This window comes from Somniosus microcephalus, chromosome 11 (genome assembly GCF_052327205.1).
Source record: "Somniosus microcephalus isolate GS21.2 chromosome 11, FLI_Smic_1.0, whole genome shotgun sequence".
Lineage (NCBI taxonomy): Eukaryota > Metazoa > Chordata > Chondrichthyes > Squaliformes > Somniosidae > Somniosus > Somniosus microcephalus.
The window spans coordinates 225,608,563-225,680,651 of NC_140997.1; the positions used below are offsets into that span (position 1 = coordinate 225,608,563).

Below are 72,089 nucleotides of genomic sequence, written 5' to 3' on the forward strand. Positions count from 1 at the left end.
CATGCTAATCCCCAGTATGCGTATATTCAATATCCAGATGGGCGAGAGGATACGGTCTCTATTAAAGATCTTGCACCTGCTGGAGCTCGAAAAGAGTTCGTCTCTAAGAGTAGAGTTTTCAATCGTGGTATTGGACCTTCAGAGACACAAACCCTCAGTGTGGAAAATACTGATGATTCTGGGAATTCGAATGAACCGGAGTTAGTACTCTGGGAGGAGCCTCAGCAAGAGTTATATCGTTCCCAGAGGATTATCAGACCTCCTGACAGACTGAATCTATAGCAGGGGGTGAATGTGATGAAATAACTCTGTGTTCTGGCATTTGTATTGTTGTTGTTGTTGTTGTACTTGTTAATGTCTGGAATGTTCCACCGGTGTAACCACTAATGCTCCTCCCTAGCCCCGCCCCTCTTCTGGAATGTTCTACCAAGGGCTGGGCCAGTGATGAATGATGGTTGCCCTGTGTTAACTTGATGCCATGTTCTTACTTAGTAAAAGCCTTTAGTTTTAAGCTTTAACCTCATGGATTCAGGCAGTTATTTGGCACATCAAGGGCATAGTCTCAGGATAAGGGGTCGGCCGTTTAGGACTGAGATGAGGAGAAATTTCTTCACTCAGAGGGTGGTGAATCTTTGGACTTCTCTACCCCAGAGAGCTGTGGAGGCTCAGTCATTGAGTATATTCAAGGCTGAGATCGATAGATTGTTGGACACTAAGGGAATCAAAGTATATGGAGATTGGGCGGGAAAGTAGAGTTGAGGTCAAAGATCAGCCATGATCTTATTGAATGGCAGAGCAGGCTCGAGGGGCCATAGGCTGACTCCTGCTCCTAATTCTTATGTTCTTATATTCTTAGGCAGGCTCGAAGTGGAGACCTAGCAATCCACTCACAGGGAAGGAGGGAGATCCTGCTCCAATGGACACCCAATAGCTGGATTAATGGTGGTGTCAAAATGTGTCCAGGAAGGTTAGCTCAAACAGATGATGCATGTTAGGGCCTTGTTAAAAGCCAAATGTGGTATAATCATGGCGCCTTGCACGGGAGGAGATAGAAACAAAGATTGAGTTCTTAACCCACATCCAGACCTGTGGGTTGGTTATGCAAATGTAAGAAATCACACAACACCAGGTTATAGTCCACCCCAGTCCAACTCCGGCATCTCCACACCTTGGTTATGTAAAGAAAGGAGCAGATTGCAAAGGTTCACCCTGGCAGTGACGGGTGCGAATAGTACGTAAAGCTTTCATCACAGCATGGGTGCACCAGCCATTGACAATGATCTCATAGCGCAGCAGAACCTCAAAGAGCAGATGGTATGGGTGGTGCATGCTCACAGAAGGTACCATTCTCGGCAGAGAGAGAACAGCACCTCATCTTTCGATTAGGCACTTTACAGCCTTCCGGACTCAACATCAAGTTCAACAATTTCAGATCATAACCTCGGCCCCCATTACATTTTTGCTTATATTTTATCCACATCTTTGTTTTGGCCCTTTCCCCCCCACCCTTTTTTTTTTCTCTCCCACATGGCAGCTGTCTCCCACTCTGCCAGAACATTTCACACCTAATCTAGAGCCGTCTTTTGTCTCCACTAGTCCTATCACCATCTCGTCTCGTTTTGAATACCTCTTAATGTTTCTTCACTTCTTTTGTTCTCTCCCAGCCCTGCCTTTCAATCTATTTCATTTCCTTTCCAGTTTTGAAAAAGGGTTAGACCCGAAACCTGGACTGGACAGACTAGATGCAGGAAGGATGTTTATGATGGCCGGGGAGTCCAGAACCAGGGGTCATAGTCTAAGGATAAGGGGTAAGCCATTTAGGACTGAAAGGAGGAGGAATTTCTTCACCCAGAGTGTGGTGTACCTGTGGAATTCTCTACCACAGAAGGCAGTGGAGGCCAATTCATTAAATATATTCAAGAAGGAGTTAGATATATTTCTTAAGGCTAAAGGGATCAAGGGATATGGGGAGAAGGCAGGGACAGGGTACTGAATTTGGATGATCAGCCATGATCTCATTGAATGGCGGAGCAGGCTCGAAGGGCCAAATGGCCTACTCCTGCTCCTATCTTCTATGTTTCTATGAAACGTCGACTCTATTTTCTCTCCACGGATGTTGCCTGGCCTGCTGAGTTTTTCCAGCATTTTCTGTTGTTACTTCGGATTTCCAGCATCTGCAGTATTTTGCTATCGTACTGTAACATACTTACCTGGCTGGGCATGGCACAGGAGCAGTACATGGGTTGGCCTTAGGCTCACCAGGGAGGTGTGCCACCTGAGCCACTAAGATCAGGAGGAACAGTCAACCATCTGCCAGGCTGTGGCATGGCAGGGAAGGCCATCACTGCCCTCAACCTCTGCCAAAACAGACCTTCTGGGCACCCACATGGGACATGATAGGAGTCAGTCGTTTGGACAATTGACGCACAATGAAAGAATGAGACTGTACGATCTACTAAAAGTGAATGAATTTTAATTAGTGAATTTGTACACATGATAGTTGAGTGTAAGTCTTCAATCTGTTTCCTTCATATGTTTATCTCTTCTCATTCATGCACTTCTGGGTATTGGTTACACATTGGTTACACCTTAAGTCCTCCAGGTTCTAAGGGAGAAACGCTGGTGACTGAATAATCAGTCAAGTGATGAGCTGCCTGTGATCCGGAAGGTCCTAACTCTAATGTATCTGTGTGTACGATTTGTGTTACTGAGGTTACCATTGGTTCTACTGCCTACACAATGTCACCTTGTGTTCGCCCATCCCTTGCACTGCTGTGCATACAGAGCCAAGCGTCTGCTCAACAAGGTTCATGTGTTGTAACATCGGCTATTGGAAGGCAGGCCGGCTGAGCTCTGTATCCCAAGGCAACTCACAGGGACACTTGCTTGGACGCCGCCTCCTCAGAGACCCACATCTGCTAAACCTTCAACACCAGTGACTCAGATGCTTGATTCTGTACATGCCAGTGAAGGGATAATTACTAGTCCTAGCCCTTTTCGGGTACCCCAGATCAGGCATATTCCCCAGACGTTCACCTTCAACTAAAGTTAGAGATAGCTGAATTCTATAAGATGCGTAATTGGGTCTAAAGGTCCAGGCTATCTCTCTCTAAAGGAAAGGAACGACTTGAAGATGTTACCATCTTCCAGATAGCACTTTTAATAAGTTTAACTAGACTGTAACCTTCCGGATATTATGAGGGTCCGGAAAACCCCGCCCTCCAGAATTCTGCAACTCCTCACAAAAGAGTGTACAGGAATTGAGTTCGCGAGTTTGATACAGAAATACTACTTGAGACAATTCTAAAAATATATAGATTTATTTAAGAGCCGACATACAATTAACAGCTGATGAGTCAATCGCGACTTTAACAGTTCAAAATCCAAATAGCTTACATTTCTTATTCTCAGAGATCCTTATTCGCAAATCTTAACTTCGTACATTTTTACATTTCTTATTATTTCTAATCCAGAATATCCACCAAAATCAAATAAGCGTACCTCTTGATCCCTGAGCCTCAAAGAGTTAAAAACTTACAGAGCCTGCCTCTGAAGTTGAGAATCGCTTGCCCTTTCCAGCGATTTCTGAATTTCTATTTGAAAGTTCCATATTATATACCTTTTTTTAGTGGTTTATTCTTTGAAGATTTCTGCTGATGTAAGCTAATTATCTCTAGTCATTCTTTGTTGAATTCTTTTCTATTCTTACTGTCATTTCAGCTGCCAACTCTCAGAATCCTGTCTGCTGTATAGGTGTTTCAAAACTTATCATAAAATGGCTACAACAGATTTACCTCTTTGATGGCATTCTTACGAAGGACTTCAATTCAATTCTTAATATTGGCTTAACTGGTTATAATCAGACGTTGTGTCTTCTAACTGTTCCATTTTCAATACAAACACAATGTGATTGCTTGGTGTCATCTATTGAAGTCATATTCTCAAAGTCTTCTGTAGGTACTTTTTACAATATGTAAATCAAAACCACTTCAACCAGGGTGTTTCATGCATTTCTTAGCTACTTTAGTTGGTTATATTACAAACTTATGTTTCCTGTCTTTCATTTGATGTTACTTTTATCAAAGGCACATGGTTTTTTAATGTTCTCTGTTTCTGCTCGAAGTGTTCGTTTTTAACATTTTACTTGGGCATTGCTATTGTGTTGGTTCCAAACTGCAGACTCCTTGGAAGCAAGCCTTTGCTTGTTCAATAGGGCCTTTGTCTCAGTATTAACAATCAATTCCCATTTCAAAAGCTTGTGTGGTGTTTACAACTTGTGTGTTAACACATCATCTTATCTCAGAAGTCTGTATTGACAGCTTGTGTCGTTGAGGCTTTTTAGATTTTTAAACTCAGTGGGGGAAAAATTCAGTTGGTAGCGCCACCCGTTAGCACCTTAAGAGGGTGCTAAGTGGGGCGCAAACCAACTAGCGCCCGGGCACGGCACTGCCCACGCCTCCCGCAAAATTCAGCGGGAGGTTAGTGGTGGCGCTAACCGGTAGCGCCCTGCAGCGCTGCGCCACTGGCGATGATGTCATTGGTGTGCACAGCACCCCGCTCACACCCCGGCCACAATCTTCGGTAGCGTCCTCTGATTTACCGCCAGACGCTATGTCCGACGGGGTCAGGGGGCTGTACCTACGGCCGGGGAGGCACAATTTAAAGGCGAGGTGCGGGGCGGCCATTTATGTTGCTGGCCGCCTGCCAGCACCTGCCTGCGCTCCTGTCCCCGGCCTCCTGAACCCCCCCCCCCCCGCAGAGTGCCGGCTGCACTCCAAGAGCCCGGCACTTATCTTGGGTGCCGGGCTCTTTTGCCTGCACTCCCGATCCCCGGGGGCCCAGCTGGGTCCCAGGTCGCGCTGCACAAGGCCCCTCCCCTTTAAGAAGGGGAGGAAGGCCTGCAATACCGCGGCGCGATGTGCCGCAGCGCGCCACGATATTCACTCGCAGTGCCCCAAGAGGGAGGCGGGGCGCTTCCAGTAGCGTCCCGCTTCCCTCTTGGGGCGCAACCACTCAATTTCCGGCGTGGGGGCGCTAATTTTTCCGGGGCGCTAAAGTTAGTGCCTCAATTGGGGCACTACTCAATTTTTAGCCCAGTATGTCATGTTTTAATAATATCAGAAATCTATTCATAGGATGGTGTATCTTTCTGAAATATGGCTTTTCCTTTAAACCAGAAGGTCCATGCACCCCGTCACCTCCTGAAGGTCAGTACCTACCAAAGTATTACTCCCTACTAATTGTACAATGCAATGCTGTAGAGCTGTCAAAGGCTTTTCTGTGGCTGGACCATCACCTGCTCCAACTCTTTGCCTCCTTGTTCAGTTCAAGTTTGGTTTTCAACCATGATAGCACTATGAATTAATGAGAGGCTGATGTATCACTTAGCCTCACATTTGACTCTTCCCTTTATTTCATTGATATTTTTAACAGAACACAGTTGAAAGCATCCACTCTACATGCAATCCCTGTGAAGCTTCGCCAGGTCCACTGCTCCTCAGGGTGGCCATATTGGAATGGAAGGGTTTTCAATAATACTGTCTACAACTTGGGCAATTTGTGGAATTTTTCTGTGTACCCGCCCAAAAAAGAAAGACTTGCATTTCTATAGCGCTGTTCACGGCCACTGGACGTCCCAAACCGCTTTACAGCCAATGAAGTACTTTTTGAAATATAGTCACTGTTGTAATGTAGGAAATGCGGCAGTCAATTTGCGCACAGCAAGCTCCCACAAACAGCAATGTGATAATGACCAGATAATCTGTTTTAGTGATGTTGATTGAGTGATAAATATTAGTCAGGACACCAGGGATAACTCCCCTGCTCTTCTTCGAAATAGTGCTGTGGGATCTTTTACGCCCACCTGAGAGAACAGACGGGGGCCTCGATTTAACGTCTCATCCGAAAGACGGCACCTCCGACAGTGCAGCACTCCCTCAGCACTGCACTGGAGCGTCAGCCTAGATTTTGGTGCTCAAGTCTCTGGAGTGGGACTTGAACCCACAACCTTCTGACTCAGAGGCGAGAGAGAGAGTGCTACCCACTGAGACACGGCTATCACTTTTAACCCAGGCCGGGTTACTACATTCCCTCCCCGCCACTGCATATCATCTTTCACCCTCCCCACCCTACTTAGCACTCGGCCCACTCCAATCGATCAGTTCGGGTTTAGCTTTGGAATCACATGACCTTCAAAACAATCGTCATACTCAGAGGCTTGTGCCTGGGATTCAGATTGGTGCAGAAGTCTGCAAAGCTCACAGCATTCCTGGTTAATTTTAACGGGCTCTGTCTGAAGCCTTGTCCTGTTTGTACGGCTCCAACTGCTTCAGGCTATTTCAGTAATCTTGGCGCTTTATTTCCCCAGACAAAGATCCTTTGCCTACGCCGACACAACAGGAATCCTTGTTTGTTATGTCAGTGGAGAGTTAAGGTGATGTTTAGTCTTTGATTATCACTCTTGAGTGCTTTGCCTGATGGGAAGTTTTTGTGCTGCATCTCCTGGGCGATGGGCCTGTGCCAGCAGCGTAGCCAGCCTCTCTGCTTCCTCCTTCCTTTTTGGTTGAAGCATAGTTCATAGCATGCACCCACATTACTGCCCTAAGAGTCTTTCAACAAGGATGATTCAGAGGCCTCCAATTTACTAATGTAAGAAGTCACACAACACCAGGTTATAGTCCAACAGTTTTATTTGAAATCACAAGCTTTGGGAGCGCTGCTCCTTCATCAGGTGAAGTGGAGAGATGCATAAAGACACAGCTTATATAGTCAGAGAATAATGCCAGATGATTACAGGTAATCTTTCTAACTGCCATTTATCACACCTCGGCAGAGAGATAATCACAGCAATCAAAGGTGTGAATGGTGTCCAAACAGGTTAGTCAGGAAAACATTACATCAAAGAACAATGAGGTGGGGTCACAAGGGGTCAAATGTTGCAGATGCTGGGGTCTGTATGAAAAACAAAAAACAGACAAAAAAACATTTTTTTTGCTGGAAATCACAGCAGGTCTGGCCGCATCTGTGTAGAGAGAACAAGCCAACGACGACTCGAGTCTGGATGACCCTACATCAGGTGGGGTTACATGTAGCATGACATGAACCCAAGATCCCGGTTGAGGCCATCCTCATAAGTGCGGAGCTTGGCTATCAGTTTCTGCTCTACGATTTTGCGTTGTCATGTGTCTCGAAGGCCGCCTTGGAGAATGCTTACCCGAAGATCGGAGGCTGAATGTCCTTGACTGCTGAAGTGTTCCCCGACCGTTTTCTGTTTTTCAATCAAACAGCAATTTGAAGATTGTTCTTTGAAAAGGAATGAAATTTGAAGGAGATTGAAACACAATCCAAATTCACTATTCAGGCAATATCTGTAAAGGAAAAGAAATGAAGACTTGCATTTATATGTAATGGGATGTGACTTTCGTCAGAAGAAATGTACAAGGTGAAAGCTTTTGTACTAAAATTACTCAGGGGGGGGGATGTCAGATCCGTTTAAAGTGGCTGCTGCTGCAGTTTGTGAAGGTTTTGATAACACTGCCCTTTTAGAGGGAGTTTCGAACGACGGATGTTAACACTCCAATTTGGGGTTAAAGTACGGGTAACCGGCATTGACCCAGGTCTGATTCATCACTCAGAAAGAAAGAAAAAGAACTTGCATTTCTATAGCACCTTTCGCGACCTCAGGATGTCCCAAAGCGCTTTACAGCCAATGAAGTACTTTTTGAAGTGTAGTCACTGTTGTAATGTAGGGAAACACGGCAGCCAATTTGTGCACAGCAAGCTCCCGCAAACAGCAATGTGATAACGACCAGATAATCTGTTTTTGGTGATGTATCCAATGATGGCCTAACTGCAGTGACAATCAAAAGCCATCAATTCCTGGTTACATATTATTATTGGGTACGGGGATGGTGTGCTTTAGTACTAGACTAGCGACCCACTGGTCGTGTGTTCGAATCTCACCAGCAGCAAGTTGTGAAACCGAAGTCAATAAGTCTGTTGTAAAAGGCCAACTGGTTCACGAATGTCCTCCAAGGAATGGAACCTGCCACCCCTACCTGGTCTGGTCTACACATGACTCATGTCCACACCACATGATTGGCTCTTCATATATCTGAAGTTGCCTAGCACAGCACTCAGGAGAGATAACTTTCTTTATAAGAAATCATGCCATGAAGAATAATAGGTGTGATCTGTATTGTGCGGTGGTACAACTTCCATTTATCCCAAATACCAAAAGCTCACCTCGGGCCCCACAGTGTCCCTTGAGGACCTAATCAACTGTAAGATTAAAATTCCTGTCTGGAATCAATGGAATTTTGGGGAGCTCTCCAACTTTGGAGGAGCCCACCTCCAGGAATTGTGACTGACCAGCAGTATGTGGCATATACATTAACCAGGATAACTCTGCACGTGTCAAACGAACGGATCAACGTGTCCTTCACGTGGTGTTCACCCCACCCATTTGCTCGAATTAAAAGAAAGACATTGCATTTGTCCTATCCACGACTTCCTAATCTGTGCATACTCGCCATCTAACTGGGTGTCCTGCAAAAACGTTAGCCCATTCATTAATCGATTTAAATACTACCAAATATTAGGATTTTGGATTCACTTCACAGTCAAGGTCAGATTAATATGGGTGTTACTGATCCTTGGGTTTAGATGGTTGAGGGGTGATCTAATCAACAACAGCAAACAAATTGTATTTATATAGTGCCTTTAATGTAGTAAAACGTCCCAAGATGCTTCACAGGAGCGTTATCAGACAAAAAAATTGACATCGAGCCACATAAGAAATTAGGGCAGGTGACCAAAAGCTTGGTCAAAGAGGTAGGTTTTAAGGTGTGTCTTAAAAGAGGAAAGTGAGGTAGAGAGGCGGAGAGGTTTAGGGAGGGAATTCCAGAGCTTAGGGCCTAGGCAGCTGAAGGCACGGCCACCAATGGTTGAGTGATTATAATCAGGGATGTTCAAGAGGGCAGAATTTGAGGAGCACAGATATCTCAGGGGGGATTGTGGGGCTGGAAGAGGTTACAGAGATAGGGAGGGGCGAGGTCATGGAGGGATTTGAAAACAAGGATGAGAATTTTGAAATCAAGGCGTTGCTTAACCAGGAGCTCAAAATAAGTCAGCGAGCACAGGGGTGATGGGTGAACGGGACTTGGTGCGAGTTAGGACACGGGCAGCCGAGTTTTGGATGACCTCAGGTTTACGTAGGGTAGAACGTGGGAGGCCAGCCGGGAGTGCGTTGGAATAGTCAAGTCTAGAGGTAACAAAGGCATGGATGAGGGTTTCAGCAGCAGATGAGCTGAGGCAGGGGCGGAGACGGGCGATGTTACGGAGGTGGAAGGAGGTGGTCTTAGTTATGCTGCGGATATGTGGCTGAAAGCTCATTTCAGGGTCAATTATCACACCAAGGTTGCGAACAGTGTGTTTCAGCCTCAGACAGCTGTTAGGGAGAGGGATGGAGTCAGTGGTGAGGGAACGGAGTTTGTGGCGGGGACCGAAAACAATGGCTTCGGTCTTCCCAATATTTAATTGGAGAAAATTTCTGCTCATCCAGTACTGGGTGTTGGACAAGCAGTCTGACAATTTAGAGACCGTGGAGGGGTCGAGAGAAGTGGTGGTGAGGTAGAGCTGGGTGTCTTCAGTGTACATGTGGAAACTGATGCTGCAGCGGTTTGTGTGCATCGCCACTAAATAATCGAGTTTGACTTCGACGAACTATAAATAAGTTGTTTATTTACAGGAACAGGCTAATTACAACAGGTAAGATAGCAGGTAAGGCAGTTGAGTGCAGGAGCACCGTGATGTAGGTCTTTTCCCAGCGGGGACTCCACGAGGACTGAGTTCGCAGTCCTGTGGAGAGCGTGATGACGTCATCATGCTCTGCTGTGTGTTCCCGCACTTTGGGCATCACGTGACCGCGTCGTGACGTCAGCACGTTCGCGTGCGCTTAGGTGGTCACGTGACCCGCGCCATTGCGTCGGTGCATCTCCCCGGTACGGAGGGTGGCCGTTAAGGCCGAGGTTGCGAGGCCGGGCTGTGCCGGTGCTTGCCGCGGGAGCGGGGGATCGCGTCGCTCCCGTCGGCTGGCCGATGCGGCCGAAGTCGCGGTAGGCCGGGCTGTGCCGGCGGCCGTCATGGAAGGCCGAGTCGGGCCGGCGGCCGGCGCGCGTGTGTCACGTGATGCGTGACGTCAGCGCGTTAGGTCACCTCTTAAAGGGGCAACGGCCCCAACAGGTAAGTTATACATACAGTAAGGTAAGTTAAAGGGAATTATGTATATCTTTATGTAAGGGACAACCGGTAGTACCGCCACCTGCTGTAATTAGCCTGTTTCTGTAAATAAACAACTTATTTATAGTTCGTCGCAGTCAAACTCGATTATTTAGTGGCGATGCACACGAACCGCTACATTGGTGACCCAACGACGTGAGTACGGGAGCTCATCAATTCCAACGCTACAATTGGTGAACCCGTATCCATGAACGATTTTCACGGTAGCAACGCGCACCTGAACCTCGTCTTCCCACAAGACGACCAACGCACAACCAACGAACAACCACAGAACAGCAACCGCCTAACACCGATTCCTCGAAAGGCGACCCCGTCTTTGCGAACGTATTCGCAAGGTAAGCGCAGCCTGGAGTAGATCCCGTTTGATACGGACAAAACTCAACCGGACCCCGTTCGTTTTTTTGTGAGCAATTTTCACAAAAGAAGCACGCCATGGAAGCACCAGCCGTTTTGCTGTCGCTACCGCAATCCAGGGAGCCACAGTCTCCCTCATGCTTTATAAAGGTAGAAGCCCCGTTCGACGAGAACATCAATGCGGCGCCGACCACGCACTTGCTCACGGTCCCCATACTTGTCTTTTCTACCGCCACACGGATCGTCCGCCTCTACGTCCAAAGCAACAGCAAGCATAAATCTCTCCAAGCGCGGGGTACAGCATGTTCGGGCCCACAAGATCGGAGCGCGCCCTGCGGGAATACCATGAGGACTCACCCCCGCGAAACATGAGGACGCACTCCTCGCGCACAAGGACCCATCCCTCGCGAACCACGAGGACCCATCCCTCGTGCAAAACGACGACTCCTTCTCCGCCGACGACGCACCAGCCCTTCAGCCTGCTGGTTGTGTTACCTACTACACGATTCGGCGTGAACAAAAGCGTGCCGCCCTCCCGGCTGTTTTCTCCTAAAGCAAGATCAACTACAAGTGTTGCCGCCCTCCAGGAAGAGTTGACCCCTCCTGAAAGCAACAACAACCTGGACCGTTGCCGCCCTTCCTCCAGTTTTCCTCTCAACGAACGCAAACGTCCACTGATGCTGCAAACAACGAGGACGGGTCCAACGGGCATCCTGCGGCCGTGATCAGCCATGTGAAAGTTGCTAGCCTCACCAATCACTGGTTAACGCAGTAACTCTTCACCCTCTGTTGTGTTAACGTCGTAGCACTATGGCACGCACCGTTCCGCGTGTTCCAGCCTCCTGAAGGTTTCGCTCACCTGTCGGCGAGTTCACTCACCTCGCCTGTCAAGTCCTTCTGGAACGTTCGTTTGGCGTTCCTGCAGAGTTTGTCGTAACAAGGACTTGCTCCAACATCAACAGAGTCATCGCCCGCGTTCGCCCAACCTGCCCGTCACTCTGACAAGGCCTGCTGTTTCGCACGTCTCCACGGTCCTTCGCCTGACGGATACATTTTATTCGCCATGACGCGCGTACGGATCTCCTCACGAGCAGCATCTTCGGACCTCGCTCGCCAAGCCGAGACAGCACGACCGCCGAGACCACCAGCTCGGCAGACCATCTCATCCTTGAACTTTCGTTAAAGCGAATTCTGGGGGGGCCCATGTGGCGGTACCACCGGTTGTCCCTTACATAAAGATATACATAATTCCCTTTAACTTACCTTACTGTATGTATAACTTACCTGTTGGGGCCGTTGCCCTTTTAACTTACCTGTTGGGGCCGTTGCCCCTTTAAGACGCGCCCTAGCCCGCTGACGTCACGTCACATACCACGTGACGTGCGCGCAGCGGCCGCCAGCCCGACTCGGCCTTCCAGGACGGCCGCCGGCACAGCCCGGCCTCGCAACCTCGGCCTCAACGGCCAGTCTCCGTACCGGGGAGATACACTGACGCAACGGCGCAGGTCACGTGACCGCCTAAGCGCACGTCAACGTGCTGACGTCACGACGCGGTCACGTGACACCCAAAGCGCGGGAAGACACAGCAGAGCGTGATGACGTCATCACGCTCTCCACAGGACTGCGAACTCAGTCCTCGTGGAGTCCCCGCTGGGACAAGACCTACACCACGGTGCTCCTACAGTCAGCCATCTTACCTGCTGTAATTAGCCCGTTCCTGTAAATAAACAACTTATTTATAGTTTGTCGAAGTCAAACTCTCTTATTTAGTGGTGATGCACACGAACCGCTACAATGCCATGTTTTTGGATGATCAAGGTATTTAAAATAATTAATGGATTTGATAGGGTAGATACAGATAGATTAGTTCCTCTGCTGGAAGAATCTAGAACAAGAGGATATAATCTTAAAATTTAGAGCTAGGTCATTTAGGAATGAAATCAAGAGGCACTTTTTCACACCAAGGTTAGTGGAAATCTGGAATTCACTCCCCCAAAAGGCTGTGGATGCTGGGGGACAATTGAAATTTTCTAGACTGAGAGCGATAGATGTTGCTCGCTAAGGTTATCAAGAGATATGGAGCAAAGGTGGGTAAATGGAGTTGTGCCCTCTTCTTCTTGATTCCTCCACCAGAGGAACCAGTTTCTCTGGGCTGGATTTTGCCAGCCCTGGGGAGGCGGGTTTGGAGGTGGGACTGCCGGGAAAATGGCAAAATCTGGGGGCGGGTGTCCAATCCGTCCCCAACCTGCCTCCGTGCCACCTTGCCAGGAGGCGGGTAGCCGTCCCGCGCCGGGTCCCGTCTCCTTGGAGGTGGGAAGGGGATTACAGCCTTAACTGCCTGTTAACAGGTAGCTAACAGGCAGATAAGAGGATTATCCCCATTTTGCCCACACAAATGTGGGCTTCCCGAAGGTTCCGAACCCCACCAGGGTCACTGGGGCGAGTAGTGGGTCTGCGGGGGTCGGAGGGGTGCAAAAGTGTGCTGTGGAGGTAAGTGATGGGTGCAAGTGTGGAGAGGTGAGTGGAAAGTGATAGAAAAAGTTTACTTACCTTTGTTTCTTCCTGTAGGCTTCAATCGTTGGGTATACGGAGAGTCTCGCACCTCCGCGGCAGAGATGGCAGATGGCCGTTGCATTCTCCAATTCAGCAACCATCTAATTTCTGCAAAAAAAAGGTTTGATGAGGTCTTGACTTCAAGAACTCCTCAAACTGCAGAGAATGTCACTGTTTGACAGCTTCACAGAGCTGTCAAACGATGACAATTCATCTGTCAAAAATTTTTGACAGATGAATCGTCATACGTTGACGTTCTCTGTAACTGGCTTTCCCTTAATTGGCCTGCTGAGCCCGCTGGGCGGGCTTAACAAGGTCAATCAAGGGAAAATAGTCTGGGTTGGCCAGAAGTTGATGGGGGCGGGACTACAACCCGACAAGTGGGAGTCCCGCCTTCAAAAGCTCCGCATTGGCAAAATCCAGCTCTCTGTAACTACCCTACAAAAACCTTTTATTAATTAAAATGCTTGATTAGATCACCCCTCAACCTTCTAAACTCAAGGTATGCAACCTAAGTTTATGCAACCGGTCCTCACAATTTTACCCTTTAAGCCCTAAGTATCATTCTGGTCAATCTGCGATGCACCCTGTTATAAATCTCATCATCAAGAAACTACTTATGAAGTAACGCTGGACGGCCAGCTGGTGGCGCCGTCCAAGGAGTATAAATACTCGGGCGTGGGCCCCAGCTTGCCAGGGACATTTTGTAAGACAAGGAACTAGTGAAGTACAACTCGACCTCCATGTTCTGAAACAAGTTGATTAAAGCCTTGCTTTATACTCAAACCAAGTGCGTAGTGAGTTTTATTACGTCACTCCCCTTCCAAGGTCAATACACCTTTCCTGAGGTGCGGTGCCCAACACTGATCCCAGTGCTCCAGATGGGGACTGACCAAGGCACTGTACAACTGAAGCACCACTTCCTAACTTTTGAATTCCAATCTCCCTGAGATAAAGGCCAACATTCTATGCGCCTTTTTGTACCTGTGCACGAGCTTTTAGTGATTTGTGCACTTGGATACCCGAATCCCTTTGCTCCTCCGCAGGCCCGAGCTTCTCACCATTAAGGAATCTGATTTCTCTTTCTCAGATCCAAAGTGGATGACCTCACACTACACCACTTTGAACTCCATCTGCCAGTTTTGCCCATTCACTTAGACTGTCTATGTCCCTTCCTGCTCCCATCCACGCCACTTAATGTGCCTCCTAATTCAGTGTCAACTGCAATCTTGAATATACAACTCTCTATTCCTTCATCCAAGTCATTAATGAATATGGTGAAAAGCTGAGGCCCCCCAGTACAGATCGTCGGGGAACACCACTTGTCACATCCTACCAATGCCGTGGCTCAGTGGGTAGCACTCTCTCTCATCTCTGAGTCAAAAGGTTGTGGGTTCAAGCCCCACTCCAGAGACTTGAGCACCAAAATCTAGGCTGACACTCCCAGTGCAGTACTGATGAGATGTTAAACCGAGGCCCCGTCTGCTCTCTCAGGTGGGCATAAAAGATCGAAGAAGAGCAGGGTAATTACCCCCGGTGTCCTGGGCCAATATTTATCCCTCAATCAACATTACTAAAACAGATTATCTGGTCATTATCACATTGCTGTTTGTGAGAGCTTGCTGTGCGCAAATTAGCTGCCATGTGTCCTACATTACAACAGTGACTACACTTCAAAAAGTACTTCATTGGCTGTAAAGCGCTTTGGGACAACTGATGATCGTGAAAGGCGCTATATAAATGCAAGTCTTTCTTTCTTTCAATAGAGAATGAACCTTTATCTCTACTCTCTTTGTCCTTACATTGTCCTTTCACATTTGAGATGGTTGTGAATCCTATCGCCCTTGGATGATAGAGCTAATTGCAACACGCCAGCTATTGAGGGAGTGCAGCACTGTCGGAGGCGCCGTCTTTCGGATAAGAAGTTAAACCGAGGCCCCGTCTGCTCTCTCAGGTGGATCAAAAAGATCCCATGGCATGATTCAAAGAAAAGCAGGGAATTCTCCCTGGTGTCCTGGCCAATATTTATTCCTCATCCCAGACCTCAAAACAGATTATCTGGTCATTTATCTCATTGCTGTTTGTGGGAGCTTGCTGTGCGCAAATTGGCTGCTGTGTTTCCTACGTTACAGCAGTGACTACACTTCAAAAAGTACTTCATTGGCTGTAAAGCACCATGGGACGTCCTGAGGTTGTGAAAAGCGCTATATAAGTGGATGTTCTTTCATTTTCTTTCTTTCTGAATCGTGAATCAGACCTGGGGCAATGCCAGTTACCCATACCTCAACCCCAAATTGGAGTGCTGACATCCCTTTCATTCACATGTCCTTTCAGTGCCAGTCAGATGCTTGTGGTCATTTGAAACTACTTCTAAAAGGGCAGCGCGATCGAAATTTCCATAAACAGCAGCCGCAGCCACTCCGAAACAGATCTGACTTTCCACAGCAACCCCACCCCTGCCCCCGCCAGTAATGTTAGTGCCAAAGCTTTCACCTTGTACATTTTCTTCTGACGAAAATCATATTCTATTACAGTCAAGTGCTGTTATTGCCACTTGACACTTCTTACTTCCTTGGTTGGAGACCGAAAAATTACACTTCCAATTGGCCTAATAATTTAAAAGCAGTAGGTTTGTCGCTCTTCAGTTCAGCTCTTTCTGAATCACTGCATTAGTACCATGGTCATTTAACTCATGTTCTGCACCATGTTCGCTAATAAGAACATAAGAAATAGGAGCAGGAGTCGGCCATTTGGCCCCTCGAGCCTGCTCCGCCATTCAATAAGATCATGGCTGATCTTCGACCTCAACCCCACTTTCCCCGCCCGCTCCCCATAAACCTTGACTCCCCTGTTGCTCAAATATCTGACTATCTCCACCTTGAATATATTCAATGATTCCGCCTCCACAGCTCTCTGGGGAAGAGAATTCCAAAGATTCACGACCCTCTGAGAGAAGAAATTCCTCCTCATCTCCGTTTTAAATGGGCGACCCCTTATTCTGAAACTATGCCCCCGAGTTCTAGATTCCCCCCACGAGTGGAAACATCCTCCCTACATTTACCCTGTCAAGCCCCCTCAGAATCTTATACGTTTCAATAAGATCACCTCTCATTCTTCTAAACTCCAATGAGTATAGGCCCAACCTGCTCAACCTGTCTTCATAAGACAACCCCTTCATCTCAGGAATCAACCGAGTGAATCCTCTCTGAACTGCCTCCAATGCAAGAATATCCCTCCTTAAATAAGGAGACCAAAACTGTACGCAGTACTCCAGGTGTGGTCTCACCAACGCCCTGTACAGTTGTAGCAAGACTTCCCTACTTTTATACTCCATCCCCCTTGCAATAAAGGCCAACATTCCATTTGCCTTCCTCATTACTTGATGTACCTGCATGCTAACTTTTTGTGTTTCATGTACGAGGACCCCCAGGTCCCTCTGTACCGCAGCATTCTGTAGTCTCTCTACATTTAAATAATATTATGTTTTTTATTCTTCCTACCAAAGTGGATAACCTCACATTTTCCCACATTATACTCCATCTGCCAAATTTTTGCCCACTCACTTAGCCTATCTATAATCCCTTTGCAGACTGTGTCCTCCTCACAACTTGCTAACCCACCTATCTTTGTATCATCAACAAATTTGGCTACAGTACACCCGGTCCCTTCATCCAAGTCATTAATATAGATTGTAAATAGTTGAGGCCCCAGCACTGATCCCGGTGGCACCCCACTAGTTACAGTTTACCAACATGAAAATGACCAATTTATCCTGACTCTCTGTTTTCTTTTAGTTAGCCAATCCTCTATCTATGCTAATATATTACCCACAACACCATGAGCTCTTATCTTGTGCAGTAACCTTTTGTGTGGCACCTTATCGAATGCCTTCTGGAAATCCAAATACACTACATCTACTGGTTCCCCTTTATCCACCCTGCTTGTTACATCCTCAAAGAACTCTAGTAAATTTGTCAAACACGATTTCCCTTTCATAAAACCATGTGGACTCTGCTTGATTGTATTATGATTTTCTAAATGACCCTTCTGCCACTGGAAACAGTTTCTCCTTATTTACTCTATCTGCTTGATTGTATTATGATTTTCTAAATGTCCTGCTAGTACTTCCTTAATAATGGATTCCGGCATTTTCCCAATTACAGCTGTTAGGCTAAGTGGCCTATAGTTTCCTGCTTTCTGTCTCCCTCCTTTCTTGAATGGAGTGTTACATTTATGGTTTTCCAATCCGCTGGGACCTCTCCAGAATCCAGGGAATTTTGGTAGCTTACAACCAATGCATCCACTATCTCTGCAGCCGCTTCTTTTAAGACCCTAGGATGCAGGCCAGCAGGTCCAGGGGGCTTGTCAGCCTTTAGTCCCATTAGTTTGCCCAATACTTTTTCTCTAGTGATAGTGATTGTTGTAAATAGCAAAGATGCATGTAAGGGGAAGCCAGATAAGTGCATGAGGGTGAAAGGAATAGAAGGTTATGCTGATAGAGTGAGATGACGAGGGGTGGGAGGAGGCTCGTGTGGAGTATAAACACCGACATGGACTGGCTGGGCTGAATGGCCAGTTTCTATGTAAATAATTTCAACAAACAGTGAGCCGAGCCAAACAAGACTTCATTTAGTTAAAATTGGATCCCAGACAGTTGCTTTTTCTTGATGGATTAGTAAACAATTACTTCTCCTTAAAAATGCAGGTTAGCTGCTGGCATCCTTGAAGCTGTACGTCAGCATAAACCAGCACCTTCAGGAGGAGGAGGAGAGAAAACTGGGAAAGGAAATGCGGAGCGATCATTACTAACCAAGGCTTTTGCCCTCAGGGAGCGCTAACATAGAAAGAAAGACTTTAATTTATAGAACGTATCATGTCTCTAAGCACTCCAAAATGTCCCACTCCAGGGACTTGAGCACAAAACTCGAGACTGACACTTCAGTGCAGTGCTGAGGGAGTGCAGCATTGTCGGAGGTGCCGTCTTTCGGATGAGACATCAAACCAAGGCCCTGCCTGCTCTCTCGGGTGGACGTAAAAGATCCCACGGCACTATTTCGAAGAAGAGCAGGGGAGTTCTCCCCGGTGCCCTGGCCAGCATTTATCCCTCAATCGACACCACTAAAAAACCCAGATTATCTGGTCATTATCACATTGCTGTTTGTGGGAGCTTGCTGTGCATAAATTGGCTACCGCGTTTCCTACATTACAACAGTGACTACACTCCAAAAAGTACTTCATTGGCTGTAAACATAAGAACATAAGAACATAAGAAATAGGAGCAGGAGTAGGCCAATCGGCCCCTCGAGCCTGCTCCGCCATTCAATAAGATCATGGCTGATCTGATCCTAACCGTTAAGTCTGTGTGTTCCAGTTGTATTAAGATTAATTACTGACACAGACTACAAGAATAAAGTTTCAACAGGTCTTTACTAGTTGGAGGTCAGGACTATACTACACAGTACTTATATACCGGTGGTCACCACCGGTATTACGTATACAGCAGCCAGAGAAAGTAGTACATCTCTTAAGGTGGAACAGGCTTAAGTTCTCTTAAGGTGGAACAGGTTACATACACCACAATCCTCCCTTTTTAGCTTAACAGTCATATCCCCATTTAACATAACATAATAACATATATACATATATAACTTCAGGTATAAACAGTTCAAAGGCTCAGTCTCTCAGGAGGCCTTCTGATTCGGTTTGGATAACGCCTTTCAGTGGTCTCTGATTCTTGTTGCTGAGGTGACTCTTCTTGTTGGCTTCCTATGTACTGGACGTCATCATCAGGTACAGTCCCTGCCGAGGTAGATGCTTCAGGTTCATTAACGTCTTCCACAGTTGTCTCTGTCGCAACCATGGGTTCGACCCTTGCTCTTGATTCTACCAGTTGATCCGCATGACGCCTTATCACATTGTTACCAATATCTACTGTGTACATCAGAGGTCCTTGTCTGGCCCGAATTGTTCCGGACTGCCATTTTTCGTTTCCATAGCCCCTTGCCAACACTGGTTGTCCTACGTCGAAACTTCGAGTGGACTTGTTATTAATATGCCGGAACTGTTTGTTTTCCACTTCCCTCCGCACATTTGGTTTTAACAAGTCCAACCTGGACCGCAACCTCCTGTTATAAAACATCATAGCAGGACTTTGGTTAGTCACTGCATGAGCGGCGTTTCGATATGCCATTAGGAAATTGTCCACCTTGTGTTGTAACGGAATCTGATCATCGTTCATGGCCTTTATTGCCTTTTTGAATGTTTGGACAAATCTCTCGGCCAACCCGTTTGTTGCCGGATGATATGGGGCAGAGGTATAATGTTTCACCCCATTCTTCTTTAAGAACTTTTGGAATTCTTCCGACACGAACTGTGGTCCGTTGTCCGAACATATCTGTTCTGGCAATCCGTTCCTTGCGAATATTGTTCTTAACACCGCAATTGTCTTTTCTGAAGTAGTGGTATTCATCTTGATCACTTCTGGCCATTTGGAATGTGCGTCCACCGCAATTAGGAACATGGAGTCCATGAATGGACCAGCAAAGTCAATATGTACGCGTTGCCATGGGGCTGAAGGCCATTCCCATGGGTGTAGTGGTGCGATCGGAGGTGCATTTTGCACTTTTTGGCACCCAGTGCAGCTTTTTGTCAACTCTTCTATCTGTTGGTCAATGCCCGGCCACCATACATAAGCCCTAGCAATACTTTTCATCTTAACTCCCCCCAGATGACCTTCATGCAGTTCCTTTAGAACTCTTTCCCGTAACTTGAGAGGAATAATCACTCTTGTCCCGTACATCAAAGTACCATGGCAGACGGACAGCTGGTCTCGCCTTGCCGAGAATGCCGGTAACAGAGGATCACCATGTGTTGGCCATCCCTTCACTGTCACCTCGTAAACTCGGGACAGTGTCGGGTCGTTCCTGGTTTCTCTTTCAATACTTGCATTGGTGACTGGTAAACACTCGATGATGGTCGAATGAAATAACTCAACAGGGTCAACTTTTGTCATCTCTTCTGCTTCAGGTAGTGGCAGGCGCGACAGCCCATCAGCATTGCCATGCTGCTTTGTACCTTTGAATTCTATTTGATATTGATGTGCCCCTAGGAAAAGGGACCATCTCTGGAGCCGCTGTGCTGTCATCACCGAAACACCCTTCTTAGGGTTAAAAATGGATACCAACGGCTGATGGTCTGTCAGAAGTGTGAATTTTTGGCCCTGCAGGTAATGATTAAACTTCTTCACTCCCCATACAAGGCTGAGAGCCTCCCTATCGATCTGCGCATAGTTGCGCTCAGCGGAGGTCAATGATCTGGGTGCAAACGCGACTGGCCTTTCCGTGCCATTTGGCAACTTGTGTGAGAGTCCTGCCCCAATACCATATGGAGAAGCATCACAAGCCAACCGAATAGGCAGTGTCGGGTTGAAGTGAGCCAACACTTCCTCTGAGGTGATCAATTCTTTGCTTTTGCGAAATGCCTTCTTACAGTTTTCGCTCCATTCCCATGGTACCCCCTTCTGTAAAAGAGCGTTCAGCGGGTGCAGTACCGTGGATAGATTCGGTAGAAACTTATGGTAATAGTTAATCAATCCCAGAAACGACCTCAACTGAGAGACATTATCCGGAGCGGGAGCCTTTACAACTGCCTCTATCTTGTCAGGAGACTTATGAAGCCCCTCCCGGTCAATGACATGACCACAGTACGAGATCCGCTTCTGAAAGAACTCACATTTCTGCCGATTAACTCTAAGTCCATACTCTTTCAGTCTGTTGAGCACCAGTTCCAAGTTTGCGAGGTGTTCTTCATCACCATCACCTGTAATCAGAATATCGTCCAGGTAACATTGTGTGCCTGGAATTCCCTGTAATACCTGCTCCATGGCCCTCTGCCAAATTGCTGGAGCCGATGCCACTCCAAAAACCAGCCTATTATACCGGTACAAACCTCTATGCGTGTTGATCGTGAGGTACTGGCGTGACTCTTCTTCAACCTCCATCTGCAAGTACGCCTGCGCCAGGCCTATCTTGGTGAAGTGTTTCCCGCCAGACAACGAAGCAAAAATATCCTCAATCCGCGGAAGCGGATACTGCACCGTGTGAAGCACCGGATTAACGGTGATCTTGAAATCTCCACAGATGCGAACCTTCCCTGGTTCTCCTGGCTTGTTGCTCGAAGGACGTTTCATAACGGGAACAATGGGCGTAGCCCACTCACTCCAATCTACCTTAGACAGTACACCTGAACGTTCTAGCGCTTCCAGTTCCGCTTCTACAGTAGGTCGTATTGCATAAGGTACCGGTCTGGCTTTGAAAAATTTTGGTTGTGCATGTTCATCAATCTTGATGTTTGCCGTAATTCCTTTCAGTGTTCCCAGTCCTTGCTGGAACACCTCTTTAGCATCATCCAATATTTTGGACAATCGTTTAGGTTTGACATCTGTTTCCCCGGAATCTACCGTTAGTGCTTTTAAGGAGTGCCAGTCCATATTCATTTTCCTAATCCACTCCCGTCCCAGTAGTGGTGGACCTCCTTCAGGTAGCACATATAAGTCCATTACTTGGCTTTCTTCGCCCTTGTGGACCACTTTTACCTCTATCTTTCCGATGGGGTACACTCTTTGCCCCGTGTATGTTTTCAATATAATCTCCGTATCCCGTAGGGGAATATGTTGGAATAACCTTCTGTAATCTTTCTTATTCATGACCGTCAATGCCGATCCAGTGTCCAATTCCATCTTTACTTGGACTCCTGCTATCTGAAGAGTGACCCAAATTGTCTGGAGATCTGCATCCTTACCAACGTTGTGTACTCTTAAGCTACCCAGTTCATTACTGCTAGCGTCTGAATCTGACTTCTGTTCGTTCGAACTGGTCTTTGTCACCTTGTGCACCTTTATGTATTTTCCTTGCGGTGACTTTTTGTTGCTGGTCTTCTTTCCTGACCGGCATACTTTAGCTATGTGGCCAAGCCTGCCACACGTTCTGCATTCTTGGTTTTTAAACCAACACTGGTTCTGATCGTGTGTTGTCTTCCCACAATGATAACATTTTACAGTACTCAAACCCAATTTATTTGTACTGAGTTCCGGTGACCGTAGCTGCATTACTGCCGTGCCTCTCGCTGCGGCTTCGTGTGCTGCTGCCATGGTGACCGCTTTCTCAAGCGTCAGCTCATTCTCCTCGAGCAGTCGCTTTTGTGTATCTTCTTTTAATAATCCACACACAAATTTATCTCTTCGCGCGTCTGTTAGTCCCGTTCCAAACTGACAGTACTTTGCTAGCTTACGCAATTCCATTAAATATTCAGCATTGCTTTCATCCTTCAGCTGCCTTCTGCTGTAAAATTTAAATCGTTCCGCTAGCATCAGCGGCGTGGGGTTTAGATGATTTTTCAGGACAGTAACAATCTCCTCGAACATCTTATCCGCCGGTTCATCTGGTGATAAAAGGTGTTTCAATTGCCCGTATGTCTTCGCACCCATTAAGTTTAATAAAGTTAGTGCTTTCTCTGCATCTGGGATTTTATTTGCTTTACAATAATTTTGTATGCGTTCTACATACATGGCCCAATCTTCGATGTTGCTATCAAAGGTATTAATGTTCCCATGTTTAGGCATCGTTGCAATTTATTTTTATTTTTTTAATTTTATTTAAATTTTATCCCAAGATGGCGGCTTCCCGCTCTTGTCTTCGTCCTCCGCCTACAAAATGGCGGTTTTCCCGCGCTTGGCAGTCTTCACCAACTGGCTGCAATGGCGTTTGGCGTGCCGCTGCTGCTCCCCTTTCCCAGCGGTTAGTAACTCCCCCGACGCTGTCTCCGCTTCACCGCGGCTCCTTCGGGCATTCGCGCTTCCCCAATGTCGCGCCTCACAGCCCTTCTTGCAGCCCGGTTATTAGCACCGGCTGCGTTCGCCTTCACCGCGGCTCTCGCGCCTTCAGTCGCCCCAGACGCTGCGCCTTTTTGGCCCGAAAGCGGCCCGGCCCTTATCACCAGCCGCGATCGATGTCCCCGCGCTGCGCCTTTCGGCCCGAATGCGGCCCGGCCCTTATCTCCGGTCGCGATCGATCTCACCGCCCTTATTCCTCCGTCATCCTCCCCCGTCTGTACAGCCAACGCGGCCGACTTTCTGCTCGCGTCGCTGACCGGCTTACCCACCACCGAGGTAGAAAGAAGATAGCTGACTGCCGCTGATGGAGGCTTCGAGTTCAGGATGTCTTCTGCACTCCGGGTTCTCGATGCCTGCCGCGCGACGTGTCTTCCAGCAGGGTGATGAGGGTGGATGCCTCTCTTCGACGCCCGTTCCGTGGACGAAGCCGCCGTGGATATAAACTGCCGCAGGGTAAGAATCGGACTCGTCGCCACTGTTAAGTCTGTGTGTTCCAGTTGTATTAAGATTAATTACTGACACAGACTACAAGAATAAAGTTTCAACAGGTCTTTACTAGTTGGAGGTCAGGACTATACTACACAGTACTTATATACCGGTGGTCACCACCGGTATTACGTATACAGCAGCCAGAGAAAGTAGTACATCTCTTAAGGTGGAACAGGCTTAAGTTCTCTTAAGGTGGAACAGGTTACATACACCACACTAACCACCAATCCACTATCACAGAACCATCTCCTGAATCTAACAGAATTAGACACACGAAATAGGAGCAGGATCAGGCTACACGGCCCCTGGGCCCGCTCCGCTACCCACAGGGCCATGACCGATCCGGACCTAGACTCATGTCCAAATTCCTGCCCGCTCCCCGTAACCTTTAATTCCCTTTACTTCTAGGAAACTGTCTATTTCTGTTTTAAATTTATGTAATGATGTAGCTTCTACAGCTTTTTGGGGCAGCATATCCCATGGACCTACCACCCTCTGAGTGAAGTAGTTCCTCCTCATCTCAGTTTTGAAAGAGCAGCCCCTTATTCTAAGACTATGCCCCCTAGTTCTAGTTTCACCCATCATCGGGAACATCCTCCCCGCATCCACCCGATCCAACCCCTTCACAATCTTATATGTTTCAATAAGATCGCCTCTCATTCTTCTGAACTCCAATGAGTAGAGTCCCAATCTACTCAACCTCTCCTCATATGTCCATCCCCTCATCCCCGGGATTAACCAAGTGAACCTTCTTTGTACTGACTCGAGAGCAAGTATGTCCTTTCTTAAGTATGGACACCAAAACTGTACGCAGTATTCCAGGTGCGGTCTCACCAATACCTTGTACAACTGAAGCAATACCTCCCTATTTTTATATTCTATCCCCCTAGCAATGAAAGCCAACATTCCATTGGCCTTCTTAATCACTTGCTGCACCTGCATACTAACCTTTTGAGTTTCGTGCACCAGGACCCCCAGATCCCTTTGTACTTCAGTACTTTCCAGTCTCTTGCCATTAAGATAATAACTTGCTCTACGATTTTTCCTGCCAAAGTGCATAACCTCACACTTTCCAGTATTGTATTCCAACTGCCAAATCTCTGCCCACTTACTTAGCCTGTCTATGTCCCCTTGCAGGTTTTTTATGTCCTCCTCACTCACTACTTTCCCTCCCATCTTAGTATCATCTGCAAACTTTGATATGTTACACTCGGTCCCCTCCTCCAAATCGTTAATATAGATTGTAAAGAGTTGGGGACCCAGCACTGACCCCTGCGGAACACCACTAGTTACTGATTGCCAGTCTGAGAATGAACCATTTATCCCAACTCTCTGCTTTCTGTTAGATAGCCAATCCTCTATCCATGCCAGAATATTACCCCCAATCCCGTGATTTTTTTATCTTAAGCAATAATCTTTTGTGTGGCACCTTGTCAAATGCCTTTTGGAAGTCTAAATACACTACGTCCACTGGTTCCCCTTTATCCACCCAATATGTTACTTCCTCAAAGAACTCCAGCAAATTTGTCAAACATGACTTCCCCTTCATAAAACCATGCTGACTTTGTCCTATTAAATTATGATTATCCAAATGTCCTGTTACTGTCTCCTTAATAATGGACTCCAAAATTTTACCTACCACAGATGTTAGGCTAACCGGTCTATAGTTTCCAGCCTTCTGTCTACTGCCCTTTTTAAATAAGGGTGTTACATTAGCAGTTTCCCAGTCTGCCGGGACCATTGCCGAGTCCAGGGAGTTTTGGAAAATTATTACCAATGCATCCACAATCCCTACCGCCACTTCCCTCAAGACCCTAGGATGTAAGCCATCAGGTCCAGGTGATTTATCCGCCTTGAGTCCCATTATTTTACCGAGTACCACTTCCTTAGTGATTTTGATCGTGTTTAGCTCCTCCCCCCCTATAGCCCCCTGTTTGTCCAGTGTTGAGATATTCTTACTGTCTTCTACTGTAAAGACTGATATAAAATATTCATTCAGTGTTTTTGCCATCTCCATATTTCCCACCATTAATTTCCCGGTCTCATCCTCTAAGGGACCAACATTTACTTCAGCCACCCTTATTCTTTTTATATAACTATAAAAACTCTTACTATCTGTTTTTATATTTTTTGCTAATTTACTTTCATAATCTATCTTCCCTTTCTTAATCAATCTTTTTGTTATTTTTTGCTGTCTTTTAAAGTTTTCCCAATCCTCTATCCTCCCACTAGATTTGGCTACCTTATATGCCCTTGTTTTTAGGCGAATACTATCCTTAATTTCTTTACTTAGCCACGGATGGCTGTCTTTTCTTTTACACCCTTTTCTTCTCAGTGGAGTATATTTTTTTGGGAAGTTGTAAAATAACTCCTTAAATGTACACCACTGATCAGGTATCGTCTTACCCTTTAATCTATTTTCCCAATCCACTCTACTCAATTCCGCTCTCATACCTTCATAGTCTCCTTTATTCAAGCTTAGCACGCTTGTTTGAGATCCAACCTTCTCACCCTCTAATTGAATATGGAATTCAACCATGTTATGGTCACTCATTCCAAGGGGATCCTTTGCTGGGACATTTTTAATTAATCCTGTCTCGTTACACAGGACCAGATCTAAGGTTGCTTGCCCCCTGGTCGGTTCAGTTACATACTGCTCAAGAAACCCATCCCTAATACACTCAATGAACTCATCCTCAAGGCAGCCCTGCCCAATTTGATTTGTCCAATTAATATGATAGTTAAAATCCCCATAATTATAGATGTTCCCTTATTACAAGCCTCAACTATTTCCTGATTGATACTCCGTCCAACAGAGTTGCCACTGTTCGGAGGCCTATAGACTACGCCCACTAGTGTTTTTTTCCCCTTATTATTCCTTACCTCCACCCAAACTGTTTCATTATCCTGATCTTTTGACCCAATATCATTTCTCTGTATTACAGTGATTCCTTCCTTTATTAACATAGCCACCCCACCTCCCCTTCCTTCCTGCCTGTCCTTCCTGATCGTTAAATAACCTGGTATGTTTAATTCCCAGGCATTGTCACCCTGCAGCCATGTTTCTGTAATGGCCACAAGGCCATACCTATATGTAGTTATTTGTGCCATTAACTCGTCTATTTTGTTACGAATGCTACATGCATTCAGATAGAGAACTTTCAAAGATGTTTTGTGACACTTAGTTCCTGCTTTTGCCCTTTTTATTACTTTACCTTTTACTCCATACCTTCTGCCCCTTCCTGACACGCTCTGGTTCTTAATTTCCCCACTGCTACCTAAGTCTATGACCTTCTCTGTTGTCATTTTTATTATTTGCTCTCTAGGAACCTCCCCCCCACTAGTTAGTTTAAAGCCCTCTCTACAGCCCTAGTTATATGATCCGCCAGGACTCTAGTCCCAGCACTGACCAAGTGAAGCCCATCCCAACGGAACAGCTCCCTCCTGCCCCAGTACTGGTGCCAGTGTCCCAGGAAGCAAAACCCATTTCTCCCACACCAGTCTTTGAGCCACGCATTTAACTCTCTAATTTTATTTGTCCTAGCCAAATTCGCTCGTGGCTCAGGTAATAATCCCCTTGTGGTTCTGCTTTTTAATTTGGCCCCTAGCTGCTCAAACTCCCTCAGCAGAACCTCCTTCCTTGTCCTATCTATTTCGTTGGTACCAACATGGACCACGACAACTGGATCCTCCCCCTCCCACTCCAAGTTTCTCTCCAGTCCAGAGGAGATGTCCTTAACCCTGGCACCGGGCAGGCAACACAGCCTTCGGGACTCTCGCTCTCGGCTGCAAAGAACTCTATCTATCCCCCTAACGATACTATCCCCTACCACTACAACATTTCTTTTAACTCCCCCCACTTGAATGGCCCCCCGCTCGACGGTGCTGTGGCCAGGTTGCTCATCCTCCCCGCAGTCCCTGTTCCCATCCTCACAGGGAGTAAGAGCCTCATACCTGTTGGACAAGAGCAAGGGCTGCGGCTCCTCCAACACTACCTCCTGGATCCCCGTACCTGCCTCACTTCTAGTCACACCATCCTGACCCTGGCCACGGACTACATCTGAATTAATTAATCTAATTGGTGTGAATACCTCGTGATACACAGAGTCCAGGTAACTCTCCCCCTCCCTGATGTGCCTCAGTGTTTGAAGCTCGGACTCCAGCTCTTCAACACGGAGCCGGAATTCCTCGAGCAGCCAACACTTCCTGCAAATGTGATCACCGTGAGCATCAATGGTGTCCACCAGCTCCCACATATTGCAGCAGCAACACATCGCCTGATCTCCCATTCTATGTAATTAATTAAATTTATTAATATTATTCTTAAATACCCTCTGCCCCGATTCTAGATGGTGAATATCACACCTTAGAAACTATAAACCAAAGAGATTTAAGCTTAAAAAGAGAGAAATACTTACCAACCAATCACTTACCCGTTTTCTGGTGACGTCACACTTGGATTACTTTTTACCTCTCCTTCCCTCCGAGTTCCCAGACTGGAGACTGGTAAACCTTCCTGGTCTCTGGGGCCTTTAATAGCCCCGCTCTGCCGCTCGAGATTCCCGCCAACGCTGTGAGGCCTTACCTGGTCTCTGGGGCCTTTAATAGCCCCGCTCTGCCGCTCGAGTTTCCCGCCGACGCTGTGAGGCCTTACCTGGTCTCTGGGGCCTTTAATAGCCCCGCTCTGCCGCTCGAGATTCCCGCCGATGCTGTGAGGCCTTACCTGGTCTCTGGGGCCTTTTATAGCCCCGCTCTGCCGCTCGAGTTTCCCGCCGACGCTGTGAGGCCTTACCTGGTGCTTTGGGACGTCCTGAGGCTGTGAAAGGTGCTATATAAATGCAAGTCTTTCTTTCTTTCTTTTCACTTTACATACAACAAATTACTTTGAAGTACAGTGACTGTTGTTATGCGGACAAATGTGGCAGACATTTTGTACACAGCAAGATCCCATTAACAGCAATGAGACGAATGACCGGTTAATCTGTTTTTTTGGTGGTGTTGGTTGAGCGAAGAACATTGGCCAGAGCTCCAGATAAACTCCCTTCTCATCGTCGAATAGTGGTGTGGCATCTTTAAAATCCAGCTGAACAGCGTGACTAGAATTCAGATTAAACATCCTAAGCTAGAGGGGCAGCCCCTCCGAAAATGCAGCTCTTCCTTGGTACTGTACGAGCGTCTGCTTCTGAGACGTAATTCATGGCCCAAAATGCTTTGAGGCATCTCAAGCTGATAAAGGACTTCATAAATGCAAGTATTTAGTATTAAATATGGTTAGAAACATAGAAACATAGAAAAATAGGAGCAGGAGTCGGCCATTCGGCCCTTCGAGCCTGCTCCACCATTCAATATGGTCATGGCTGATCCTCTATCTCAATACCATATTCCCGCTCTCTCCCCATACCAATTGATGCCTTTTGTGTCTAGGAATCTATGTATTTCCTTCTTAAATATACTCAGTGACTTGGCCTCCACAGCCTTCTGTTGTAGAGAATTCCACAGGTTCACCACCCTCTGAGTGAAGAAATTTCTCCTCATCTCAGTCCTAAATGTCCTACCCCATATCCTGAGACTGTGACCCCTCGATCTAGACCCCCCCAGCCAGGGGAAACATCCTCCCTGCATCCAGTCTGTCCAGTCCTTATTTTATACGTTTCAATGAGATCCCCTCTCATTCTTCTTAACTATAGTGAATACAAGCCTAGTTGACCCAATCTCTCCTCATATGACAGTTCTGCCATCCCAGGAATCAGTCTTGTGAACCTTCGCTGCACTCCCTCTATGGCAAGTATATCCTTTCTTAGGTAAGGAGGCCAAAACTGCACACACTACTCCAGGTGTGGTCTCACCAAGGCCCTGTATAACTGTAGTAAGACACCCTTGCTCCTGTACTCAAATCCTCTTGCAATGAAGGCCAACATACCATTTGCCTTCCTAACTGCTTGCTGCACCTGCATGTTGGCTTTCAGTGACTGGTGTACAAGGACACCCAGGTCCCTTTGTACATCAACATTTCCCAATCTAGCACCATTTAAATTTTTTGTGAGTGGCAAATTGTTCAATAATTTTCAATCAATGGAACCGTACAGAGGACAGGACCTTTCATCTGTCACTTCATTTGACTAGCATAAAATAGTGCAAGCTGAGGTTAACATGAATTATTGCTGCTCAGAACATCTAGTGTTTCCTTTCTTGACAAGTAATTTGTGGTCTTAAATTGTCTCTTGTTTCTGAAGATTGAAGCTCTCTGTCGAATGGGACAGTTGCTCAGCCACTAAACCTTCTGCAAACTAATGCACTCTGCAAGTTGAGCTTCGTTCGTGCTGGAGCACTTTCCATTTCAGGAGTGCCAGTTTCACGTCTGGTACAGGTGTTAAGTTCTCTGATCCAACAATGGCTGCAGCAGTGTGACACTTTCCTCAATCCAACAATGCCTTTTTTTTGGTTTTGTTCTTGGGATGTGTGGGTGTTGCTGGCAAGGCTGGCATTTATTGCCCATCCCTAGTTGCCCCTTGAGAAGGTGGTGATGAGCCACCTTCTGGAACCACATCATAGAGGTTTGTTACAAGTGAGTGGCTTGCCTGGTCATTTCAGAGAGCAGGTTAAGAGTCAGCCACATTGCTGTGGGTCTGGAGTCATGTATAGGCCAGACCGGGTAAGGGCGGCAGATTTCCTTCCCTAAAGGACATTAGTGAACCAGATGGGCTTTTACAACAATCTGATAGTTTCTTGGTTACCATTACTGATACTAGCTTTTTATTCCAGATTTATTTAATTAACTAAATTTAACTTCCCCATGTGCTGTGGTGGGATTTGAACTCATAGCCTTTGGATCAATTGGTCCAGATCTCTGGATTGCTAGTGCAGTAACATAACCACTATGCTATCATACCCCCTGTAGCCCGATGACACTTTTCCCAATCCAACAATGGACTGTACCAGTGTAACACTTTCTCATTTCCAGCAATGGTGAGGTTGACAATTTAAGGGTAAATTTTCATCTCTAGCTCACTCATCACAAAGTTTTATCCGCTGGGGATGTGTATCGGGATTTCAGGTGCATGCGTGCCCGATTCCCAACATGCACTCCTGGCTCATGAAGCTCTGAATCATGAAAACTAAAACCGAAAATTTAACCTGTAGAGCTAAGTATTACCAAATTCCCTGGACCCGTGCCTATTAGGCACTGGGTGGAGACTTCTCAACAGAGTCGGCTTTCAATCAATTACTCTGGTTTGAAGTTGAACCCAGGTCAGAAAGGTAAAAGGCAAGGGTCCGAATCACTACATCGCTCAATCCTCTGGAAAGTTAGGAAGAACTTGCCCTTATAGAGCAGCTTTTCAACTCCTCAGCAGCTCTGAGGGGCACCGCTATCTGGGCAAACATGGTGGCCAATTTATACACAAACCCCCCAATGAAATAAATTACCAGTTAAATTGTTGGTCAGGGCACCAGGCGAGCTCCCCCTCTCTTTCACATCCACAAGAACAGGGAGATCAGGCCTTGGTTTAAAGTATCATCTCAGAGGCCTCCTGATAATGCAGCATTCCCAATCTCCGCCGCGATTATGTGCTCAGATTCTCAAGTGGGGACTCAGAGACAAGAGTGCAACCAACCGAGCCAAACTGACAGTCCTACGATAGTCGTGTTATCCACTTGATTTGGGGGTGGTGGGGGGAAACTTCTTAATACAAAATAGTGTGTCAATATTTGACAGCTTTCTATTTGTAACTACCTTGACCTCCCCTGAAGTCATAAAAATCAACTTCAATTAATATTTGTTTCCAACAGTTTCTGACATATTAACATGAAGAGAACTTTGATCCCCACTGAAGTCATTTATTTACAGCTTCTGGTTTTATTGCTTTGTTTTTTTCACTTTGAAGCAAAGGAATTTTTCAATTATGTAGCAAAGTGTACCTTTTTTTTTGGAAGGAGGAATTAATTTTGAGCACATTAAGTGCTGAGGAATGGAACATTTCAGCATTAAGCATTACTGGATCAGGCCTAGATCAAATAGTACAAGTTACATGCAGAGCAATACTTCCTTAAAGCTGTGTCTTTAGTCAAGGGCGGCATTAGCCTTGCCAGGCACCCCGTCCCTGGTGTCCCTACATTTCACTGGACAAATTTATCACCGGATTTGCTGGCGGACCCCCTAACTGGCTTGGGGCCTGTGCAATTGCAGTGGTTGCCCCTGGCCTTCGCCCCGACCTTAGAATAGCCTGCCCTATTGCACCATCGTGACATTGCCATTTCACACCCACTGTCCCACTCTGTGGTGTCAGCCTTGGCTCAGTGGGTAGCACTCTCACCTCTGATGGTTATGAAGGATGTGGGTTCAAGTCCCACTCCATGAGACTTGAGCACAAAAATCTAGTCTGACACTGCAGTGCTGAGGGAGTGCTGCATGACATGAATCAGTCATTCATGAAAGAAAGACTTATGAAATAATACTGAGCAGCCTGCGGGTGGCGCTGTCCAGGGAGAGTATAAATACTCGGGCACGGGCCCAGCTTGCACAGGATATTCTTAACAGGAACTAGTGAAGGACACAACTAGACCTCCATGTTGTAAAACAGTTGATTAAAGCTTTGTTTAACGCTTAGACCAAGTGCCTAGTAGTTTTCTTACGTCACTGCACTGTCTTTCGGATGAGACGTTAAACTGAAGCCCCCTCTGCTCTCTCCAGTCCATGTAAAAGATTTCACGGCACTACTTTGATCAAGAGCAGGGGAATTCTCCTTGGTGTCCTGGCCAATATTTATCCCTCAACTAACATCTAAAAACATTATCATTATCACACTGCTGTTTGTGGGAGCTTGCTGTGTGCAAATTTGCTGCTGCATTTCCTACATTACAACAGTGACTACATTTCAAAAAGTACTTCATTGGCTGTAAAGCGCTTTCGGACGTCCTGAGATCGTGGAACCACTATATAAGAGTGACTCGGTAGCACCACTACTGACCAAGCTAGCCGAGTACGGAAGGATATAGCTGTCAGTCTGGGCCTGCAGCAGGTGGTGAGAGAACCAACACGAGGGAAAAACCTAGTTGACCTCGTCCTCAGCAATCTACTGGTCGCAGATGCATCTGTCCATGACAGTATTGGTAGAAGTGACCACCGCACAGTCATTGTGGAGACAAAGTCCCGTAGTCACACTGAGGACTTCCTCCATCGCTTTGTGTGGCACTACCACCGTGCTAAATGGGATAGATTCAGAACAGATCTAGCAGCTCAAAACTGGCATCCATGAGGTGCTGTGGGCCATCAGCAGCAGCAGAATTGTATTCTACCACAATCTGTAACCTCATGGCCTGGCATATCCCTCACTCTACCATTACCGTCAAGCTAGGGGACCAACCCTGGTTCAATAAGGAGCGTGGAAGAGCATGCCAGGAGCAGCACCAGGCGTACCTAAAAATGAGGTGCCAACCTGGGGAAGCTGCAACACAGGACTACATGCATGCTAAAAAGCAGAAGCAGCATGCTATAGGCAGGGCTAAACAATCCCACAATCAATGGATCAGATCAAAGCTCTGCAGTCCTGCCACATCCAGTCGTGAATGGTGGTGTACTACTAAACAACTAACGGGAGGAGGAGGCTCCATGAATATCCCCATCCTCAATGATGGTGGAGCCCAGCACGTCAGTGCAAAAGACAAGGCTGAAGCATTTGCAACCATCGTCAGCCAGAAGTGCCAAGTGGATGATCCATATCGGCCTCCTCCTGAGATCCCCACCATCACTGAAGCCAGTCTTCAGCCAATTCGATTCACTCCACGTGATATCAAGAAATGGCTGAGCTCACTGGATACAGCAAAGGCTATGGGCCCTGACAACATCCCAGCTATCGTGCTGAGGACTTGGGTTCCAGAACTAGCCGCGCCTCCAGCCAAGCTGTTCCAGTACAGCTACAACACTGGCATCTATCCAACAATTTGGAAAACTGCCCAGGTAAGTCCTGTCCACAAAAAGCAGGACAAATCCAATCAGGCCAAATACCGCCCCATTAGTCTACTCTCAATCATCAGCAAAGTGATGGAAGGTGTCATCGACAGTGCTATCAAGCAGCACTTGCTCACCAATAACCTGCTCACTGATGCCCAGTTTGGGTTCCACCAAGACCACTCGGCTCCCAACCTCATTCCAGCCTTGGTCCAAACATGGACAAAGGAGCTGAATTCCAGAGGTGAGGTGAGAGTGACTGCCCTTGACATCAAGGCAGCATTTGACCGAGTGTGGCATCAAGGAGCCCTAGTAAAACTGAAGTCAATGGGAATCGGGGGGAAAACTCTCCACTGGCTGGAGTCATACCTAGCACAAAGAAAGATGGTTGTGGTGGTTGAAGGTCAATCATCACAGCCCCAGGACATCACTGCAGGAGTTCCTCAGGGCAGTGTCCTAGGCCCAACCATCTTCAGCTGCTTCATCAATGACCTTCCCTCCAACATAAGGTCAGAAATGGGGATGTTCGCTGATGACTGCACAGTGTTCAGCGCCATTCACAACTCCTCAGATAATGAAGTAGTCCATGCCCACATGCAACAAGACCTGGATGACGTTCAGACTTGGGCTGATAAGTGGCAGGTAACATTCGCGCCACAGAAGTGCCAGGCAATGACTATCTCCAACAAGCGAGAGTCTAGCCTCCGCTCCTTGACATTAAACGGCATTACCATCGCCAAATCCCCCACCATCAACATCCTGGGGGCCACCATTGACCAGAAACTTAATTGGACCAGCCACATAAATACTGTGGCAACAAGAGCAGGTCAGAGGCTGCGTATTCTGCGGCGAGTGTCTCACCTCCTGACTCCCCAAAGCCTTTCCATCATCTACAAGGCACAAGTAAGGAGTGTGATGGAATATTCTCCACTTGCCTGGATGAGTGCAGCTCCAACAACACTCAAGAAGCTCGACACCATCCAGGACAAAGCAGCCCGCTTGATTGGCACCCCATCCACCACCTTAAACATTCACTCCCTCCACCGCCGGCGTACCGTGGCTGCAGTGTGTACCATCTGCAAGATGCATTGCAGCAACTCGCCAAGGCTTCTTTGGCAGCACCTCCCAAACCCACGACCTCTACCACCTAGAAGGACAAGGGCAGCAGGTGCATGGGAACACCACCACCTCCAAGTTCCCCTCCAAGTCACGCACCATCCTGACATAGAAGTATATCGCCGTTCCTTCATCGTCGCTGGGTCAAAATCCTGGAACTCCCTCCCTAACAGCACTGTGGGAGTACCTTCACCACATGGACTGCAGCGGTTCAAGAAAGCAGCTCACCAGCACCTTCTCGAGGGCAACTAGGGATGGGCAATAAATGCTGGCCTTGCCAGCGTCGTCCACATACCATAAACGAATAAAAGAAAAAGAAAAATGCATGTCTTTCTTTTTATTTGCAACGCCACTTTGAACTGTATTTCTTTTTGAGATCTAATAATCTAATGACACATCAACGAGAACTGATTGTTATTGTGCAGTTTGGAAAAGAACTGTTGCTGAAGACCTAAGTACTAAAACTGTGACCCTCACTGAGGTCACACTGACCCATCTGCAGCTGCAATTACGTATCATCACAAACCCAAAATACTACACAGACTCCTACACCAACTGTACTAGGTAGCACAATTAAAATTAAAAACACTGGGCGACAGCACGAAACAGGCGATAGCGAATCATCCGCCTGTTTTACAACCCGCCCGATTTTGTCTTCTACTGAAGCTTTACTTAGTGTCTTCATTACTGTAAAATGGTGGTGGTCTGATACTGCAATTCCTGCCAGGGAAGTACAGGAAACTCTTTATTATCCGGCACCGACGGGACCGGCGTGGTGCCGGTTTATCAAAAAGTCCGGATTACAGAGAGGTATAGTTAAAAGGTACGAGAGCTCCGTACACAGCAACAAATCCAGGCTTCCCTGTTGCTTAGCAACATGTGCAGGAACTCCGGCCACAGAACAAGCATCCCTGTTGCTTAGCAACAAGTGCAGGAGCCCCAGTTACACGGCCACAGATCCAGGAACTGCCACTAATATGAAGTAAAACTTACCTGAACCTACTCCTGAATTTTGCCAGTTAACAGAGATTTCCGGTTATTTAGGTGCCGGTAAATCGAGAGTTTCCTGTAGCTGGATTTGGAAGCTGTGTATTGCATTGTTAGTATTGTAGCTGCCTCCATCACTGTCCTGTTGTTGGTTACACATTTAATTGTGTTTCAAGAGGTCCTGCCAGGAAGGGCCTCAGGTGGCAGGGCTAAAGGAATATTGGCCTCTGCCTCACTATCTGTCTCCTCTTGGACCTGTGCCGACACAGTATAAGCCTTGTAAAACTATGTGTGATAAAGTTATCCTGCCGTTACCATCATTTTCCCTAAAGTTTGTTCAGGGTGCAGGTGCCGTACCTGGGGCTCACAATACGGTATCCCAACAACCACAACAACTTCTATTTATACAGTGCCTTTAATGTAGTAAAACACCCCAAGGCACTTCACAGGAGTGTTATAAATCAAAATTTGATGCCAAGACACATAAGGAGATATTAGGACAGATGAACAAACTCTTAGTCAAAGAGGCAGGTTTTAAGGAGCGTCTTAAAGGAGGAAAGAGAGGCGGAGAGGTTTAGGGAGGGAATTCCAGAGCTTCGGCCTAGGCAGCTGAAGGCACGGCCGCCAATGGTGGAGCGATTTAAATCAGGGATGCTGAAGTGGCCAGAATTTGAGGAGCGCAGATATCTCGGGGCCGTTGTGGGGTTGGATGAGATTGCAGAGATAGGGAGGGGGGCGAGGCCAGGGAGGGATTTGAAAACAAGGATGAGAATTTTAAAATCGAGGCATTGCTTAACCGGGAGCCAATGTAGGTCAGCGAGCACAGGGGGCGATGGGTGAACGGAACTTGGTGCACCACAATTGATCTCAGATGGAATGAGGAGAGAGACACAGAAGCAAAGGATCAGCACTGAAATGAAAACTTAAAGCCTCGATGGCCACACCAGCCCTCCTGCTTCACCACCCCTTCCCCCGCCCAACTTGACAGAGCAGCAAATTTCCACTCCGATTTTCCGGTGCCCAGCTGAAGCAAATGCCCCAGTAGCGCTGTAAACGGTGCGGGTGCAAAGGACTTTATCACCAAGATTTGGGATGAGGTTGTCACGGGAGCAGGCTGGCGGGTTCCGCCCTTCTGCTGTTGCATCTGCCAAAACCGGAAATTCAGGTCTGTGGTGTTTCGATGATCCCAGGATTGAGGTTTAAGGGAAGCAGCAGAAACATAGAAACATCAAAGATAGTAGCAGGAGTAGGCCATTCGGCCCCTCGAGCCTGCTCCGCCATTCAATGAGATCATGGCTGATCATCCAAATTCAGCACCCTGTCCCTGCTTTCTCCCCATATCCCTTGATCCCTTTAGCCTTAAGAAATATATCCAACTCCTTCTTGAATATATTTAATGTATTGGCCTCAACTGCCTTCTGTGGCAGAGAATTCCACAGGTTCACCACTCTCTGGGTGAAGAAATTCCTCCTCATCTCTATCCTAAATGGCTTACCCCTTATCCTTAGACTGTGACCCCTGGTTCCGGACTCCCCCGCCATCGGGAACATCCTTCCTGCATCTAGTCTGTCTAGTCCTGTTAGAATTTTATAAGTTTCAATGAGATCCCCTCTCATTCTTCTAAACTCTAGCGAATATAAGCCTAATCGACTCAATCTCTCTTCATACGTCATTCCTGCCATCCCAGGCATCAGTCTGGTGAAACTTCGCTGCACTCCCTCCATGGCAAGAACATCCTTCCTCAGATAAGGCGACCAAAACTGCACACAATACTCAAGGTGTGGTCTCACCAAGGCCCTGTACAACTGCAGCAAGACGTCCTTGCTCCTGTACTCGAATCCTCTTGCTATGAAGGCCAACATACCATTTATCTTCTTAACCGCCTGCTGCACCTGCATGCTTACCTTCAGCGACTGGTGCACAAGGACACCCAGGTCTCGTTGCACTTCCCCTTCTCCCAATCTATTGCCGTTTAGATAATAATCTGTCTTCCTGTTTTTGCCACCAAAGTGGATAATCTCGCATTTATCCACATTATACTGCATTCGCCTCTCCTTCCTCCTTTAAGACGCTCCTTAAAACCTGCCTCTTTGACCAAGAGTTTGTTTATCTGTCCTAATATCTCCTTATGTGTCTCGGCATCAAATTTTGATTTATAACGCTCCTGTGAAGCACTGTGGGATGTTTTACTATGTTAAAGGTGCTGTATAAATGAAAGAACTTGCATTCCCATAGCGCCTTTAGGATGTCTCAAAAGGCGCTGTACAGCCAATGAAGTACTTTTGAATGGAAATGGTAGCATAGTGGCTATGTTAATGAACTAGTAATCCGGAGGCCGAGACTAATGATTCCTGAGACATGAGTTCAAATCCCACCACAGCAGCTGGGGAATTTAAATTCAATTTTTTTAAATTCGTTTATGGGATGTGGGCAAGGCCAGCATTTATTGCCCATCCCTAATTGCCCTTGAGAAGGTGGTGGTGAGCCGCCTTCTTGAACCGCTGCAGCCTGTGTGGTGAAGGTACTCCCACAGTGCTGTTAGGGAGGGAGTTCCAGGATTTTGACCCAGCGACGATGAAGGATCAGCGATATACTTCTAAGTCAGGATGGTCTGTGACTTGGAGGGGAACTTGGAGGTGGTGGTGTTCCCATGCACCTCTTGCCCTTGTCCTTCTAGGTGGAAGAGGTCGTGGGTTTGGGAGATGCTGCCGAAGAAGCCTTGGCGAGTTACTCCAGTGCATCTTGTAGATGGTACACACTACAGCCACGGTACGCCGGTGGTGGAGGAAGTGAATGTTTAAGGTGGTGGATGGGGTGCCAATCAAGTGGGCTGCTTTGTCCTGGATGGTGTCGAGCTTCTTGAGTGTTGTTGGAGCTGCGCTCATCTAGGCAAGTGGAGAGTATTCCATCACACTCCTTACTTGTGCTTTGTACAAATGTAAGAAGTCACACAACACCAGGTTATAGTCCAACAGTTTTATTTGAAATCACAAGCTTTCGGAGCACTGCTCCTTCGTCAGGTGAAGTGGAGAGATGCATAAAGACACAGCTTATATAGTCAGAGAATAATGTCAGATGTTTACAGGTAATCTTTCTAACTGCCATTTATCACACCTCGGCAGAGAGATAATCACAGCAATCAAAGGTGTGAATGGTGTCCAAAAAGGTCAGTCAAGAAAACATTACATCAAAAAACAATGAGGTGGGGTCACAAGGGGTCAAATGTTGCAGATGCTGGGGTCTGTATGAAAAACAAAAAACAGACAAAAAACATTTTTTTTGCTGGAAATCACAGCAGGTCCGGCCGCATCTGTGTAAGAACATAAGAACATAAGAAATAGGAGCAGGAGTAGGCCAATCGGCCCCTCGAGCCTGCTCCACCATTCAATAAGATCATGGCTGATCTGATCCTAACCTCAAATCTTCTATCACTCTGCATCCACCCGAACCCATGTGATCTCCCGGGAGAGGCGAAAAACCAGATAAAGACCCAATGGCCAATTTGGGAGAAAAAAATCTGGGAAATTCCTCTCCGACCCATCTAGGCGATCGAAATTCTTCCAGGAAATCACTCTGTCCCTATATTTTCTACAGTACTTACCTTCTGTAAAGGCGATCTCCACCCTAGCCAGGAACAGGAATAAAACCATCTCCTGAAATCTAACACAGAATTAGAACACAGTAGGAGCAGAACAAGGCTACACGGCCCCTGGGCCCACTCCACTACCCACAGGGCCATGACCATTCCGAACCTAGACTCATGTCCAATTTCCTGCCCGCTCCCCGTAACCCTTAATTCCCTTTACTTCTAGGAAACTATCTATTTCTGTTTTAAATTTATTTAATGATGTAGCTTCCACAGCTTTCTGGGGCAGCAAATTCCACAAACCTACCACCCTCTGAGTGAAGAAGTTCCTCCTCATCTCAGTTTTGAATGAGCAGCCCCTTATTTTAAGATTATGCCCCCTAGTTCTAGTTTCACCCATCATTGGGAACATCCTCACCGCATCCACCCGATCAAGCCCCTTCACAATCTTATATGTTTCAATGAGATCGCCTCTCATTCTTCTGAACTCCAATGAGTAGAGTCCCAATCTACTCAACCTCTCCTCATATGACCACCCCCTCATCCCCGGGATTAACCGAGTGAACCTTCTTTGTATTGACTCGAGAGCAAGTATGTCTTTTCTTAAGTATGGACACCAAAACTGTATGTAGTATTCCAGGTGCGGTCTCACCAATACCTTGTACAACTGCAGCAATACCTCGTACGATAGCAAAATACTGCAGATGTTGGAAATCCGAAATAACAACAGAAAATGCTGGAAAAACTCAGCAAGTCAGGCAACATCCGTGGAGAGAAATTTGAGTTGACGTTTCGGGTTTGACCCTTCTTCAAAACTGGAGAGAAAAGGAACTGGATCGAAGGCAGGGCTGCGATCGGACAAAAGAATAAAAGAACCAAAAGAAGTAAAAGAGATTAGAAGCTAGACGAGATGGTAATAGGCTGTGATTAGGTGTAAAGTGTACTGGCAGGGCAAAAGATAGCTGCCAGGTGTGAGAGAGAAACAAAAGGAAAGGGGGGGGGGAAAAGGAAAGGAGTGGAAAAATATAAGTGAAAATGAAATAGGGGCCGAGGTTATGATCTGAAATTGTTGAACTCGATATTGAGACCGGAAGGCTGCAGAGTGCCTAATCGGAAGATGAGGTGCTGTTCCTTTACACTTTACACCTAATCACAGCCTATTACCATCTCGTCTAGCTTCTAATCTCTTTTACTTCTTTTGGTTCTTTTATTCTTTTGTCCGATCGCAGCCCTGCCTTCGATCCAGTTCCTTTTCTCTCCAGTTTTGAAGAAGGGTCAAACCCGAAACGTCAACTCAAATTTCTCTCCACGGATGTTGCCTGACTTGCTGAGTTTTTCCAGCATTTTCTGTTGTTATTTTGCAGCAATACCTCCCTATTTTTATATTCCAACCCCCTAGCAATAAAAGCCAACATTCCATTGGCCTTCTTAATCACTTGCTGCACCTGCATACTGACTTTTTGAGTTTTGTGCACCAGGACCCCCAGATCCCTTTGTACTACAGTACTTTCCAGTTTCTTGCCATTAAGATAATAACTTGCTCTATGATTTTTCCTGCCAAAGTGCATAACCTCACACTTTCCAGTATTGTATTCCATCTGCCAAATCTCTGCCCACTGACTTAGCCTGTCTATGTCCCTTTGCAGGTTTTTTATGTCCTCCTCACTCACTACTTTCCGTCCCATCTTTGTATCATCTGCAAACTTTGATATGTTACACTCGGTCCCCTCCTCCAAATCGTTAATATAGATTGTAAAGAGTTGGGGACCCAGCACTGACCCCTGCGGAACACCACTAGTTATTGGTTGCCAATCTGAGAACGAACCATTTATCCCAACTCTCTGCTTTCTGTTCGAGAGCCAATCTCTGTTAGAGAGAACAAGCCAACGATGACAGCTTTATTTGAAATCACAAGCTTTCGGAGCGCTCTACACAGATGCGGCCGGACCTGCTGTGATTTCCAGCAAAAAAAATGTTTTTTGTCTGTTTTTTTGTTTTTCATACAGACCCCAGCATCTGCAACATTTGACCCCTTGTGACCCCACCTCATTGTTCTTTGATGTAATGTTTTCCTGACTGACCTGTTTGGACACCATTCATACCTTTGATTGCTGTGATTATCTCTCTGCCGAGGTGTGATAAATGGCAGTTAGAAAGATTACCTGTAAACATCTGACATGATTCTCTGACTATATAAGCTGTGTCTTTATGCATTTCTCCACTTCACCTGACGAAGGAGCAGCGCTCCGAAAGCTTGTGATTTCAAATAAAGCTGTTGGACTATAACCTGGTGTTGTGTGACTTCTTACATTTGTCCACCCCAGTCCAACACCGGCATCTCCACACCTTGTGCCTTGTAGATAGAGGAAAGTCTTTGGGGAGTCTGGAGGTGAGACACTCACTGCAGGATACCTAGTCTCTGACCTGCTCTTGTTGCCACAGTATTTATGTGGCTGGTCCAGTTAAGTTTCTGGTCAATGGTGACCCCCCAGGATGTTGATGGTGGGGGATTCGGTGATGGTAATGTCATTGAATGTCAAAGGGAAGTGGTTAGACTCTCGCTTGTTGGAGATAGTCATTGCCTGGCACTTCTGTGGCGCAAATGTTACCTGCCACTTATCAGCCCAAGCCTGAATGTCATCCAGGTCTTGTTGCATGCGGGCATGGACTGCTTCATTATCTGAGGAGTTGTGAATGTCACTGAACACTGTGCAGTCATCAGCAAACATCCCCATTTCTGACCTTATGTTGGAGGGAAGGTCATTGATGAAGCAGCTGAAGATGGTTGGGCCTAGGACACTGCCCTGAGGAACTCCTGCAGCGATGTGCTGCAGCTGTGATGATTGACCCTCAACCACCACAACCATCTTCCTTTGTGCTAGGTATGACTCCAGCCAGTGGAGCGTTTTCCCCCTGATTCCCATTTGACTTCAGTTTTACTAGGGCTCCTTGATGGCAGACTCGGCCAAATGCTGCCTTGATGTCAAGGGCAGTCACTCTCACCTCACCTCTGGAATTCAGCTCCTTTGTCCATATTTAGCACAGCAGGCAGTGGAAACCAGTTTTCTAACCAATCAGCAGGGGTGACTCATTTGGCTGTAAACAAACAAACAGTATAAAAAGACCAGTCCTAGTGCGAGCAAGCACTGAGTGCGAGTCATCGAAGAGTGCTGTGAGTTTTGGGTAAGTGTGAGTTAGGGTAAGTGGGGTGTTAGGTGCTTTTTTCAAACTTTAACTCTGTGGGTTGTAGTTAATAAGGCCTTTCTGGTGCAGAGTGACTGTTGGTAAACCATTTAACTGGTGTAACTAGAGGGATTGATTTAATTTAAATCCAATTAATTAAAGGGGATACTAGCATCTAAAATTGGGCAGAGGGTGTCCATAACTAACAATAAAAAATTTAATTAATTACATAGAATGGAGCAGGTGATGTGTTACTGTTGCGAGATGTGAGAGCTGGTGAACCCCATTGAGGCTCATGGTGATTACGTCTGTGACAAGTGTCTGCTGCTACAGGAACTCCAGCTCCGTGCTGATGAGCTGGAATCTGAGCGTCAGACACTGCGACACATCAGGGAGGGGGAGAAGTACCTGGACTCTGTGTATCAGGAGGTGGTCACACCTATGAAGTTAATTAAGTCAGATGTAGCCCATGGTCAGGGACAGGACGGTGTGACTACGAGTGAGGCAGGTACGGGGATCCAGGAGGTCGAGCTGGAGGAGCCGCAGCCCTTGCTCTTGTCCAGCAGGTTCGAGGTTCTTACTCCCTGTGGGGACAGGAGCAGGGACTGCAGGGAGGATGAGCAACCTGGCCACAGCACCGTGGAATGGGGGGCCATTCAAGAGGGGGGAGTAAATAGAAATGTTGTAGTGGTAGGGGATAGTATTATTAGGGGGATAGATAGAGCTCTCTGCAGCCGAGAGCGAGAGTCCCGAAGGCTGTGTTGCCTACCCGGCGCCAGGGTTAAGGACATCTCCTCTGGGCTGGATAGAAACTTGCAGTGGGAGGGGGTGGATCCAGTTGTCGTGGCCCATGTTGGTACAAACGATGTAGATAGGACTAGGAAGCCGGTTCTGTTAAAGGAGTATGAGCAGTTAGGGGTCAAATTAAAAAACAGAACCTCAAGGGTAATAATCTCATTATTACCTGAGCCACGAGCGAATTTGGCTAGGACAAATAAAATTAGAGAGTTAAATGCGTGGCTCAAAGACTGGTGTGGGAGAAATGGGTTTTGCTTCCTGGGACACTGGCACCAGTACTGGGGCAGGAGGGAGCTGTTCCGTTGGGACGGGCTTCACTTGGCCAGTGCTGGGACTAGAGTCCTGGCGGATCATATAACTAGGGCTGTAGAGAGGGCTTTAAACTAACGAGTGGGGGGGAGGTTCCTGGAGAGCAAATAATAAAAATGACAACAGAGAAGGTCATAGACTTAGGTAGCAGTGGGGAAATTAAAAACCAGAGCATGTCAGAAAGGGGCAGAAGGTATGGAGTAAAAGGTAAAGTAATAAAAAGGGCAAAAGCAGGAACTAAGTGTCACAAAACATATTTGAAAGTTCTCTATCTGAATGCACGTAGTATTCGTAACAAAATAGATGAGTTAATGGCACAAATAACTACATATGGGTATGATCTTGTGGCCATTACAGAAACATGGCTGCAGGGTGACAATGCCTGGGAATTAAACATACCAGGTTATTTAACGATCAGGAAGGACAGGCAGGAAGGAAGGGGAGGTGGGGTGGCTATGTTAATAAAGGAAGGGATCACTGTAATACAGAGAAATGATATTGGGTCAAAAGATCAGGATAATGAAACAGTTTGGGTGGAGGTAAGGAATAATAAGGGGAAAAAAACACTAGTGGGCGTAGTCTATAGGCCTCCGAACAGTTGCAACTCTGTTGGACGGAGTATCAATCAGGAAATAGTTGAGGCTTGTAATAAGGGAACATGTATAATTATGGGGGATTTTAACTATCATATTAATTGGACAAATCAAATTGGGCAGGGCTGCCTTGAGGATGAGTTCATTGAGTGTATTAGGGATGGGTTTCTTGAGCAGTATGTAACTGAACCGACCAGGGGGCAAGCAACCTTAGATCAGGTCCTGTGTAATGAGACAGGATTAATTAAAAATGTCCTAGTAAAGGATCCCCTTGGAATGAGTGACCATAACATGGTTGAATTCCATATTCAATTAGAGGGTGAGAAGGTTGGATCTCAAACAAGCGTGCTAAGCTTGAATAAAGGAGACTATGAAGGTATGAGAGCGGAATTGAGTAGAGTGGATTGGGAAAGTAGATTAAAGGGTAAGACGATACATGATCAGTGGTGTACATTTAAGGAGTTATTTTACAACTTCCAAAAAATATATATTCCACTGAGAAGAAAAGGGTGTAAAAGAAAAGACAGCCATCCGTGGCTAAGTAAAGAAATTAAGGATAGTATTCGACTAAAAACAAGGGCATATAAGGTAGCCAAATCTAGTGGGAGGATAGAAGATTGGGAAAACTTTAAAACACAGCAAAAAATAACAAAAAGATTGATTAAGAAAGGGAAGATAGATTATGAAAGTAAATTAGCAAAAAATATAAAAACAGATAGTAAGAGTTTTTATAGTTATATAAAAAGAAAAAGGGTGGCTAAAGTAAATGTTGGTCCCTTAGAGGATGAGACTGGGAAATTAATGGTGGGAAATATGGAGATGACAAAAACACTGAATGAATATTTTGTATCAGTCTTTACAGTAGAGGACACTAAGAATATCCCAACACTGGACAAACAGGGGGCTATAGGGGGGGAGGAGCTAAACACGATCAAAATCACTAAGGAAGTGGTACTCGGTAAAATAATGGGACTCAAGACGGATAAATCACCTGGACCTGATGGCTTACATCCTAGGGTCTTGCGGGAAGTGGCGGTAGGGATTGTGGATGCATTGGTAATAATTTTCCAAAACTCCCTGGACTCAGCAAAGGTCCCGGCAGACTGGAAAACTGCTAATGTAACACCCTTATTTAAAAAGGGCAGTAGACAGAAGGCTGGAAACTATAGGTCGGTTAGCCTAACATCTGTGGTAGGTAAAATTTTGGAGTCCATTATTAAGGAGACAGTAACAGGACATTTGGATAATCATAATTTAATAGGACAAAGTCAGCATGGTTTTATGAAGGGGAAGTCATGTTTGACAAATTTGCTGGAGTTCTTTGAGGAAGTAACATATAGGGTGGATAAAGGGGGACCAGTGGACGTAGTGTATTTAGACTTCCAAAAGGCATTTGACAAGGTGCCACACAAAAGATTATTGCTTAAAATAAAAAATCACGGGATTGGGAGTAATATTCTGGCATGGATAGAGGATTGGCTATCTAACAGAAGGCAGAGAGTTGGGATAAATGGTTCATTCTCAGACTGGCAATCAGTAACTAGTGGTGTTCCGCAGGGGTCAGCGCTGGGTCCCCAACTCTTTACAATCTATATTAACGATTTGGAGGAGGGGACCGAGTGTAACATATCAAAGTTTGCAGACGATACTAAGATGGGAGGGAAAGTAGTGAGTGAGGAGGACATAAAAAACCTGCAAGGGGACATAGACAGGCTAAGTAAGTGGGCAGAGATTTGGCAGTTGGAATACAATACTGGAAAGTGTGAGGTTATGCACTTTGGCAGGAAAAATCGTAGAGCAAGTTATTATCTTAATGGCAAGAAACTGGAAAGTACTGAAGTACAAAGGGATCTGGGGGTCCTGGTGCACGAAACTCAAAAGGTTAGTATGCAGGTGCAGCAAGTGATTAAGAAGGCCAATGGAATGTTGGCTTTCATTGCTAGGGGGATAAAATATAAAAATAGGGAGGTATTGCTTCAGTTGTACAAGGTATTGGTGAGACCGCACCTGGAATACTGCATGCAGTTTTGGTGTCCATACTTAAGAAAAGACATACTTGCTCTCGAGTCAGTACAAAGAAGGTTCACTCGGTTAATCCCGGGGATGGACATATGAGGAGAGGTTGAGTAGATTGGGACTCTACTCATTGGAGTTCAGAAGAATGAGAGGCGATCTTATTGAAACATATAAGATTGTGAAGGGGTTGGATCGGGTGGATGCAGGGAGGATGTTCCCGATGATGGGTGAAACTAGAACTAGGGGGCATAGTCTTAGAATAAGGGGCTGTTCTTTCAAAACTGAGATGAGGAGGAACTTCTTCACTCAGAGGGTGGTAGGTCCATGGAATATGCTGCCCCAAAAAGCTGTAGAAGCTACATCATTACATAAATTTAAAACAGAAATAGACAGTTTCCTAGAAGTAAAGGGAATTAAGGGTTATGGGGAGCGGGCAGGAATTTGGACATGAGTCTAGGTTCGGATCGGACATGGCCCTGTGGGTAGCGGAGCTGGCCCAGGGGCCGTGTAGCCTGATCCTGCTCCTATTTCGTGTGTCTAATTCTGTTAGATTCAGGAGATGGTTCTGTGATAGTAGATTGGCGGTTAGGATCAGATCAGCCATGATCTTATTTAATGGCGGAGCAGGCTCGAGGGGCCGATTGGCCTACTCCTGCTCCTATTTCTTATGTTCTTATGTTCTTATGGACCAAGGCTGTAATGAGGTTGGGAGCCGAGTGGTCTTGGCGGAACCCAAACTGGGCATCAGTGAGCAGGTTATTGGTGAGTAAGTGCCGCTTGATAGCACTGTCGATGACACCTTCCATCACTTTGCTGATGATTGAGAGTAGACTGATGGGGCGGTAATTGGCCGGGTTGGATTTGTCCTGCTTTTTGTGGACAGGACATACCTGGGCAGTTTTCCACATTGTCAGATAGATGGCAGTGTTGTAAGTGTACTGGAACAGCTTGCCTAGAGGCGTGGCTAGTTAATTAAACAAATCTGGAATAAAAAGCTAGTATTGGTAATCGTGACCATAAAACTACCAGATTGTTGTAAAAATCCATCTGGTTCACTAATGTCCAAGGATATCTGCCGTCCTTACCCGGTCTGGCCTATCCGTGACTCCAGACCCACAGCAATGTGGTTGACTCTTAACTGCCCTCTGAAATGGCCTAGCATGTCACTCAGTTGTAACAAACCGCTACAACCATCAGCACAACGACTACAGTGGTTTATGAAGACGGCTCACCACCACCTACTCAAGGGCAATTAGGGATGGGCAATAAATGCTAGCCTTGCCAGTGATGCCCACATCGCTGGAACAAATATAAAAAAAAGTGCACTCACTGTTGTAATGTAGGAAATGAGGCAGCCAATTTGCGCACAGCAAGCCCCCACAAACAGCAGCGTGATATTTGTAGTGTATGTACCTTTAAGGGGAGAACTACTTTTTACAGCTCCTGTATGCTGTAGTACCGGCAGTGACCACACCTGTATATTAACCCTGAGTAGGGATCTGTACTGTTAGTTTTAGAGTAACCCTCATCCAGTAAACACCTGTTGATTGTTCCCCTGCAGTCTCTGGCTAGTTATTGAAGGACACACAACATCAAGATACACGGATTTAACATTGGCGACGAGTAGATTTGAACCTACCTGCAACTCTGCAAAAGAAGGCCGATTCCAGAAGCACGGGCGTCGACCCTCTAACGGAGACTCCAGCGAAACGGGCTGGCAACAGGTACGGCGCAGACACTTCCCGCACAGCAGCAGCTAGAGCCGACCGACGGCACAAGAAAAGGCTGAGCAGCGTCGACGGGAGCAGAGAGAGGGTAGAGCGTACAGGGCGCAGCCGGTGTTCAGGACCGAGCGGCGTCGACGGGAAAAGAGAGAGGGTAGAGCGCACAGGGCACAGCCGCTGTTCAGGACCGAGCGGCGCCGATGCGAGAAGAGAGAGGATAGAGCGCACAGGGCGCAGCCGCTGTTCAGGACCGAGCGGCGTCAACGAGAGAGGCGCGCAGGAAAACGCGCAGAGCGCAGCCGGTGTTCAAGGACTGAGCAGCGTCCGCGGGGAAGAAAGGAAGCGCGGGAGACGCCATTTGAGCCGCAGCGGAGAAGAAGGGAGAGCGCGGGAGACGCCATTTTTTTTGAGCTGCAGCGGAGAAGAAGGGAGAGCGCGGGAGACGCCATTTTGAGCCACAGCGGAGAAGAAGGGAGAGCGCGGGAAGAAAGGAAAGCGTGGGAGACGCCATTTTGAGCCACAGCGGAGAAGAAGGGAGAGCGCGGGAGACGCCATTTTGAGCCACAGCGGAGAAGAAGGGAGAGCGCGGGAGATGCCATTTTTAGCCAGTCTAACCACACCCAGGGATGCCGAAGAGTGGCAGTGTCACAGCGTTCGACAATGAAGTCGAAGATTGGGTGACATATGTCGAACGCATGGAAGTGTACTGCAAGGCGAATGAAGTGCCAGATGACAGGAAAGCACTGGTATTGTTGAATTCCATGGGTGCAAAAATGTGTGGCTTACTGCGAAACCTAGTAATCCCAGAGAAGCCAGTGGAAAAGGATTTTGAAAACATAGTGTCAATCCTACAGGACCACTTAGACCCCACACCGCTGCTGATAGCGGAAAGATTTAAGTTTCACAAAAGGAACCAGCATAAAGATGAAAGTAATGCTGAGTTTTTAACGGAACTGCACAAGCTATCGAAACACTGCCAGTTTGGAACGGGACTAGCAGATACTTTAAGGGACAAGTTTGTGTGTGGGCTTCAAAGTGAAGGAACCCAGAAACGGCTTCTATCAGAAAAGGATCTTTCAGCATGGCAGTATCACACGAAGCAGCAGCACGGGGCGCGGCAGAGATACAACGGAGACCGCAAGAATATGGCACAAATGAAATGTCATACGGAACAGTGAAGTGCTATCGCTGCGGCAGAACAACACACGACCATAAGGATTGCTGGTTCAAGGACCAAGTGTGCAGACAGTGTGGAAAAGTAGGACACATAGCAAGAGTCTGCAGGTCGGAAAAGAAAACCAACAGCAAGAAATCCCCACAGAAGAAGTCCAAGAAGGTACATAAGGTGACGGAGAGTAGTGCAGACGAACAGAAAAGTGATACAGACTCTGGAAGCAAGGAGCTGGGTTGTCTGAAACTACATAATGTAATCAAAACGGAGGATCACCAAACTATCTGGGTCACACTCAAGATAGACGGAGTCCAAGTAAAAATGGAATTGGACACAGGATCAGCCCTAACAGTCATAAACCGAAGGGACTACAAGCGGCTATTCTCACATATACCCTTGAGAGATACAGAGATTGTCTTGAAGATGTACACGAGGCAAAAAGTCTACCCCAAAGAAAAAATAAGGGTGAACGTTATATATAACGGCAAGGAAACACCAAAAATGGACCTATATGTATTGCCAGATGGAGGACCACCACTACTAGGACGTGAATGGATCCGGGAGATACAGCTAGATTGTCATTCCATACAAGCACTGACTGTAGATGCCAAAAAGGATGACGACGTCACACCTGGACGACTGTCGAAAATGCTAACTGACGCGCAAGTGTTCCAGGAGGGACTCGGAACACTAAAAGGCATAACAGCGATGATCAAAATAGAGGAAAATGCAAGCCCAAAGTTTTTTAAGGCCAGACCGGTGCCTTATGCGATCCGCCCAGCCATCGAAGCAGAGCTGGAAGGTTTGGAACGTTCAGGAGTACTGTCCAAAGTGGACTGGAGCGAATGGGCTACACCCATCGTTCCTGTAATGAAGAGGTTGTTGAGTAATACGCCTGGGGAACCAAAGAAGGTTCGCATCTGTGGGGACTTTAAGTTGACAGTGAACCCAGTCCTTCACACGGTACAATATCCGCTTCTGCGGATTGAAGATATTTTCGCCTCGCTATCTGGAGGAAAACGCTTCACTAAGATTGATCTGGCCCAGGCGTACCTGCAAATGGAGGTAGAAGAAGCCTCGAAACAGTACCTCACGATCAACACTCATAAAGGTCTCTACCAATACAACCGGCTGGTGTTCGGGGTAGCATCAGCTCCGGCTATTTGGCAAAGGGCAATGGATCAAGTCCTGCAAGGGATTCCAGGGACCCAGTGTTATTTGGATGACATCCTAGTCACGGGCGAAAATGACAGTGATCACCTCGCCAACCTGGAGCAGGTGCTCACTAGATTGAAGGAATATGGGCTCCGAGCTAATCGCCACAAATGCGAGTTTTTCCAGAAGCAGATCTCGTATTGTGGCCACGTTATTGATGAAGAGGGGTTACATAAGTCCCCTGAAAAGATTGAGGCAGTAGTCAAGGCTCCAGCACCGGAAAATGTGTCACAACTGAGGTCGTTCCTCGGGCTGGTGAACTACTACCTTAAGTTCTTGCCGAATTTGTCTACAGTACTACACCCACTGAACACCCTACTGCAAACGGGGGTACCATGGAAGTGGAATGACGAATGTAAATGAGCTTTCCAGAAGTGCAAAGAATTGATCACATCAAAAGAGGTGTTGGCTCATTTCAATCCAGCACTACCAATTCGGTTGGCGTGTGATGGCTCCTATGGTATTGGAGCGGTGCTGTCGCACAAATTCCCGGACGGCTCAGAGAGGCCAGTAGCCTTTGCGTCTCGGTCACTAACCTCAGCCGAGCGTAACTACGCCCAGATTGACAGGGAGGCCCTCAGCCTAGTGTGGGGAGTGAAAAAGTTCAACCACTATCTGCGCGGGCAGAAGTTCACCTTGCTGACTGACCACCAACCACTTGTCTCCATCTTTAATCCAAAGAAGGGCGTTCCGGTGATGACTGCGCAACGGCTACAAAGATGGTCCCTTTTTCTAGGGGCGAACCAATATGAAATAGAGTATAAGGGCACGAAACAGCATGGAAACGCTGATGGGCTACCACGCCTGCCACTGCCTACTGCGGAGGAAGCACCAGCAGTGGACCCTGTCGAAATATTTTATTCGACTATAATTGAACGCTTGCCAGTAACTAACGCAGATATAGAGAAGGAGACACGAAATGACCCGACACTGTCTCGGGTATATGACTTGACGGTGAAGGGATGGCCAACACATGGCGACTCACTGTTGCCAGCATTCTCATCCAGAAGAGAACAGCTGTCAGTATGCCAGGGGACCTTGATGTGTGGATGCCGAGTGGTAATTCCACCCAAGTTAAGGGAGAGAGTGCTCAATGAGCTTCACGAAGGCCATCTGGGAGGGGTGAAAATGAAAAGCCTTGCTAGGGCTTATGTGTGGTGGCCAGGGATCGATCAGCAAATCGAGGACCTGACAAAGAGCTGCTCAGGATGCCAGAAGGTCCAAAATGCACCACCACATGCCCCTCTACACCCATGGGAGTGGCCCTCCTCTCCATGGCAACGGGTGCATATTGATTTTGCTGGTCCATTCATGGACTCAATGTTTTTAATAGCCGTGGATGCGCACTCGAAATGGCCTGAGGTGATCAAAATGTCCTCCACCACCACGGAGAAAACTATTGCAGTCCTACAGACCATATTTGCCAGGAACGGCTTGCCAGAGCAGATTTGCTCTGATAACGGACCACAGTTTGTGTCCGAAGAGTTTTGGAAATTTATGAAAAGGAATGGGGTAAGGCATTACACATCCGCCCCGTATCATCCAGCCACAAATGGATTGGCTGAGAGGTTCGTACAAACCTTTAAAAAGGCAGTAAGGGCCATGTGCGATGACGACATTCCACTGCAGCATAAGGTGGACAATTTCCTGTTAGCCTACAGAAATGCGACACATGCAGTCACCAACCAGACCACGGCCATGATGTTCTTTAACCGAAGGTTGAGATCTCGTCTGGATTTGCTCAGACCAAATGTACGAAGAGATGTTGAGAATAAGCAATTCCAGCACATCAATGAGAAGCCGACAAGGAGCTTCAATGTAGAGCAACCAGTCTTGGCCCGCGACTACCGAACAGAGAAATGGCAACCAGGAACGATATGCACACGGCAGGGGCCACTAATGTACACAGTGGATGTTGGGGAGAACATTGTGAGACGCCATGTTGACCAGATCCTAGAGTCACAGGAACGAGTCAACCCCATGTCTCGCATACCTGGTGATGAACCCGACATACAGGTAGCATCTACCCCAGAAACAGTAGCATCGGAAGCTGATGAACCAACCGACGACAGGGGGCCAGAATCGCCTCCGCACCAAGAGCAAGACACTCAGGAAAGGCGCTGCCCAGAAAGGATCAGGAAGCCGCCCCAAAGACTGAATTTATAAATGGACTATTTTCAGTTAATGTTGCATGTTAAATGTGTTAATTGTTAAATGAATGTTATGGTACTGTTAATCTAAAAGGGGAGGAATTGTAGTGTATGTACCTTTAAGGGGAGAACTACTTTTTACAGCTCCTGTATACTGTAGTGCCGGCAGTGACCACACCTGTATATAAACCCTGAGTAGGGATCTGTACTGTTAGTTTTAGAGTAACCCTCATCCAGTAAACACCTGTTGATTGTTCCCCTGCAGTCTCTGTCTAGTTATTGAAGGACACACAACATCAAGATACACAGATTTAACAATATTGACTAAATAATCTGTTTAAGTGATGTGGATTGGGGGATAAATATTGGCCAGGACACCGGGGATAACCCTCCTGCTCTTCTTCGAAATAGTGGCCATGGGATCTTTTACGTCCACCTGAGAGAGCAGACGGGGCCTCGGTTTAACTTCTCATCCAAAAGAAGGCACCTCCAACAGTGCAGCACTGGAGTGTCAGCCTAAATTTTTGTGCCTTAGTCTCTGGAGTGGGACTTGAACCCACACCCATCTGGCCCAAACGCAAGGGTGCTACCCACTTTTTTAAAAATAATTTTTTTTATAATATACTTTATTGAACATTAAGAATATTTACAACATCGCGATCATTTCATTGTATCGTACAAAACAATTCCGCCGCTCTGCACAGCCATTCCGCCACCACATTTTAACATCAAAACCTGAAGTTTAATTTGTCTCCTGTAACATATATTAATCGATTGTACTTTAAAAATTGATTGTAAAATACTATCCTTAAATTCCTTTCTGAATAAAACATCCACAGAGCCTTATAATGATCTTTTAGCTTATATTTAAAATACTCTTTTAGATTGATTCTCCTCCCCTTAAAAAACAGAGCATTCCTTCTTTTCACAATCATGAATCTAGCCAAACTGAACATTAAATTAATTGCCGCTCCACTAGACTCGGGCAGACTCTCCTGCAATCCCCATCTCAAAATTGAGTCCCACGGGATTCCCATTCTCGCTCTTTGGTCCCCACCCAGCAAAAAAACCTCACACAGTTGTCAAACATAGTACTTAAAATCATTTAACTGTGGACATAACACCAATAAATGGTCTCATCCCGTGTCCCACACACTGGGCAAGTTGCCGCCTCCACTTGTCCAATCTTGCACAAGACCGTCATGGTAAAAATCCGGTTATGAACCAATTTGAAATCCAGTTCAATCCACTCTGGACATTTAAAATTCGCCCACACTCCCTTCCAAATCCTGTTGAAGTTCAGCTGTGGGTATATACTCTGCCAAAACTCCTGACCAGCAGGTGTCTTGAATCTCCATTCTCTGAATACCTCATAGAAATCTCGAGTATTACAGTTGTCAAATTGGACCAACTCTCCCCCTTTCTCCAGCAGAAAGCTTGGAAAAGCAGGACGCATTTTACTTCCTTTGGAGGTTTCCGCATTTATTTCTTCCATCCAATCCTGTGGCATTGCCCTCACAATCTTCTCATACATGATCCCTATTGCATTTTCCTCTACCTCCTGATCCTCCTCCCACACCATGTCCCTCACTATCGCTTCCGGCAACCAACCTGGAATTACCTCGTATAATACATCTTTCACACATATAATCCCAGCTTTTATAAAAGCTTGATTAAATAAAACCTCTCCTTCGATGTTGACCCAGCTGTTCAAAAATAAGGGCTGTTCTAAAAATTCCTCAGCCCCCTGGGGCATAAACTGCACACTTTTTAAAAATTGGGCCCAAGTCTCTACAACCCCCTTATAAAACCTAGGGAGAAGTTTAATCGATTTCAAAAACATATTATTGTATTCCATATACAATATCCCCTGCCCTCCTATCCCACTTCGTTTAAAAAAATGCTCAAAACAACTCTTCCAAAAACTTGTATTTGACTTCTGAAGAAATCTCTTCGCCCATTTGATTCTAAAGGATTTTTTCTTCAAATCAGTATCTGGGAAATTGAGTCCTCCCTGATTTCTCCGTCCAATGATGGTATTGTAAGCCACCATGGCCGGTTTCCCTTCCCATAAAAACCTCACACAAGCCTCTTGAATGGACTTTTCCGCCCACTCAGGAATATCCTCCACCGTCAATAAGTACCATAGCTTAGCTAGCAGGAGAGCAGACACCACTGTCGCTCTTCCTTGCACTTTCAACCACCTTCTTTCCCATCTTCCCAAAATCTTTTTAATTTTCATAACCTCCGGTTCCCAATTTAATCGATCCACTTCATCCCTGTCTTTCTTGCACCCCATATGCACCCCCAGAACTTCCAAAATCTCCACCACCTTAAAGGGACATTCCCCCAACCATTCCCCCCTACCCCTCCCTGCAACCAGGCATTGGGACTTACTATAATTCACTCTGGCTCCTGAAGCTCTACAATATTCCTCCACTACCTCCATAGCTTTCCTCACTGACTCCCCATTTCTCAATGTTAAAGTTGTGTCATCTGCATATTGGTGTATCACCGACACCAGCCCAGAACTGGGGACCACAATCCCAACCACACCTTGTTTCTTTCGCATCATGTAACCTAATGGCTCTGCTACCAATGTGTACAACAATGGGGACAGGGGACAACCCTGTCTCACTGATCTCATTATAGGAAAATACTTGGATAAAAAACCATTACATTTAACACAGCTAAATATGTTTGAATAAAAAATCCTTATCCACTGAATGAAATTTTCCCCGAAACCAAATGCTTCCAAAACCTTCAATAAAAACTCATGAGAGACCCTATTAAAGGCTTTCTCGATCTATCTTTAATACATAAGCCTCACTCCCACTCTCTTCCATGAGCTCTATCGCACCTCGGATTGAGACCACAGAGTCTGCGATGTCCCGGCCTATGACTCCATAGGACTGAGAGGGCAAAACTATCTGCGGCAACACCTCCTTCATACGATTTGTCATAACCCTCACCAAGATCTTTTAATCCACATTTAATAATGTGATGGGCCTCCAATTCTTCAGATCCCTTCTATCCCCTTTATTTTTATATGCTAAGCTAATGACACCTCTCCTCATAGATGGGGCCAGGCTTTTCTCAATTTTAATTTCCTTAAAAACTTCTAAGAACAATGGACTTAAAATCTCAAAATTTTTAAAATAAAATTCTGCACTTAGTCCATTGGACCCTGGGCTTTTCCCCCCCTTCATTCCACTTATTGCTACTTTTATTTCCGCTAATCCTACTTCTTTATCACACATGTTTCTCTCATCCTCCTTTGATCCCTCTTCAATAAAAGCACTAACCTTCTCCATCGCCAAATTGGAAATGTCTCCTTTTGTATATAACTCTTGATAAAAGCTGCCAGCCGCCTCTAAAATCTCTCCACTTTCATGAATGATCTTCTCCCCAACCTTCAACTCTCCAATTAATGATAATCTCTATCGCAGCTTCTCTTGCTCTAGAAAATATCTAATGCATCTTTCGCCCTCCAATGCATCTCTAGCCTTTGCACGGAGAATGGCCCCCTTACATTTTTCAGCTTGCAATAATTCCCACTCTTCCTTTAGCACCTGGAACTTAGTCTCAGCTCCCTTATCCCCTCTGTCAGCTGCTTTACAGACATCCGTAAATCTTTCGTTTATATTCTCTTCTCGATGCCGGTTAGCGGCCGCTCTTTTTTTCCCATAACATACCGAAAAAACTTTTACCTCATTTGAAACAAAGGTTCCTTCCGAGTATTCTTTATTATATTTAAAATCCTTTCTTTATAAGCAATTTCTTTCAGGTATTGATTGTTTAAAATCCACAACCCTGAACCGATCTTAACTCTGCTGTTCCTAATTCTAAGAACCAAAGCCGAGTGGTCACTAAAAAATACTTTTTTATAATAAATCTCCATCACCTCAGAACTTAACCCTTCCCGCATTAACACAAAACCTATTCGGCTCGGTTTTAAACCATCCACCCAACCTGTTCTGGAGAACTCCCTTTTTATGGGGTTCCGGTTCCTCCATAAGTCTCTCAAATTTAAATTTATCATTTTAACAATCACCCCTCTGGAGTTATCATCCTTAAAGGTCATCTGGGCTGAAATGTCCATCCGAGATAAAAAATACATTAAAATCCCCCACTATACAAGGATTTTCCATCTCTGCCACTTCAGTGAATAACTCCCAAAAAAACTCGCGACGCTTGCAATGGTTGGTGCATAGATATTAAAGAGATCGCAATTAAATTCCTCCATTTTTACCCATAGCCGTAAAAATCTCCCCTCAGTGTCCTTGTCCACCAAGGCAACGTTCTCTTTTATGGACGGACTCACCAAAACAGCCACCCCTCTACGGTTATTGTTTGCACAACTTGCAAACACCCCTCCCTTCCAAACCTTCTGAACTCTTTCTAGGATATCCTCATCCCAAAAGGTTTCTTGCAGACACAAGTCCGTGCCTTTAAAACCCTGCAACAACTGCTGCAATTTCTTCTCACCCTTCAGTCAGTTCACATTAATCGAGACCAATGTAATCATGGCTCTGAAGAAGGGGAGTATGCCTGATAATCTCCCCATCATCTAATCTCTGGCCCTTCCCTCCTTTCATGCTCCTTCCCAACTTTACGGCCAGCTTTTTCCTGCAGCCTCCGGCTCTTTTTCACCTCCTGTTTGAACCTTCCCTGCTGTTTCAGCCTCTTCCTTGCATTAAGTTTGGGCCAAGGAGCTGCCCTTTCTCCCTCCTTCTGCCCCTCACCAACTTTTCCCTTTCCACATGATGCCACCCCACCCCCCACTTCCATGTCTCTGTCCCTCTCTAATTCCTCACTCTCAAGCTCTTCTGTAACCCTTTGTGCCTGCTCCCCATCAGATACATAATCCTGCTGCCCGTCAGATACATCGGGCAGGATTTTCATTGGGCCGTGGAGGCAGGATTGGAGGCGTGTGGGGGGCACGAATCCATCTCGTCCCCAACCCGCCTCCATGCCAGTTTCAAAGGAGGCGGATACCCGACCTGTGCTGGGACCCGCCTCCCTGAGGCGGGAAGGGGATTAGTGCCAATTAACTGCCTGTTAACAGGTAGCTAACAGGCAGTTTTTAGCCTAATCCCTATTTTTATTGCAGAAGTGTGGGATTCCCGACAGCTCCAAACCACGCCAAGTTAGCGAGGCGGACCGTCGGGCTGAAGGGCTTGGAGGGTTCAAGATGTCCAGTGTTCAGGTGAGTGATGGGTGCATGAGTTCAGAGGTAAGTGTGTTTGGTGTGTGTAAAGTGTTTAAAGAAGTTTTACTTACATTTACTTACCTTTACAGCCTTCCTTCTTTCAGGTCTCGGGAGTCCCTCATCTCACCGGCACAGAAAGCAGAATGGCCACGAGGTGTCAAAAGTTGCAGCATTCAGCTTTCTGTTCTGGAGAGATCTCTAAATCAGCCTGAGAGGAAGGAATTAACTTAGTGTACAGATTGTCAGTGTTTCACAGCTTCAAACAGCTGTCAAAGGCTGATATTTCATCTGTCAAAAGCTTTTGAAAGATGAAATGTCAATCTGTGACGTCACCTGTTGCTGGGTGGCCCTTAATTGGCCTGCTGAGCCCGCTGGGCAGGCTCAACAAGGTCAATCAAGTGAAAATCAAGTGGGTTGGCCACAACTCGATGGAGGCGGGACTACAACCGCGAAAGTTGTAGTCCTGCCTCCTACACACCTCCTCAATCAAAATCCAGCCCTTTATCTCCCATAGATGGTCTTCCTGCTATTGCGGTTTCTCCAACAGTGCCGCTCCCTTTGACCTCATCTCCACCTCTGACCCTTGCTCCCTGATCCTTCTCTCTCTGGGACAATGGCAGCAATTATATTGCTCCCTTCTGGCATCTTTGTCTCGCCACTCCCGTCCTGCTGCCCCTTTAAGGCTCCTGCCTCTTGCACCCTCTCCTTGTCTTGCCCCCTCCTGCTCACCGAGATGTCCAACTCGCCATCTTTACCACGCACCCCACTCCCACCTCCTCTCCCCCCATGGACACCAGATTCTTTAGGGAGAGTTGAACAGTATTAAGGCTCAAGTCTGCACTCGACCCTTGCTGCCCTCTCCTGTCTTTGTTCTTTTGCACTGTACTTGGTGTGTTTTCCACCATCTCCATCCTGTTCTCTGCTCCGCAATTTTCTGCCTCTTCCTGTGCTCTTTTCTCCTTCAATTTACCAGCTGTGTCCTCCGACTGCTCCGCTCCTCTGGCCGTTCCACTCACACCTCCTGTTCCTTCCCCCATCTCCTCGCCAGTCAATTCAATTCAATTCAATTCAATTTTATTTGTCATATATGCAGCAGACGTGTGTACTGCACAATGAAATGTTGATTTTTACGAGTCCTCCCAACATTGGAATAAATATGGCATAACAATGATAAAAATACTAATAGAAATACTAATAGAAAGACAGTAATAATAAATAAAACAACAGTAATAAATAATAATAAATAAATCGTTCATGAGTCTTATGGCCTGGGGGTAGAAGCTGTTTCGAAACCTGTTGGTACGAGACCGTATGCTTCGGTATCTCTTACCGGACGGGAGCAGGGTGAAGAGGTTGTGGCTGGGGTGACTCGCATCTTTAATGATTCTCAGGGCCTTCCCCCGGCACCTCTCGGGGTAGATATCCTGCACAGCAGGTAGTTTAATTCCTATAGTGTGTTGTGCAGCTTTCACTACCATCTGTAGAGCCTTGCGGTCTGTGGCGGTGCAGTTGCCATACCAGGTAGTGATGCAGCCGGACAGGATACTCTCGATGGTGCTTCATAGAGCTTCCTTCTGCCTCACACTCACAGTGGGTGGGGCCTTTGTGACACACCCCACAGCTCTCCGCCTTGCAGCTCTGAGCGATGTGTCCAGACTCACCACAATTATAACAGTACAAGTCTGGACAGTTTCTTACAAGATGGTCATGTCCAAGACAATAATAACAAACCTTCACTTGGTTATCATGCATGTAGTGTCCGTGTGTAGATAAAGACACTGAAGACAGGAGTTGGTTCATAGGTATTTACTAAGCAAGTCTGGGGGGGGGGTCTAAAGGATATACACAATACACAGGCTTATATAGCCCAAGTGGCAATTACTGGCATTACGCACACCTGGGGCTCTTAAAGGCACATACACCACCATTGCTCTTAAAGGCACATACACCACAATTCCTCCCCTTCTAGCTAACTAGTACATCATATTTTAAGTAATTATTAATTAAATGTTATATGCAAAATAAGATACATTGCTGTATTAATTAATTATAAGTTAGTCTCTCAGGAGGCTTCCTGACTCGGTCCGGATAACGCCTCGGGGGTGTAGTAGTTTCTGGTGGTGTAGTAGGTTCTTCTGGCAAGGCTGATTCGGCTTGAATGCCAGTGTCGGGTTCATCGGGTTCCAGTCTCACCGGATCGGAGGCAGATATGGGTATCTCTACTTCATCGTTAGATGTATAGAGTGGTGGTGTAGGTTGTCCCTTTTCGGATGACTTGATGATTTGGTCAGCATGGCGTCTTATTATGCTTTCTCCGATGTCCACGGTATACATCAGTGGTCCTAGTCGTGTGCAGATAGTTCCAGGCTGCCATTTCTCGGTACGGTAGTCCCGGGCCAAAACCGGTTGGCCTATCTGGAAGGTCCTAGTTGGCTTTTCATTCATGCCCTGAAACTGCCGGTTCTCCACGTCCCTTCGGATGTTGGGCTTGACCAAATCCAGCCGGCATCTTAGGTTTCTATTGTAGAACATCATGGCGGGAGTTTGGTTAGTAACCATATGTGTTGCATTCCTATATGCAAATAAGAAGTTATCCACCTTGTGCTGAAGTTTTATGTCTTCATTACTCATGGCCTTTATGGCCTTCTTGAAGGTCTGGACAAACCTTTCAGCCAATCCATTGGTGGCGGGATGGTATGGGGCGGACGTGTAGTGCTTTACCCCATTGTTCTTTAAGAACTTTCTGAATTCTTCGGACACAAATTGCGGTCCATTATCAGAACATATCTGTTCCGGCAGCCCATTCCTGGCAAATATGGTCCTTAATACTGTGATGGTTTTTTCCGTGGTGGTGGAGGACATCTTTATTACCTCCGGCCACTTGGAGTGTGCATCAACTGCGATTAGAAACATTGAGTCCATAAATGGACCAGCAAAGTCGATGTGCACCCTTTGCCAGGGAGATGAGGGCCACTCCCATGGATGTAGAGGGGCTTGTGGTGGAGCGTTTTGGACCTTCTGGCATCCTAGGCAGCTCTTGGTCATTTCTTCGATGTCTCCATCGATACCTGGCCACCATACAAACGCCCTAGCTAGGTTCTTCATTTTCACTCCACCCAGATGCCCCTCGTGAAGCTCCTTTAGCACTTTATCCTGGAGTTTGGGTGGAATCACCACTCTGGATCCACACATCAAGGTTCCTCGGCACACTGACAGCTGTTCTCTTCTTTGCGAGAATGCTGGCAACAGTGGCTCGCCATGTGCTGGCCATCCCTTCACTGTTAAATCGTAGACCCGTGAGAGAGTAGGGTCATTTCTTGTCTCCCTTTCAATGGCAGAATTTGTCACCGGTAGACATTCCACTATGGTAGAGTGGAATATCTCTACTGGGTCTACTGTAGGTGCCTCTTCTATCGTTGGCAACGGTAGGCGCGATAACCCGTCAGCATTCCCATGCTGTTTTGACCCTTTGTATTCAATGTTGTATTGGTGTGCCCCTAGAAAAAGGGACCACCTCTGTAGTCTTTGTGCCGTCATAATGGGGACACCTTTTTTAGGGTTGAATATGGAGATGAGGGGTTGATGGTCAGTCAGCAAGGTAAATTTTTGTCCGTGTAGGTAATGGTTGAATTTCTTCACTCCCCATACCAGGCTGAGTGCTTCCCTGTCTATTTGGGCATAGTTACGCTCAGCTGAGTTTAATGAGCGTGACGCAAAAGCTATCGGCCGTTCTGAGCCATCAGGGAATCTATGGGATAATACCGCTCCTATGCCGTAAGGGGATGCATCGCACGCCAGTCTGATTGGTAGTGATGGGTTGTAATGAGCCAAAACTTTCTCGGATGTGATTAAGTCTTTACATTTATGGAAGGCACGTTTACAGTCTTCGTTCCATTTCCAAATCACTCCTGTTTGTAGAAGATCATTAAGAGGGTGTAGAATAGTTGATAAGTTCGGTAAAAATTTATGATAGTAATTTATTAATCCCAGGAATGACCTTAATTGTGAAACATTTTCAGGTGCTGGGGCTTTTATAACTGCTTCAATTTTTTCAGGTGACTTATGCAACCCTTCCTTATTAATTATGTGGCCACAATATGATATCTGATTTTGGAAAAATTCGCACTTGGGGCGATTTGCTCGTAGGCCCCGTTCTTTCAGCCTAGTGAGCACCTGCTCCAAATTGGCAAGGTGCTCGTTGTCGTTTTCTCCTGTTATAAGGATGTCGTCTAGGTAGCATTGAGTCCCCGGAATCCCTTGCAGGACTTGCTCCATAGCTCTTTGCCAGATAGCTGGAGCTGATGCTACTCCAAAAACCAGTCGATTGTACTGGTACAGGCCTTTGTGTGTGTTTATTGTGAGATACTTTTTAGAGGTCTCCTCAACCTCCATCTGTAGATATGCCTGTGCCAAGTCAATTTTTGTGAAACGTTTCCCTCCGGATAGTGAGGCGAAAATATCTTCTATCCTCGGAAGAGGATACTGTACCGTGTGAAGGACTGGGTTTACAGTCACCTTAAAGTCCCCACAGATGCGAATTTTTCTCTGTTCCTCAGAGTTATTTTTCAATGCTTTTTTCATGACTGGAACGATGGGTGTTGCCCATTCGCTCCAATCTACTTTGGATAATACGCCTGCCTTTTCCAAATTCTCCAGCTCTGCCTCAACTGCCGGACGTATTGCGTATGGCACCGGTCTTGCCTTAAAAAATTTGGGAATTGCTGCACCTTCCACTTTTATTGAGGCGGTGATGCCTTTCAAGGTTCCTAGTTTCTCTTGAAACACTTCTTTGGCGTTGGCCAAGATGTCTTTTAATCGTTCAGGTATGATGTCATCATTGTTTTTTTCCTTACTGGTCACCGTCAGTGCCTGAATGGAGTGCCAGTCTAAACGTATCTTCCTTATCCATTCACGTCCCAACAACGGTGGACCACCATCTTGTAGAATGTATAAATACAACTTTTGTATTTCTTTGCCGTTGTATACCACAGGCACCCTTATTTTTCCTTTGGGGTAGACTTTCTGCCCCGTATATGTTTTTAAGATAATGGATGTGTCTTTTAGAGGTATATGCGAAAATAGCCTCTCGTAATCTCGTCGATTTATCACGGTTAGAGCTGATCCTGTATCTAGCTCCATTTTAACTGGGGACCCTGCTATTGTGAGGGTAACCCAAATGGTTTGGTAATCTTCATTGGCAATTACATTGTGTAATTTGAGAGAGCTTAGTCTCTTGTTCCCAGAGTCGCTATCGCTCTTCTGGTCTTTGGAGCTACTGTCCGTCATCATTTGTACCTTTCTGTGCTTTTCCTTATTGATTCTTTTCCCGTTAGTGGATTTTTTATTTTCAGATCGGCATACACGTGGAATGTGTCCTATCTTTCCGCATCGCTTGCATGCTTTTTCTTTGAACCAGCAATCCCTCTGGTCATGGTTGGATCTGCCGCATCGATAACATTTCTTGAAACCCCGTGTCATTTCATGGGTGCCAAAGTCCTGTGGCCTTTGCTTTATCTTTGCCACTCCTATTGCACTGAAAGCCTTGTCCAGTGCTAAATCTTTTCTAGAAGATACCTTCATTTGTGTTTCTACACTTAGGGGATCGCAGATGAATTTGTCTTGCAGAGAATCTGCCAGTCCTGCCTCGAATTGGCAGTGTAGGGTATCAACAATCTCTTCAAAATTCTTGTCCATCGGTTCGGCTGGAGTGGTTAAGTTGCGTAACAGCTTGTATGTTTCTGCGCCCATTAGATCCAGAAGAACTGAAGCTTTTTTTTCATCTTCTATTCCATTTGCGGTGCAAAACACCTCCACTCTTTCTACATATGTGGTCCAATCCTCTATCTTGTTATCAAAAACATCAATATTGCCAAAGTTAGGCTCTGTTTCGTTATCAAAAGCATCAATATTGCCAGACTTAGGCATTTCAAAAAAAAGATATGGCGCTTCCCGCGCTTTTTTTTCTCTGTAGCAACGATATGGCGCTTCCCGCGCTTCCCCGCCGCTGCTACCGATAACAACGCTGTTTTCCTGTGGTTTCCGTTTATTCACTGTTGGAGACTCGTTCCCGACGGAGGTCTAAATGCTGACCTGCTTGCCGCGCCGGCCGTCTCCCGACTGCACCCTCCCAGTCCGTTATTGCTTGCCTCCGATTTCGCTGCTTGTCTCAGCTGTAGAGCCCGCCACTGGAGCCCCAGCCTGACGCCCAGGAAGGATTAGCGCAGTACCTGCCACTAGCTTGGCCAGCTGGTGAAACCACAGTTTCTATTACTTCCTTGAGTCTTCTGGACGCTGGAGGAATTGATGTCCTTGAGTGCTGCCGAATTGCAGGTAAGTCCGTTTCCACTTCGTCGCCACTGTAGTGTCCGTGTGTAGATAAAGACACTGAAGACAGGAGTTGGTTCATAGGTATTTACTAAGCAAGTCTGGGGGGGGGCCTAAAGGATATACACAATACACAGGCTTATATAGCCCAAGTGGCAATTACTGGCATTACGCACACCTGGGGCTCTTAAAGGCACATACACCACCATTGCTCTTAAAGGCACATACACCACAATGCAGTACTCAGAAGTACTGCACTCCTTCCATTGTCTCGAATTTCATGCTGTACAGTAATGACTTCACCCGCTCTGGGAACCGCACCTTTACGTAATGGGTTCCATCTGCTACCCGTGTTCCTGGATAGTATCTCCTCTTTATTGCTGAGCAAATTTTAATGTCCCACGACTCCAACTTTTTGATTAGCACATCGTCCTCAATATAAACTGGCAAGTTTAAGAATGAGACCACCACCTCTTCCGAATATAGCAGAGATACCTCCAAGAACTTATCGCCAACTTTCAAACTGAGTAAAAGTCTTTCCACCTCCTCTCGGCCACTGACCGTCACCTCGAACCCAACATTCGGCTTTGGTCGGCAGGCAAAGCAGCTTCCCTCGCCACAGTCCTCATGTACCGCTTGGATAATATCCCAAGCTCATATCTCCTTATCCTCAAACTGAACCTCCACCGTGTTTTCTTCTCCAAACCTCCTGAGGTCCTGGCCCAAATCTTTGGGCCTTTTTCTTTCTCTTCCAACCACAGTTTCTCCCCTAATTAAAATCATCTTGGGAACACTGTCCTCTGAGGGGCCCAGCATTCATGACCCCTCAGCAGCCATCTGGCTGTTGTTTATGGGCCAAAAAGGCCCTAAAACCTGAAAAAAAAACACCACCAACTTTTTACAAACTCACGCCAACTCCCTGCAGCAATCAGGCAACCAGTAACACCTGCTCACTCTTCGCCCCTCCCACCTAGAGATTGCTACCCACTGAGCCACAGCTGACACTTTATTAGGCTTGTGGTCGTGGGAAAGAGTGAGATTAGTGTAGTGAGTTTTAATTTCAACAAAGTGAAGATACTTACTCTTTTAACCCAAACAACAACCTCAAAAATCAGTAACTGGAAAGTAAATCAGCCACTTCGTTTAAAGCCTAGTCAGACTTATTCTGGAAATTAGCTGATTTGGAGAAGCTAATTCTGTGTCCAATTCTAGGCACCAGGCTTTAGGAAGGATGTGAAGGCTTTTGGAGAGGGTACAGAAAAGATTGACTAGAATGGTTCCAGGGACGAGGCAGAATTCGAGAGTGACGTCACAGTACAGAAAGTGATGCCGGCGCAGGGGAAGCAGCTGATTGGGTGAGTACGGCCAGGTGAGTATTTATACTACTCTATAGTTTGACAATTAAGGTTAATAGTTTATAAAGTTTAAAAGGTCTTAATTTTGTGGTTTATAGTTGCTAAGGTCTCTGTTGTGTAGCGGGGAGTGCTAGGAAACAAGGGCCCTTGAGTATATCATTTAATTGTAGTGTAATTAGTGGTATTGATTTGATTTAATTTAATTTGAATTAATTAAAGGGTAATTCATGGCAGGACAGCTCGGCTCCGTGGCATGCACCTCCTGCACTATGTGGGAAATCAGGGACACTTCCTGTGTCCCTGATGACCATGTGTGCGGGAAGTGTATCCAGCTGCAGCTACTGGCAGACCGCATTGCAGTGCTGGAGCTGCGAATGGATACATACTGGAGCATTCGCAATGCTGAGGATGTCGTGGATATCATGTTTAGTCCGTTGGTCACACCGCAGGTAAAGGCTGCACAGGCAGGAAGGGAATGGCTGACCACCAGGCAGAGTAGTAGGCGCAGGCAGGTAGTGCAGGAGTCCCCTGTGGCCATCCCCCTCTCAAACAGATATGCTGCTTTGGATATTGTTGAGGGAGATGGCTTATCGGGGGAAGACAGCAGCAGCCAACTTCCTGGCACCGTGGGTGGTTCTGCTGCACAGGATGGGAGGAAAAAGAGTGGGAGAGCTATAGTAATAGGGGATTTTATTGTAAGGGGAATAGATAAGCGTTTCTGCGGCCGCAAACAAGACTCCAGGATGGTATGTTGCCTCCCTGGTGCAAGGGTCAAGGATGTCTTGGAGCGGCTGCAGGGCATTCTGGGGGGGGGGAGGGTGAACAGCCAGTTGTCGTGGTGCATATAGGTACCAACGATATAGGTAAAAACTGGGATGAGGTCCTAAAAGTTGAATATAGGGAGTTGGGAGGTAAATTAAAAAATAGGACCCCAAAGGTAGTAATCTCAGGATTGCTACCAGTGCCACATGCTAGTCAGAGTAGAAATAGAAGGATATTTCAGATGAATACGTGGCTAGAGGAATGGTGCAAGCGGGAGGGATTCAAATTCCTGGGACATTTGAACCGGTTCTGGGGGAGGTGGGACCAGCACAAACTGAACGGTTTGCACCTGGGCAGGACCGGGACCGATGTCCTTGGGGGAATGTTTGCTAGTGCTGTTGAGGAGGATTTAAACTAAAATGACAGGGGGTTGGGAACCTGTGCAGGGAGACAGAGGAAAGGGAAACAAGGAAAGAAGCAAAAGACAGGAAGGAGAAAAGCAAAAGTGGCAGTCAGAGAAATCAAGGGTTTAAATCAAACATGGCCACAGTAAATAATAATTCTAAAAGGTCTAAGAGTGTTAAAAAAACAAACCTGAAGGCTTTGTGTCTTAATGCGAGGAGCATTCGTAATAAGGTGGATGAATTAGCTGCACAAATAGATGTAAACGAATATGATATGATTGGGATTACGGAAACATGGCTCCAGCTGGGAACTGAACATCCAGGAGTATTCAATATTCAGGAAAGACAGGCAAAAAGGAAAAAGAGGTGGGGTAGCATTGCTGGTTAAAGAGGAGATTAGCACAATAGTAAGGAAGGATATTAGCTCTGATGATGTGGAATCTGTACGGGTAGAGCTGAGAAATACCAAGGGGCAGAAAACATTAGTGGGAGTTGTATACAGACCCCCAAACAGTAATGCAAGGGTTGGGGATGACATTAAACAGGAAATTAGAGAAGTGTGCAATAAGGGCACAGCAGTTATCATGGGTGACTTTAATCTACATATAGATTTGGCTAACCAAATTAGTAACAATACTGTGGAGGAGGAATTCCTGGAGTGTATACGGGATGGTTTCCTGGACCAATATGTCGAGGAACCAACTAGAGATCAGGCCATCTTAGACTGGGTTTTATGTAATGAGAAAGGATTAATTAGCAATCTTGTTGTGCGAGGCCCCTTGGGGCGGAACGATCATAATATGACCGAATTCTCCATTAAGATGAAGAGTGAAGTAGTTGACGCAGAGACTAGGGTCCTGAATTTAAATAAAGGAAACTACGATGGTATGATGCGCAAGTTGGGTAGGATGGATTGGGGAACGTTACTTTAAGGGTTGATGGTGGATAGGCAATGGCAAACATTTAAAGATCGCATGGATGAACTACAGAATTTGTTCATCCCTGCTTGGAATAAAAATTTTTTAAAAAGGTGACTCAACCGTGGCTAACAAGGGAAATTAGAGCTAGCATAAGATCCAAGGAGAGGACATATAAATTGGCTAGAAAAGGCAGCAAACCTGAGGATTGGGAGCAGTTTAGGATTCAGCAAATGAGGACAAAGGGATTAATTAAGAGGGGGAAAATAGAGTATGAGAGTAAGCTTTCAGGGAACATAAAAACTGACTGTAAAAGCTTTTATAGATATGTGAAGAGAAAAAGATTTGTGAAGTCAAGCGTAGGTCCCTTGCAGTCAGAATCAGGGGAATTTAAAGAAGATAGGAGAAGGAGTAGGCCATTCGGCCCCTCGAGCCTGCTCCGCCATTCAATGAGATCATGACTGATCTAATGGGGAACAAAGAAATGGCAGACCAATTAAATACATACTTTGGTTCTGTCTTCACAAAGGAGGACACAAATAACCTCCCAGAGATGTCGGGGAACATAAGGTCGAATGAGAGGGAGGAACTGAAAGAAATCAGTATTTGTAGGGAAATGGTGTTAGGGAAATTGAAGGGATTGAAGGCCGATAAATCCCAAGGACCTGATAATCTGCATCCTAGGGTACTTAAGGAAGTGGCCCTAGAAATAATAGATGCATTGCTGGTCATCTTCCAAAATTCTATAGACTCTGGCACAGTTCCCATGGATTGGAGGGTAGCTATTGTTACCCCACTATTCAAAAAAGGTGGTAGAGAGAAAACAGGGAATTATAGACTGGTAAGCCTGACATCGGTAGTGGGGAAAATGCTAGAGTCCATTATAAAAGATGTAATAGCAGAGCACTTGGAAAACAGTGACAGGATCGGACAAAGTCAACGTGGATTTACAAAAGGTAAATCGTGATTGACTAATCTACTGGAATTTTTTGAGGATGTAACTGGTAGAATAGATAAGGGAGAACTAGTGGGTGTGGTGTACAGGAAACTTTCGATTAACCAGCCCCTAAATAACTGGAACGCTCTATCCATTGGCAAAATTCAGGAGTCGGTTCAGGTAACTTTTTTTACTTTTAGTTACTTTTTTTACTCCATTTGTTGCTGTGCAAGGGTGTAGCTGAAGCTGTTGCTAAGCTACAGAGACGCTTGCAACTTGTGCCGATTGTTTTGAAGCTGTTAGGGTTTGTTGCTTTATACGGAGCTCTGAGCTCCGTATCTTTTACTATAGCGTTCGGTTATCCGGAATTGTTGATGAACCGGCAACTCGTCGGTCCCGTCCGTGCCAGATACCAGAAAGTTTCCTGTATTTGGAATTTCAGAAGGCTTTCAATAAGGTCCCGCATAAGAGATTAACGTGTAAAGTTAAAGCACAAGGGATTGGGGGCAAGGTACTGACTTGGATAGAGAACTGGTTGGCAGACTGGAAGCCAAGAGTTGGAATAAACGGGTCTTTTTCCGAGTGGCAGGCAGTGACTAGTGGGGTACCGCAGGGATCGGTCCGTGGACCCCAGCTATTCACAATATATATTAATGATCTAGACGAGGGAACTAGATGTAATATCTCCAAGTTTGCAGATGACACAAAGCTGGATGGGCGAGTGTGCTGTGAGGAGGATGCCGAGAAACTCCAGTATGATTTGGACAGGTTGGGTGATTGGGCAGATGCATGGCAGATGCAGTATAATGTGGATAAATGCGTGGTTATCCACTTTGGTGGCAAAAACAGGAAGACAGATTATTATCTGAATGGCATTAGATTGGGAGAAGGAGAAGTGCAACGAGACCTGGTTGTCCTTGTGCACCAGTCGCTGAAGGTAAGCATGCAGGTGCAGCAGGCGGTTAAGAAGGCAAATGGTATGTTGGCCTTCGTAGCGAGAGGATTCGAGTACAGGAACAAGAATGTCTTGCTGCAGTTGTACAGGGCCTTGGTGAGACCACACCTTGAGTGTTGTGTGCAGTTTTGGTCGCCTTATCTGAGGAAGGATGTCCTTGCCATGGAAGGAGTGCAGCGAAGATTCACCAGACTGATACCTGGGATGGCAGGAATGACGTATGAGGAGGGATTGGGCCGATTGGGCATATACTCGCTCGATTTTAGAAGAATGAGAGGGGATCTCATTGAAACTTATAAAATTCTAACAGGACTAGACAGACTAGATGCAGGAAGGATGTTCCCGATGGCGGGGGATTCCAGAACCAAGGGTCACAGTCTAAAGATAAGGGGTAAGCCATTTAGGACAGAGATGAGGAGGAATTTCTTCACCCAGAGAGTGGTGAACCTGTTCAATTCTCTATCACAGAAGGCAGTTGAGGCCAATTCATTAAATATATTCAAGAAGGAGTTAGATATATTTCTTAAGGCTAAAGTGATCAAAGGATATGGGGAGAAAGCAGGGACAGGGTACTGAATTTGGATGATCAGCCATGATCTCATTGAATGGCGGAGCAGGCTCGAGGGGCCGAATGGCCTACTCCTGCTCCTATCTTCTATGTTTCGATGTTTCTATTACAGTTACGTGGATAGACTGGAGAAGCTGGGGTTGTTCCCCTTGGAGCAGAGGAGATTATTTAAAATCATGAAGGGTTTAGATAGAGTAAATAAAGAGTAACTGTTTCCACTGGCTGAAGGGTCGATGACAAGAGGGCACAGATTTCAGCTGATTGGCAAATGAACCAGAGGCGACAGGAGGAAAAACTTTTCTACACAACGAGTGGTTAGGATTTGGAATGCGCTGCCTGATAGGGCGGTGGATACAGATTCAATAGTAGCCTTCAAAAGGGAATTGGATAAATACTTGAAGGAGAAAGAATTGGAGGGATATGGGGAAAGAGCAAGGGGGAGTGGGACTAACTGGATTGCTCTTCGAAAGAGCCGGCGCAGACTCGATGGGCCCAATGGCCTCCTTCTGTGCTGTACTGTTCTATGATTCTATAATGATGAAAATCACAGGCAGGTTCTTCCTATTCTGCAGGGAACCCGACTGAAAATGGATACTGTGTGACGTAAGAAAACTACTAGGTACTTGGTCTAAGCGTTAAAGCTTTAATCAACTGTTTTACAACATGGAGGTCTAGTTGTGTCCTTCACTAGTTCCTGTTAAGAATGTCCTGCACAAGCTGGGCCCATGCCCGAGTATTTGTACTCTCCCTGGACAGCGCTACCAGCAGGCGCCCAGTGTCATTTCATAAGTCATTTCCACATGAATGACAAGATTCATGTCACCGTGTGTGCCTTTTACAGAGCCATTTTAATGAAAAAATCTCTGTTGGGCGTGCAGGTTGTGGAGGTTGGATCTTCTTTGTCTGTCTGCTTTTCGCACACCCAGCACAATTTCTACTTGTTATTTCTAGTTAGGCATTTAAGCAAAGGATGAGCTTTACCTGTGGAACAACTCGGTGGGCCTTTTTTGCACATTCTCAATTTTCATCGCTCCACCACTGGCGGCCGTGCCTTCAGCTGCCTGGGCCCTAAGCCCTGGAATTCCCTCCCTAAACCTCACCGCCTCTCCCTCCTTTAAGACGCTCTGTAAAACACTCTGGCCAAGCTTTTAATCACCTGTCCTAATATCCCCTTAAGTGGCTCGGTGTCAAATTTTGTCTTATAATCGCTCCTGTGAAGCCCTTTGGGATATTTAACTATGTTAAAGGCACCATATAAATGCAAGTTGTTGTTGTTGTTGCTATCTAGCGATTCCAGAATATTCTTAAAACAATGGCCCAGAAGTTTGGGTCCCAACGCGCGAGTATGCACGGGGTACTCACGCGTAGGCCCAACGAAAGTGCCGGTTTCCTGCATGCACTGCGCATGCGCGGGAAACCGGCACTTCCGTTCCCCTGAAAGAAGGGGTTCAGAGGTCGAATGCGTGCGCCGGAGAGGCAGCGCGTGCGCATCGAACTTACGTTTTTTTTTTGCAGGTTTCTCCGGGAGGGTAAGTCTCCAACAGTTACACTTTTAAAAAGCAGGCGCAAGGCCTGCTTTTAACAAGGTAAGTGGTGAATTAATTAAAATTAAAACATTTTTTCCACAGGTTTATTATTTTTAAATACTTTAAAGAAAGGTAAATTGATTTTTAGCCCCGTTAGAAAATGTAATTAATTTTTTCAAAAATTTAAATTATTGTTTAAAATAGTTATTTCATGTAATTTATAGTTATTTTAAAAATGTGCTGTTTTTTTTAATGTATTTGAAGTTTTAGTGATGTTTTGGGGCTTATAGTATTTATAGGTTTGACAGCTCTTCCTGTCAAACTTATGAATGAAGCATTCCCTGCTACCATTGGCTCTCCATGGCCCACGTGATCCCAGGGGACGCATCGAACTAACTGCGCCCCTGGGATACACAAGCACTGCGCGCTGCCAGTTGGAGGAGGCCCAGGATCGGAATCCCATTCGGGCCCACAGCTCAATGGCCGGCGCGTTAGGTAAGTGCAGGTCGGGGGCTTGCACCCGCGGGAAGCCTCCGACCCGAATTTCTGGGCCAATGTTACCAACATGCTAGACAATACAGGAACAGTATCCCTTCTGCCCTGCAAAAAAACAATATGCATGTTTTTGCACAATTCACTTAAAGATTCTGATAGGTGAGGTGCCCAGCATTTTCCCTGCACACTAGTTTCGATTGGCTTGTGGTTTTGTCACTGGTTTTATTTTACCTTATTGTATTTTACTTTGTTGCAT

General features: G+C 46.3%; 1 long non-coding RNA gene across 1 annotated transcript; it reads right to left on the bottom strand.

Annotated features, from left to right (window-relative positions):
- Nucleotides 1–6,671: 6,671 nt before the first annotated feature.
- LOC147111295 (uncharacterized) lies at nucleotides 6,672–31,159 on the bottom strand. Its single transcript, XR_015080117.1, has 2 exons — nucleotides 31,010–31,159; nucleotides 6,672–7,367 (listed from the first exon to the last, which is right to left on the bottom strand). It is a non-coding gene; the product is annotated as an uncharacterized LOC147111295 (long non-coding RNA).
- Between the last annotated feature and the right edge of the window lie 40,930 nt (nucleotides 31,160–72,089).